At 47.5% G+C, this 72,089-nt stretch overlaps 1 protein-coding gene and 4 non-coding genes across 5 annotated transcripts; 1 reads left to right on the plus strand and 4 right to left on the minus strand.

The window, feature by feature from the left end:
* The first annotated feature begins 10,682 nt into the window (after positions 1-10,682).
* LOC142802984 (excitatory amino acid transporter 1-like) lies at positions 10,683-30,951 on the plus strand. The gene is made up of 6 exons (XM_075888076.1): positions 10,683-10,865; positions 15,241-15,509; positions 18,350-18,896; positions 21,023-21,223; positions 27,658-27,859; positions 30,851-30,951. Exons 1-6 carry the CDS (start codon positions 10,683-10,685, stop codon positions 30,949-30,951), a joined length of 1,503 nt encoding a protein of 500 aa, XP_075744191.1.
* A 4,027-nt stretch (positions 30,952-34,978) lies between these two features.
* TRNAT-CGU (transfer RNA threonine (anticodon CGU)) lies at positions 34,979-35,051 on the minus strand. The gene has a single exon. It is a non-coding gene; the product is annotated as a tRNA-Thr (tRNA).
* Positions 35,052-35,433: 382 nt separating this feature from the next.
* TRNAT-CGU (transfer RNA threonine (anticodon CGU)) lies at positions 35,434-35,506 on the minus strand. Its single transcript has one exon. It is a non-coding gene; the product is annotated as a tRNA-Thr (tRNA).
* A 382-nt stretch (positions 35,507-35,888) lies between these two features.
* On the minus strand, positions 35,889-35,961 carry TRNAT-CGU (transfer RNA threonine (anticodon CGU)). The gene has a single exon. It is a non-coding gene; the product is annotated as a tRNA-Thr (tRNA).
* A 382-nt stretch (positions 35,962-36,343) lies between these two features.
* Positions 36,344-36,416, minus strand: TRNAT-CGU (transfer RNA threonine (anticodon CGU)). The gene has a single exon. It is a non-coding gene; the product is annotated as a tRNA-Thr (tRNA).
* Between the last annotated feature and the right edge of the window lie 35,673 nt (positions 36,417-72,089).

Consider the following 72,089-nt stretch of genomic DNA (forward strand, 5'->3'; position numbering starts at 1 on the left):
CTCATAATCATATGGTGGTTTTGGGACGTTAAACCCCGCCAAATCAATCAATCCACCTGGACTTTTTATTATCCCACAACTTACGCAGCTGTGCCACCATAACGTGACGAATTTTCGGTTGGCTGTTGTACCCTATCATCAGCTTTTCCCAGGCACTGTCCTTAGCGCGCTTGGCGAGCGCGTCATTTTTCTTGTTCTCGATGATTGCCTTGTGCCGCGACACCAGATTGACAAGCAGTTCACGCTCCTCACGCGTGAACACGAACCGCGTTGCGATGGTCTTCCTGCCGTCACGTGCGACGGAACGGTCGTCGTTGAAAGACATTGCACCGTTCGTCACTACGACACCACGACACGAGGTGCAACAAAACTTTGTTCACGCGTGCAAACGAGTCTTCGCAAAACCGGCATCCAATCCTTGCGGCTTCGGCTCTGGCGTGGCTTGGCTAATATGGCGTCTGCCTGATATCGAAACTAGCAGATAACATTTGAAATCTCGCTTATTACTTCCACCGTATACACATTAAATGATAGCCGACAATTTTTTAACCTATCCAAAGTGTTTCGTCCTAAATTTGTGTTATTTATTAAGGTATTTCATCACATACCCTCACTACCAGATGCATCTTGCGTAAGTCAAGTGAAGGAGCGTTTCTCGAGTCGGCCCTTGGCGAAGGAGCCCTCGAGTAGCGTTCATGAAACGCATCGGCTCCTTGAGGGGAGGAGCACACTCCGCCTTGGCTTCGTCAAGTCGAGGGGAGCCCTTGAGTGAAGGAGCGTTCGTGAATACGGGCCTATATCTATGTCACTATCTATCTATGTAGCCGCTTACCCGTGGGTGCTCGCGTGATCGTCCCAATAACTTGAGGTAGACCGAAATAAAATGGGGGGTAAGATGGCTTGACGAATATAACTCCTGGGTCATGACATGAACAACATCGCAATCCCGTCGCATACGTTGTCAGAGCCTTTCTTCCAGAATCGCGTGGCACTGTCACAGGCCATGGTATGTGGGTATGCGCCATGGGTGCATGCCGGCTTACGTCTACGCAAGAACGGCAGCAAGGGCATTGGTAATTTTAATGCGTGAGCGTTAAGAAAATCGGCAGCGTTGACGCGACCAAAGCAAAAATTAGATATCAGGGTCCCAGCAGGACTCAAGCATACGCATTTCGCGTGGCAGTCAAGTATTCCAGCAAAAGTCACGCCAGTTCTCAGTTTGTCACGCAGCATGACCGCTATCATTATCACACTGCATGACCACTAATAACTCATACGTTTGTCACAATGCATGACCATTGTCCTTATATATCACACTGGATGACCACTAGCAACTATCATTATCACATTGCATGACCACTAATAACTCATATGTTTATCACAATGCGTGACCATTGTCCTTATATATCACACTGGATGACCACTAGTAACTGTTTAATAGGTCACAAAAAACTCTTCGCTTTGAGAACAAAGGTGTATACACAGATGAGCATTCTCACTAACCTGAAACAGCTTCTGTGTACATTTCCTAGCGGATTTTGGGAGCCTGCAATGTGTGACAGGCTTCGTCACATAATCAAAAGAAAAGGCATACACTTGCTCGGGGCTTGTCTCACCCTTGGCGCAAATAACCATTGGGCTTTTATGTAGCTCCCATTACACGGGCAAACTGCAGTGCCATCTATCCTTTTGTGCCTAAGGTACTTCTCCAGTCAATGGCTGCAACATCTTAAAACATTCTTTTCAATTGAGCTGCCCCTTTACCACTCTGCGATTCGGCATATATCTAAGGAAAGGTGCGCTAAAGTTCACATATTCAAAGAAATACAGCGCCCACACAAGTTTAGGGATATTTTTTTACCAATACTTCAAAGCCTTCGCGATGACCGCTGCTTTCAAAGTTGACGAACTTATTTGAGGAAGAAGGTGTGTGGAAAATTGCAAGGCCACACCATTTGAGGAAGTCACTGGTATCAATTATCTATCTAAATTCGTTCCAAAATTAAAGCAAGAATGAGTCCAGCAAGGAACAGAGAACATCACTGACTTTAGTACGTAAAGTAGCTGATGACCATTGTACGCCATGTTACTTGACCCAATAATAAACTGAACAAGAACTACGAACTCCTTCAATAGCTTCGCGCTTTTATCTGTCTCACGTTGTGAGACAGAGTCCTTCAGCAGAAGGAATACACCAGCTACGAGTAGTGCCCAAAGGTCCAGGTAGGCTGAGCCGAGACCTCCTGTTAGGCATGGCACGCTGTAGTATAGTAGCCGGTACTGCCACTTGGATGCCTTCCAATATTTTTCAAGCTTCGATGATCCTGCCCGATGACTGATTTAGCCTAGCACCTTCACAGAGCCCAGACTGTCATTCAAGACTGCCACAGACGAAGCCCTGCCGCAGTGGAAATCTGCTGCCACTTCAGAGTACCAAAGCTCTGATTCGCTGAGTGACTCTTAAATATATGCAGTGCATATAACCAGGACACCATGCCCAAACAGGGCTGAAATTAGGCGAATATATTTAAAGACATTTGGGCCCTTAATCAATCTGAGCTCTTTCAAACATTCTTCTGCGCAGTCGCCGCCTGCCTATTGCTACGCTTGTGGATCAGTTCACCACTTGCGAATTTCGCTCGGTGTTCGGTTCCGAACCAAACTTATCTCGCGTGCGGCAAACGTGAACATTATCAAGCGGTATGCAATTCAGCCTCAAGTCAAAATATAGCCGCTTCGCCCATTTTGTGTGACGGCAAGCAAATATAGTCACCATATTAAATGTGGCTGGTCGCTGCACAACGTCTGAGCCTACCGTTGTCGCAACAGTGACCGATGTTCCCCTCCCTTTTCTCGTGGACACTGGTGCATCGGTCTCGTTAATTGATGCCGCTGACATTTATAGACATTTTCCAGGCGTTAGGCTTTCTGCTTTGCGCATTGTTCTCCAGACGTATTGAAAAGAAAGAATTGAAAATTTGGGACCTTTCACAACGCAAGTCATGTATTGCACTTGTTTTGCTTTTGTCACTTTTCCTTATCCCCGCAAACGGCAGCTCCCTTCTAGGTCGTAATGCTATCAGTGCATTATCTATAGACATTCTCGGTGCTTCCATGACTTGTGCCCACGTCGTCGTGCAACCTAACCTTCTGGTCAATGCGCCCAGCGAATTCCATCAACTGTTCACCAGTGAAGTGGGTTGTGTGCACGGCTTTGGGCATACAGTGGTGTGTCAACCTGATGTGTATCTGGTCCGTTCCAAGCTTCAACGCCTTAATCTTCTCCTCGGTGAGCAAGTTTCTGCAGAACTGTGCCATCTTCAAGCCAGTGGAATCATCGAGCCTGTCTCTGCTTTCAACTGGGTGTCTCTACTTATCATTGTAAATAAAACGTATTGCGATGATGGTTAATGGAACAGAGGAGCGGCAACGAGGTCGCGACGGAAAATGGGCGAACAGCAAGTCTGGCAAAGGCGGCACAGGTTCTCGCGCAATCAGAGCACGGGCTTTTCGTTGTCTTCCGAAGGCGCATACGCGTTGGTGCGTATGCTCCACTACAATACCCCCGGGGTGAAGGGTAGCCATCCTGGCGACTCAGGGAGTAGGCACAATGACGTGGTCGTAGTAGGGCTTGAGACGGTCGACGTGTACGGTCTCGCGTCCTCGACAGCGCAAATCTGGTGATTGTGTTAATGGCTCGATGATGTAATTCACCGGGGAGGTCGCGTCAATGACACGGTAGGGACCATGGTACCGGGCCAGAAGTTTAGAAGACAGGCCAGGAACGTGCGGGGGCACCCAAAGCCACACAAGGGAGCCAGCACGAAATGTAGGAGCTATGCGGTGAGCGTCGTCGTGTCGAGTCTTTTGTAGACCTTGAGCCTCACTTGTCAGAGACCGAGCCAACTGACGGCAGTCTTCAGCGTATCTGGCGACTTCCGAAAGCGGGGAGCACTCAGATGCATCAGGGCGGTACGGTAGTATAGTGTCGAGTGGGTGGGAAGGTTCGCGGCCGTACAATAGAAAGAACGGGGAAAAACCGGTAGTCGCTTGCGTCGCGGTGTTATAAGCGAAGGTAACAAAGGGCAATACAGCGTCCCAGTTAGTGTGGTCGGAGGAGGTGTACATCCTCAGCATGTCGCCAAGTGTGCGGTTGAACCGCTCAGTAAGACCATTTGTCTGTGAATGGTATGCGGTGGATTTCCGGTGGATAATGTTGCATTCAGCGAGGATAGCTTGGATGACCTCCGACAGGAACACTCGACCCCTATCACTGAGTAATTCCCGCGGAGCACCATGACGTAGAGTGAAGCTGCGGAGAATGAAGAGTGCAACTTCGTGGGCGGTGGCTGCCGGTAGAGCTGCAGTCTCAGCGTAGCGTGTCATATGATCGACTCCGACAATAATCCACCAGTTTCCAGAGCTACTATATGGGAGGGGGCCATATAGGTCTATACCCATGCGGTCGAATGGGCGAGCCGGGCACGGCAGCGGCTGTAACGTGCCAGTAAGGTGCCGCGAAGGTGTCTTGTTCTGTTGGCAAGTGGTGCAAGACTGAACGTATTTCTGCACAAAGCGATACATTCCTCGCCAGTAATAGCGTTGGCGCAGCCTTTCGTGGGTTTTCAGGACACCTGCGTGAGCACTTTGGGGATCTGCATGGAAATTCATGCAGATGTCAGAGCGCATATGAGTTGGGACAGCAAGGAGCCACTTCCGACCACCAGGCATGTAGTTGCGGCGGTACAGAATGTTGTCTCGTAAGGAAAAGTGGGCTGCTTGCTGGCGTAGCGCTCTCGTGGAAGGGGCAGCAGACAAATCGGTAAGGTAGTCGACTAACAAGGCAAGGTATGGGTCTTTACGCTGCTCCAAAAGCATGTCAGTCGTGTCGAGTGGTGACAAGGTGGTAAAAGCGGGAGACAAAGAAGCCACATCTGGTGTTAATGGCGATCGCGAAAGTGCATCGGCATCCGTATGTTTGCGACCGTAACGATATACGACACGGATATCGTATTCTTGCAATCGAAGTGCCCAACGCCCCAGGCGTCCGGATGGGTCTTTCAAGGTGGACAGCCAACATAGAGCGTGGTGGTCTGTGACCACGTCGAAAGGATGGCCGTAAAGGTACGGGCGAAACTTCGTCAACGCCCAGATTATGGCCAAACACTCCTTCTCTGTCACGGAGTAATTCAATTCAGCCTTCTTGAGAGCGCGACTTGCATAGGCGACTACGTATTCAGCTTGGGTGCCTTTCCGTTGTGCCAAAACTGCACCGAGACCGATGCCACTTGCATCGGTGTGAATTTCTGTGGCCGCAGCAAGGTCGAAGTGACGAAGAATAGGTGGTGAGGTCAGCAGGCGGCGCAGCTGGCGAAATGCATCGTCACATGCAGGTGACCATGCAGATATGCCTTTGCTGTTGAAAAGCAGACTCGTGAGAGGTGCGATGATGGACGTGAAGTTGCGCACGAAGCGACGAAAGTAGGAGCAGACACCGATGAAACTGCTTAGGGCTTTCAGTGATGTGGGCAACGGAAAGTCAGCAACAGCTCGAAGCTTATCGGGATCCGGAAGAACACCGTCTCTTGTGATGACATGTCCCAAGATGGTTAGTTTTCGTGCTGCGAAGTGGCACTTCTTGGAGTTGAGTTGTAGGCCTGCAGAAGTTAGACACGTCAGAATCTCGTGGAGGCGAGCAAGATGTGTCGGGAAATCAGATGAAAAGACTACGATGTCGTCCAGGTAACATAAGCAGGTTTTCCACTTGTGGGCACGCAAGATGGTGTCGATCATGCGCTCAAATGTGGCAGGCGCGTTGCAGAGCCCAAATGGCATGACTTTGAACTCATATAGGCCATCCGGCGTTACAAAGGCTGTTTTAGGGCGATCACATTCAGCCATTGGCACCTGCCAATACCCACAACGCAGATCCAAAGATGTAAAGTACTCGGCGCCTTGTAAACAGTCAAGAGCATCGTCTATTCGTGGTAGCGGGTAGACATCTTTTTTCGTAATATTGTTTAAGCGGTGATAGTCCACGCAAAATCGTACGGTGCCATCTTTTTTCTTGACCAGAACCACAGGTGATGACCAAGCGCTTTGAGAAGGCTGTATCACTCCACGTTTAAGCATGTCATCTATTTGCTCTGTAATGACGCGGCGCTCTTCGGCGGAAACGCGGTAAAAACGCTGTCGCAGAGGCGAATGTGAGCCGGTGTCAATAGTATGAGTGATAGTCGTGGTGCGGCCCAAAGCAGGTTCTTGAAAGTCGAAAGAAGAACGAAACTTGTTAAGGAGAGCAACAAGTTGGCGGCGATGCGAGAGGGGAAGGTCTGCGTCAATAGCATTGTCGAAGGCTGACGAACTTGATGGCTCAGACGCATGAGTGATTGCAGCAATGTGACATGGCGTTGCGTCGGGAAGAATAATATCATCGATATGGTCGACAGGTTGCACATATTTTAACGTTTCACCACGAAGTAAGCCAATGGGGTAGTTGCAGTGGTTGGTGACCAGCATTACGGTTAAACCAGACGCAATTGTAAGAACAGCAAATGGGAGAACGATGCCCTTGCGTTCAGTAAAAACCGGAGATGGCGTAAACACCACCGTGCCGTCAGGTTGCGCCACACATGAAAGGCTAATAGGGACCAAAGCTTCAGGAGGCAAGGTGATGTCGTCAACAGCGGTGAGTTTGCAGAGCAGAGGAGAGCGGTCGGGTGGTGTAAATTCACATGTTGGCACAAGGGACACTTCGGCACGGGAACAATCGATGATAGCTTCATGACGTGATAAGAAATCCCAACCCAGGATAAGGTCATGAGAGCAAGATGGTAGAACAAAAAACTGTACGACGTACAAAACGTCTCGGATGACGACGCGCGCCGTACACACAGCCGAGGGATGAATGCGTTGCGCGCTAGCCGTGGACAGCACCAAGCCACTGAGAGATGTGGTCACTTTCTTCAGTTTCCTACAAAGTTTTGCGTTCATCACAGAAACGGCGGCCCGGTATCAATTAACGCTAATGTGGCGACTCCCTCAACATCGACATCAACAACATTTTGCGGTGAAAATGGAGGCCTTGGGAATTGCACACAAGGTGCAGTTCTTGCCTCCGGAACTGCACTGATTAGTTTCCCTCCTCAGGAGGTGGTCGACGATGCATAGGCGATGGCGACCGGTGACGAGGTGATGAGAAACGAGCAGTCGATGGGTAGTGATCCGAGTCGGAGTGCCTCTGTTCATATCCAGACGTGGTAGTCTGCTGAGGTGCGCAGGTAGGAGCTCCGAAGTATGCGTGCGCAGGTGTGGGATGGCGGTGGCAGAAGCGTACAATGTGGCCAGCGATGCCACACGCGAAGCAGATGGGACGATTGTCTCGGGTGCGCCACTCATTAGATGGACGGAAAAAGCGAGGTGGGGGCCTGTAAACTGGAGGCGAGGCTGGAGGAGGTGGAGCCGATAAGGAGACTGGATGCGGTGGGGGCCGCGCGACCACAGCTGCGTAGCTGAGAGGTGAAGGCGGCGCAGTTGGTGCGTAGCCAGCAGTTGAGAGATCAGATGGCACCGAAGTGCATGGGTAAGAGGCCGGAACTGTACGGAGGGCATTGCAAATTTCAGTGCGTATGGCCTGCTGCATATTCGAAGGGAGGCTTGTCGTGGGCGCGTCGCTATGCGGCAGCAGGGAGAGCTGTCGGGCGACTTCCTCCCTGATGAAGTCTTTAATCTGGTTCGACAGAGTTCCTTGGTGAACGTTGCCATTTGCGAGTGTGACGGCCGAGATTGAATCTGGTGATGGGACACTCTGTCGGGCGATGGAACGCTGACGACGCAATTCATCGAAGCTCTGGCACAGGCTTACGAGGACTGCTATTGTGGTCGGGCTTTTCGCCAGCAACATCTGGAATGCGCCATCCTCGATGCCTTTAAGAATATGTCGAATTTTTTCTTCTTCAGGCATGGATGAGTTAACACGCCTGCAGAGGTCGAGCACATCCTCAATATAGCTAGTAAAGGTCTCGCCAGGCTGCTGGGCTCGGTGGCGCAGACGCTGGTCAGCGCGGAGCTTGCGGACCTCTGGTCGGCCGAACGCTTCGGTCACGAGGGCCTTAAAGGTGGACCAGCTGGCGATGGCGGTTTTGCGGTTGGTGAACTATAGCTTGGCGACGTCAGCCAAGTAAAAGATAACGTAGGCAAGCTTAGAGTCATTGTCCCATTTGTTGCTGGCACTCACGCGTTCGTACAAGGAGAGCCAGTCTTTGACGTCTTGCTCACCACTGCCGCTGAAGATTGGTGGGTCCCGCTGACGGGTAGCACCGGGGCAGGTCGACGGGGCAGCCGATGGTGCTGGCTGTGCTGGGATGGGCTGGTTGGCGACTGCGTCAGTCATGTTGTACGGTGGTCTTTCGGCCAACTTGCGAGAGCGGAGCTCCAGTTCTGCCTTGGTATCTCAGCAGCCTCCACCAAATGCGATGATGTTTAATGGAACAGAGGAGCGGCAACGAGGTCGCGACGGAAAATGGGCGAACAGCAAGTCTGGCAAAGGCGGCACAGGTTCTCGCGCAATCAGAGCACGGGCTTTTCGTTGTCTTCCGAAGGCGCATACGCGTTGGTGCGTATGCTCCACTACAGTATGGGTCCCTGCGTCTGTGCGTGGACTTACGTGAACCAAACAAGGCCATTGTCATCGACGGGTTCCCACTTCCACACATCAAAGAGCTCCTTCAACAGCTGTCCGGGGCAGTATGCTTCTTTAGAAGGACCTTGCGTCTGTCTATCATCAAGTGGAAGTTTCTGTGTGCAGTAGAGGCTTAACCACATTTGTTTTGCACGATGGGCTGTTTTGCTTTTGCCGCATTTGCTTTGGGCTCGCGTCTGCCCCTGCTGTGTTTGAAAAAATGATGGTACTGATGGTAGACGAAGTACTGCAGCGTCCGCGTGCTGCAGTACTTCGTCTTTCTTTGTCGGCATCGCTGCCATTCACGAACTGGGAGCGGAGCCCGAGAGAAAGAACTTCCGCCCAGAACCAGGTCTCGTCACCAACTCCTTTATTTACACATATATACATATGGTACATAACACTGCTGCACGAGGCGCCACATAACAATCAAAACAAACTGAAATTGAAAACGAAATAAACAGAACCGCACAACACAACTCAAAGCCCTACTCAACACAGCTTGCGCGCACGGGCCTCACTTAAGGCCACTGTAAGAGCTCGATTGATATGTCGGGTTTAACGTCCCAAAACCGCTATGTGATTACGAGAGACGCTGTAGTGGAGCACTTCGGAAACTTCGACCGCCTGGGGTTCTTTAACGTGCATCCAAATCTGAGTACACGGGCCTACAACATTTCCGCCTCCATCGGAATCACAGCCGCCACAGCCGGGATTCAATCCCGCGACCTACTGTAAGAGCTCATACTTACAGTATCTAACATTATTAATCATTGGTTCCTGACTGCCTCTCCCATGTCTTCACAAGAAATAGTGTACAATGCACGTAGCTGCTCTAAATGGTCGCATAAGTTTCCAATTCATGCCGACTTGCTTCCACAGCACTCACCATCGCCCCTTTAGTCTTATAAAGGCATACGCCACAACACTGGGGCTGCTGATGTCACGTGCATCAAATGCATCTTTTTCTCTTTGATAGTGCTCATTGGGAAAATGTCCAGCCACTCAGTGTAAAAGGCAAACCAAGAAGAGCCGGATCAGCCAATAACATGACCAGAATTATACAGCTATTAAAAATGACAGCATATAAACGAGGTGAATGATGTAGAGTGGGCGAAGCTGGGTCCGCACGCCCCTGCCGCGCCTTTTCGCCCTCCCGATATCAACCTCGCGGCGCGCTTCTGCCTCATGCATTCACACGTTGGGGTACTTTCTTCGAGCACGAGACACCACCGCACTGCGCGCACGCCACAGGGCGGCACGGTCTCAGTAAGCAGTCTCATTGATTGATGTAACGTTGCACAGCAGAATCGCGCCAGGCCTCAAAAAGTGCAAATTGTGAAACAAGTGAGTGGTAGTAAGATGCCCGGTTTACAAAGTGTGCAGCTGTGAAGATGGGTGCAGTACCTTAGGAATACGCAGTGAGTATTCCGCGAATGTGCCACGCCAGCTATTATGACGTGCAGAGCAATCGGCAATTATGCACTGAGTAGACATTCCAGGACAGTTTTAAACAGCCAATGCTAGGCGCACAAATGTCCATTTGCTTGCGTTATAGTTAACGGCGATGCGCACGAGGCTTGATTGCGCTATCGTATTGGATTGCACCCGATAGCACTCTTGGCGGCGAAGCTCGAGCGTACCCCAATTCATTCAGGAATGCTATGCGATAGGGTTTCGGGTGTCGTGCGCATCTGATCTCCTAGCCATTTACAAACAGAGAATATATCGTCCTCAGCTCATGAAGGAACAGAAACGAATGGTAGCCTAAGACGTTTTGTTCAAGTCTCTCTTCATTTTTTTCATTCTATGCAAAATATAACCGTGTATTGATATGAGCTCGTTTAGTTATGCTATAAAACAACGATATATCGTATGCTCTCGCTTTAATGAGTCCTTTTTCATTTATTTATCAACCCGGCCATCAACTACGCTATTCTCGGCTCATCCGTGGTTGTTGTGGGTACGTGCACTGTTTTAGAGGCATATCATCATCAACGGTATGGAGTACACCGAGGTGACCGAGCGTCGCAAATGTTGCGCCTGGGCGACACGACACTGGGAGCCGGGTGTCATAGCGTCATCGATCGTAGTAGGCGCGATTCTGGGCCTGTCCCTACACCGCCAGCCACTCACGGAGCGGCAGTTCATCTACATCAGCTTTCCAGGAGAGGTTTATTCCAGGGTACGATTTTGTGCCTTCGGGACCAAAGCCCCCATCCCACTGAGCGTGAAACGAGCACTGCCATCACGTAGGCAATCCGCAGCATTCAGTATTATTTTTTTAGACAGCAAGCATTTCAATGGAGCGCTATTCTAGATATGTGATTTACCTCGATACGAAAGGAATAAAATTAAAGCTGGTCAGAACAAAACAGACCGAAAGGTACATTGTCACACGCATTTCAAAGTTGGAATACAAACTTACAGCAGACTTTCAACAAAGCGCAGAATAGTTGCAATCTAGCGGCACTAAAGGCCTAACCGCATGCACGCGATTCCCTAGCGACAGTGACAAGCACTTGCCCTGTCGCTTCGTCTCGTCGCGACGGCTGCAACCGCATGTCGGTGACAAAGTGTCATTGTTGTTTGAATGAAAACCATCGCGTGCATACCAACAAATTGCCAATAGCAGTTTAGAAGTTGGTCGACGACAATATGCCTAATTTATTACTGTTTTGTGCGGCATAACCAAACCGCAAACGCATTTCACGACCTTCTTTTTAGAGGCGAAGTTCTTTATGGTGTGGGTTAATCAAGCGTCCGTCGTAGTAGCCACCCCTGCTTTTCGCAATAAAAAGCAGAGCGGTGGGCACATAGAAGACGTTTGCGTATGGCTTCCTTGGCTCACGTCTCGTCGGTATTACCCACGTGCCGTCTGCATTCTTGAACGCGATTGGACGCATGGATGCATGCACGGACGGATGGACGGACGCACGTACGGACGGACAGATGGGTGGACAGACATCCATCCATCCGTCCGTGTGTCTATCCATGCGCGCGGTCGTGCATCAGCCCTTACGTGCGTCCGTCTGTCCGTGCGTGCAACAGTCCTTCCGCACGTCCGTCCGTCTGTGCGTTTGCCCGCCCGCCTGTCCGCTTCGCACCACTCATCATCATTCACCTCGTGTATATGCTGTAATTTTTTTTCGCAATCAGTGGTTTAACCACGACAGGCTGCTCAGAAGCGTACGCTACGATGGTTGTGTGAACGACATCGTAAGATCACGGTGTAAGGTGTTTGCAGGTCATCGCCACGTTAAACATTCGGTCGTGTGCAGCCGCGATAGCGCGCTATTACAGCGGCAAATACTAAAGCGGAAAGCCCGCCAGGCAAGAAGAAGAAGAATAACTTTATATATGAAGTCCAGCGAAGTTGATTTGGGGCGGGCCTAGGCGTCGGCCACGAGCCCTTGGGCTCGGGCGGCTTCCTCGGCTCGCTGGACGGCCCACAGTTGTTGTTCGAATGAGGAGCTGAGCAGAGCCCCCTCCCAGCGTGTCCTGCGGTCCGAAACTGCCTCTTCGTGGTTTTCATCGTTGCTTTCATCTAAACTCGAGCATTCCCATAGTATATGTGAAAGTGTTGCCCTTTCATCGCAAACCTTGCATTTTTCTGTTAAATACAGATCAGGGTAACAGAGACTAAAGAGAACTGGATTCGGATAAGTATATGTTTGCAGTTGTCGCCACGCAACTGCCTGTTTTTTATTTAACCTGTTGTGTGGCGGAGGGTACTTTCGCCTTTCTAGCTTATAGTGCTGCGTTATTTCGTGGTAACTAGTCATGCGGTCCCCCCACTCCCACTCCCCCCCGTGTGGAACTTCGCCCGAGGTGGCGTCGGCGTTCGCAACGGCTCGGTTCGTGAGTGCTCGAGCCGCCGCGTGCCCCGCCAGGCAAGCTCGGGAAAATTACGTCGGAGTGCCGTTCAGTTCATACGCCAATAGATGACCGGTAACGTGGGCAACCACAGGGAACTGTGGGATACGACGGCTTCTGGTTTGACGCACCATGCGGGTTTGCAGCGGCACGCGTGCATTTTCGTACCGCTCCGTTGAAAAAAAAGCATCTTTCTGTGCAATGCCAATGCTTTAGAAGTTGGTTTTTGTTTCTGCTAATCGTGTCTGCGACGATGACAAGCTACGAAGGCTTTGAATGGCAAAAAACCTGTTTTACCGCATTAAAGTGATCTGCAATGCTCCTATGTAGCTCGGGGTATGCTGTCAGTTTCGCTAGCAGATCACTCGATACAGAAGACAGTTTTCATTGTATGATACGTTACTGCGGATAAAAATCACCATTTTAAAGATACCAGGGAATGGGGATGACTGTAGCAGTGTGCCAAGAGTTCATTTAGGGATCGCTGCTTCGGCCGACATCGTCGGTCTATCGGCATGAAGCGCAGCACTTATTAAGCACGTTGAGATATCCTTTTTTCTAGCCTTCAGTGGGCAATAAGATGCATTTCTTAGCCAATTGATTGAATAATTAATACGTGAGATTTAACGTACCAAAACCCCCACATGATTATGAGAGATGCTATATTGAAGGGCTCCGGAAATTTCGACCACCTATTTCTTGGTCGAACCAGATGCTTAATGGAACGCTATATAATCTTGATCAAACTGCGAGACATGGCGGCACATAAACAATACAGTCAGACATAGATGGCACCGAATAATCGAAACCCTGCGCTTGTTTAACGCAGTTCTTATTTTGTGTGCCGTCCTGGCGCACATGTATGTTAACCAAGATAAACGCAAAAGAACTCGTGCAGCGCTTCGTGTAAACTTGCTCTCCAGCGAATCTTTGCCGTTTTTTGTCATATATTATACGGGTGCGATTGCTGGCGCTCATCTCGCATGACAGGTAGACTTCGCCCGTGCGTTTCCATAATATCTTTGCTAGGTACGTCTGCGCGATAGTTTATTTCTCCATATTATATCGCAGCAAATCATGCTTAAGCTTTTTTTAGTGCGTAATATACACGTACCTGCGATAAAATGGTCTTCGCACACACTGGCTTCAACGTTCGGTACCCAAAGTGTACTTGTCGCTGTGGCTCTCTTCACAGCCGCTGCCCACCTCATTTTCTTTCTTCAATTCATGGGAATGAATACATGCATTTGCCTTTCACGCTCGAGTTGGAGCAGCCAAATGCTAAACAACAGACCATGGTTTATCAGGACGAAAATAAGCGGGCGACCACGCGCGTAATTCCTGAATATTCTGAGGCTGGAGGCGAAGCGGTTCGCCGTCGTCTGCTCTTCTCGAACCGGAAGGCGGCAGCAGACGACGTATCCCACAATCCCTCGCTCTTTTATTGGTCACCTATTCTATATCGCACAGTTTTCAGGCGCGAAGCTTTTTAAGGCGTGGGCTGAGCGTCCCATCGGAATCGTATGTAGCCACCTCTCATTAGTTCTTGAACCGGCCGTTGAGGGCGGTACTTGTATATATAACGAAATGCAAATATGCTGAAAAATGTAAATGGCACGATACTAGAGGACGTTACTTGTAGTATGATAAATAATAAAAATCTCAGCACATCCATAAAGTAAATGATGATGAGTGGGGTGAAGTATTCATCAGTCCGTCTGAGCTTCCGTCCGTTCGTTCGTTCTTGCTTCGGTCCATCCGTGCGTCCGTCCATTCGTTTAACCGTCCGTCCTGTCGTGCGTACTTCTCTGCTTTCATCCATTCGTCCGTCCGTTCATCCGTGCATCCCTCCCTGCGTCCGTCCTTCCCTGCGTTCGTCCATGCGTCCGTCTGTGCATCTACACGTGCTTCCGTCCGTCCACGCGTCGAACCGTGCTTCCATCCGCCCATCCGTCCACTTCGCCCCACTCCTCATCATTCACCTGGTGGATATGCTGTAACTTTTTTCTGTAGCATGCACACAATCACGCAAGGCATCGTTGATGCACGATGGCTCAGTTGACAACACCACCCTTAGCATTGCTGTAAGAAATGAGGTAGCGAACACTTATTGTTTGAGAAAGTGCTTCGGGCCGATATATATCATCTGACGATCAAGAGTTCATCCGATGAAAGTGACACGGGGCGCACGTCTATGCGTCCCGTCTCTTCCTATGTGAGTTCTCGGGTTGAACCTCCTCCCGCAGCCATTTTCGATCGCATGGTGCGCCACCTAGAGCTCGTGAGAATTTCGAATATTGGCAAGCTTGTAAGGACAGAATTTGACATGGTTTCATAAGCAGCACCTTACAACGCTTCTGAAACCTGGCAATTGTCGTGGGTGCAGGCACGCTTTCACCGAGTGATTTCAGTGCTCGTTTTTATCGGCGGCAAGCTACGCACTGTATGACGTCACTGTAGTGCGAGCTTTCCTTTTTTTTGGTAAGCATAACAACTTCTTGAGCGAGGTTTCACTTAGACGTTCTCGGTGAACTTTTGCACAGAGGCTCCTAGCTCTGTAGTGGCACCAGCTAGGCTTACTTGGTATAAAGTTTGAGAGCAGCTGCCATCGAAATTGCCCATCATTCACCATAACTATTTTGCATGAGACTGCATCAAAATATTTAGCTGTTATCGCACTGCAGATGTTGGCCATGTTGTTTCTACCGCTGAAGATTTCTTGCATTGTGGGCTCGATTGGAAGTACCTCGTACCGCACGGGTGGAAAGATGCTACGATGTGCGCTCGCCTACTGGTCGCTGAGCGCCGCCAGCGCTGCCGCCATCGCCTTCGGCAGTGTACTACTCTTGCGCAGTGTTCGTGACGAGGTCGCTTCTTCACTACAGCTCAGCGCTTCGGTGGCGATCAACGTGACCGCTATTGAGACTACGGATCTCGCCATGGAAATGATCAGGTATGCATCTTCCGGATGCTGCAAGCGTAGATTTTTTTATGTAATTCAACCCTTGCAAGAACATTCCGTTGTATGATATTTTTGGCGGCACAGGCGCGCAAGCTAAACCTACGCCACGAGTGATAAATGCATTGCTCATAAGGCACAGTTTCACTCCTAAGGCAAATAACTGGCAAGAATAGCAATACAGCTGACAGCCATAATAAAATATTTGTAATATCTTTCGGACCCTTCAGCATACAGTCGTGACGAGTATGGTGCCTGTGAAGGCAGGCAAGCAGAAACACATCTCTCTGATGTCCGCAAACTTTCACATTCACAGCCCTGGCATGATGCACATGGTAAACACAAGTGATAAAATGCAGCGAGTCGTTTCTCGATGCGTCGAAATAACGGCAGCCGGAAGCGTGCAACACAAGGTAAACGTAGATTCGGGGGTAACTGCGCAAGCAGTTGCAATGACGGAAACAGTCGTCTCGGCTAGCCTAATTTTAAGTCAGCCGCGAGTTAAAAGTGAAGTACTTTTAGCTACCGTTGCCGACGACATTCAAATGACCTTGAGCCCAATACTAGCGCCTCTATCTTGCCACTTCGAATCTGAACACTGGGAAGAAGGCGTCCCGGTAGTCGTGTGTGAAATTTCGAAGCCCTATAGATGGCATGCATTGACGTCAACGAAAGCGTGATAATAGAACACCAGCCATGTGGGGACGCAACATTTCGGATGTCATGTTATTTTTATCAGAGCATGGCATGCAGATACGCACAAATTTGTTCTTGCTGCATGGTTTTCGCATAGATGCAACTTGTTCGTCATAAAGGCCGCCATCGTGGAGTCCCAGTTGCTTTCAAAAGCGGCATTCACAATGTCCTGTGCCCTCCATCTATACATTCGGGAATCTCGTCAAAAGTTCAAAACAGCGTGACCACTGGCAGAGACCCTTTATACGGCATCATTACTTAGGCTAGTTAGTGCCCAAACAACCTTTAAAGAAATGCTGCGTTTGAGTTCGTGTTTTTCACACTATCAGTCAATCTGTAAGGTCCCGTACTTTCTCCTTTTTACTTGCAATCTTAAATAGTAAAGTTCTGAAAACGCGTAATACCTACGTTCCAGAGGCATTTACTGCACCTTACACCCTTCATTTCCCAGCTTGTCGCATGGATATCGAGTTATCTGTGCTCGATTAAGGTAGCATGGTAGGCTTGCTGGTGAATGAGATTAAAATACGAGATAAGACAAACGGGTGACACACACACACACACACACACACACACACACACACACACACACACACAGCACTTTATATCTTTATATAACTTAGCTCATACGTATACAAGGTTAGCAGTGCAAATGTCCTACATGTGGTGCGAACAGGACAGATGCTTCTAAGAAAGAATAACAAAACACACATTTTTTCACGTTAGTGAGAAACTTTATTTCCTGATCTCACAATGAGGTCCGTTATCGAATAACGTGTGCGCTACCAAATTAGACGATGAATTGAGATTCCGTTAGGAAAATAGCATGACGCTTCAATATGCATGTTGTGTTTCCGGCACCCAAAGAAGTGGCCTCACAGATAACTCACACAAAACGGAGGCTGACTGTTTAAATTTATGCTCCTGAACCGCTACATTGGAAGCATATCAACAGTGCCAAAATAAGAATGCGCTTGTGGGTCGCAATCCCTGTACATCGCTTGAAACTGGCTTGGCAATGCGATAAATGGGGTTTTTCGATCGAATTATAGGAGCCGCACTGACGTGACCCGCTATAAAGCGCTTACGAAATACACATGCGCAAAAAAGGCCACTGACAACGAATTCTATCACGCCAACGTGAAATGGTACGCAAGTTTGAGATGCTGCGATCATTTAGTAATAAAGCTCAATCGTTAATAGACCATGTCGTTACTGTTATTCACGAATGAACCCTAGAGCAGATAGAACACATTCAAAGCTTGTGCTGTGTTTCTATCTTCCCTCTCTGCTCACTATCCTTCATCTCCCCCATCCCTCTCCTATGTGCAGGGTAGCAAACCGGCTGCCTATAGCCTCTCTGCCGTTCTTTTCCCCCTATTTTCCTTCCTTGCTTCCTTCAAAGCTTGTATTGTTGTTGTCATTCGGTAAGCTAGCTGACGTGTATACACTTCTGGAAATAGTTTTGTTTAAAGCTTGCCAGTTACAGTCGCTAAAGACATCACAATAGGCGGAACGAACGCGCGATAAGCAGTGCCAGGTGTAGTTACTGTTGAATTTAACTGATGACAACCCTTTTAGCTAAACTAATTTAGATATCACAGCATTAAAGTATGCAGCATGAACCTTGCACACATAATGATATAGATAATAGTTAGTGATAGCCTAGCCTACATGAGAATCGTCGGTGTGATGACTGTTCTCATTGCAGTATAGAGGAACAGATAAGCAAACATGTTCTTTGGGAGCAGCGGCAAATGGCAAACTGATGATCCCTGAAACATGGTGAAGAAGAAATCCTGTCATTCTTCGAAAAAAATGCAAAGTTATATTAAATTATACAGAAGGAATGCAAGTTCTCGAAGACACATCAATCCTGAAAAAAAGAACTCGTAGATCTTTTTTATGGCCGCAGCATTCACGTGGCACTTTTCACATATAAACTATCGTAACTAGCGATGCGGTAGCACCATCATGAAAGCTTTGCTTATATTTATAACGAAGGCGTTAGTCCAGAAAAGCCCATTCCTACGAGACGGCAGTAAATGGCAAAAAAAATCACTTCTGAGCACACAATCTGTGCGAACTTTGGCTCCGTATTATCCGCACTAACATGTGTGATACTATCGTTACTTCAGCATGGTCATTTACAACTTGACAATTGCAACGTCCAGAGGCCTGTTCCCGCCGAATATCGTGGACGTATCCATGAATATTTGGCCCTCGGACGATATGCCGCGTGGCAGCGAAGTCTGGACCCACGACTTACACGATCGGTGCTCCAATGGGCGCTACGAAGAAGGCACGGCCGATTCTGTGAGCCCCTTACGTCGAGTGAGTGGTCTCGGTCTCTTGTCATTTGCCGTGGCCCTGGGTTTCGTGCTGGCGCACAACGCGGACGACCGCAATGTGCTGCTCAACTTCTTCATCCACCTGAGCAACGTCCTTGCTGCCATGGGTCGCCTGCTCTCGTGGTTCCTGCCCCTGGGTCTCGTGTCCCTCACTGCCAGTGCCATCATACTGGCCGCCTCGAGCCTTCGCACGGAGCAGGGCGTGTCGCTCCTGCTCACGTACTCGCTGAACGTCGTGGTGGCTGTGCTGGTGCACACTTTCGTCGTGCTGCCACTCGTACAGTGGGTCATGGTTCTGCGTTGGAACCGCGGCATGATAGGATTCCTCGGCCAGGTAGGAGGCGTGCCATCGCGGGCACCACAGACACAGGCGTGCGCAGGTTTTCGCTTTGAAGATGAGGGAGCGGGGGGGAAGGGCAATATCTGACTCAGTGTAGCTCAGCTTTCGCCCCGGTGATCTTGTCCAAAGAGCAACAGGCTTCACAATAGGCCAAAAAGAAAAGAAAATGATGATGTAATTCCCACAATTAGCTGCATTTGACTGATGGCTTCCCTGAAGTAAAATTTGTAACTAAACGTTTCCTGGTCGCAACGTCGCGTGTCTTTGACCGTCACAGCTGTGTGAAATCTTGCCGGTTGTAACTGAGTAAATGTATGAGGTAGTTTGCTCCGCCTCCCTCGATCACCTAGCAAGCCAAGAAGGGGAGAGGGCATCCGCCAATCAATCCGGTCTCCGCTTCACTCCTTCGACCTGCCTAATGAGATGTATAAGGCAAATTCTTTGCCAACAGCTAGTACACGTTCGCGAACAAAGATTGTTTCCTTTATTTACAAAGGGGCTGCGTTGAGGGAAGGCAGTTTTAGTACCGTGTGTTACATACTGGCTCATACGCCATGTTTATTCCGTTCTGCACTTCTTCCTTCTCGACCTCTACTAACCATCACTTGATACGTCACACACGCATATATATATATATATATATATATATAATTACACGAGCATGTAGTGGGTGTGTCGCTGTTGCGTGGCTAGTGTCGTCATTACTTGTGCGTGTCGAAGGTTTTTTGTCTGCGGAAAGACGACGAGACAAACTCGCGCTGCTCGATCGAAGCTGTTCCGCTATTTTCTACACTGTTACTTGCACTGATTTTACTACCGTGACAACCTGGTGGACGTGCTGGGTATTCATGACTGAAATTTGTTAGTAGAATTTTCGCAGGCTCTTGTGTCAGTTCTATAAGACCACGGGCGACGCATACTTGACGAGACAAGAGCACGGATACATTGCCTTCTACAACTCGGAAAGCCGTTCGGCTGATGTCACTCACATTCAGCACGTTACCATAACATTGGAACGGGGCGGTACTGTCACTGAATCATCGGATACACGCAACGCCATCATATGTGATTCACAATCCTGACAATGTTCGTTACGTGAAAACGGCACCAGCAATTATCCGAGATTTATAATAACCCCACATTCTCGAAGGAAGTCTAATCCCAAAATGACCTGCCTGGAACATTTCCGCAGTACGACGAAAGTCCCAATGAAGGTCGAAACGCCAATACGTACTCGGGCAGTGCACCTCCCAACCAGCGTCACTAGATGACTACCCGCGGTACGGAGCTGTCGACCGTCCCATGGCGTCACCACTTTTCGGAGAGCAGCCTTGAAGTCACCACTCGTAACGAAGCAATCAGCGCCAGTATCCACGAGTGCGGTGGCCGAGTGATTGTCGACGGTTATAGAAATATCAGGCGAAATCGCTGCGTCGCATTCAGAAAATTTCGTGACATAGATATCGGCGTCGTCAACGTGTCGTGGCAGAGGATGTTTGTCAGTTCGGTCAAGAGCGGCCCCGCCCCCAGAGGCAGCTGGCCTCAGTTTGCCTGGCGTGGGCCAAGATTTGGGGATGTGTTCCGTACACCAGAGAACGTGGCGTAACGACTAGGCGAGCCGAGGCACCGAGGAGAAGGTGAGCGTGGCCGGTGGCTTTGTGCAGTAGGAAATGGCTGCTGCGCTGCTAGGTATTGCTGAATCTTGTGAAGGCGCTCCCCTTTGCTGGGTGGACGCGCGTTAGGGTTGCTTATTTTTTCATTATTCTTCAATGTACTGCTGCTCTGCACTCAAGCGTGCTTCATTTTCGCACTGACTTTCTCTCATAGTTCATCGGCGTTCATGCGAAAATGTTTCGACACTCGTGGTAAAAAATGCGTCGCTCCCCCTTCTCGTACACTAACGTCCGCCTGCGGCTCAAAGGTACTTAGCGAAGTATAGCAATATTCTGCAAGTGCGCATGACGAATAAGCATGCCCTTTTCATAAAGTTAAACATGGCACTGAAAAGACGACGGCAGGACAGCGATAGCAAAAACACACCATGTCCCGTCCTCGTCCCACGCTTAACCTTATAAACAGGTTAAACCAACAAGGCCAAGTTCGTGCGGTTTCCTTCGCAGACATACGTGCCACTGGTGGTGAGTGCCAGCACGCGATCGATGGCCGCCAGCCTGAGCCTGGGCGTGTCCGTGCTCGAGATGAAAAGCGGCTTCGACGCCCGAGTGGTGCGCACCGTGCTACCAATGGGCATCGTCTTGGGCCGCTCGGGCAGCGTGGCTCAGCTGTGTGTCTCCCTCCTCTTCCTCACGCACATGTACAGGGTAGGTGGCCGGGACAGAAGCTAGTAACACTGTGGGCCCAACGCAAGGACAGCACGATAAACTGGTGTTATCTCACGAGAACTGTATGTCGCGGTTGTTCAGCACTATTTGCAACCAGTGTGGCTCGATAAGGGAACTCGTGCCCCATAGATTTACGCTGATCCCCATAGTGTAGGGGATCAGCGTGAAAGACAAGGGCACACTAAAGCACACGAACAACCACACTTGTGGTTGTCTGAGGGCCTCATTCTGTCCTTGTCTTTCGCACTGCTGCCCTTATTCAATGTGTTCAACAATCTACCCGACAAGATCTCACTTCAGGTTTTCATGCGTGTAAGTCAATGCGTCCTACGTGGAGAGGCACGAGCACACACGGTAGCTATGCGTTTGAAATGAATAGAACTTACCGGTCCAAAATGAAGCGCTTTTTCATACCTAATATTGCCAATAGAACACTTTACGATAGCTGGTGACCATGTGCGAGTGATCACGCATGCTCCCCCTTAGACGTTTATGGAGTGAAGTTTATCTGTGTGAAAACTACACCCGTTCATAAAAAACAACATGAGAGTACATAACCAAACATCCTTACAGATTAGGAATGTTAAAAAAATCAACGTCATCAAAACTACCACAAAGCACACACACAGCTTTACTCATGTCTAGTTTCTATTTCCAAAAATCAACGCGTTTAAGAAAGCACATTCTACGAGAGACGAGCTGGCAAGCATATATCGCAAACGCATTTCCCCAACATGTTTTTTTTCGTTTTTCAGTAGTTATGTACTGGTTGCCGGACATTTCAGTGACACGTTCATCCCTTGTACGGAAGCAGTTATACCTTGTACCCTGATGCGTTTTTGATAAATGAAACCACCACGTGAAAATGAAATAAAGACTGCTAAACGAGACAGCTAGAGTTAAAGACGAAATTGTAGGACAGAGAGATAGGAAAAGGCGACAGCCGATTTCCACTGGGTGGGTCAGCCCAGGGGAGCCGTCTGCGTGAAGCCGGGGCCAAAGAAGTGTGTTGCTTTTGCCAGGGGGCCTCAAAGGTCCAACCAACCAGCGTCGGCTCAGCCCCCAGGATCCCATTTTCCCCGGACACGGCTCAGCCACACATGGCTAGGCGTGGGAGAGGTCAAAACCCCCCGTTAGCTCGGGTTTGTAGTGTCGCTACACACAAGACATTAAAGCTTGCGAATATGAGAATTCACGCAGAGAGGGTGATGAGACTACTCCACAGTAAGTACTGCATACTGGAATACACCCTTCCTTGGGGATGCTTCCATCAGAGAATTGCCCCACTGTGCACGAGAAGATAATATTTGTTTGCGCGGCACTGTGTAATTAGAGTATCTCCACTGTTCTATTTGGCTGGCTCCAGAGATAGAGGAAGAACATGAATAAGGCTTTAAAGAGAAACATTGCGATATACAGTTCATGTAAGGAAAAATGACTGCTTTTATAAATGAACATGTTGAACTTTTCCGCGTTCTTTAAACATTGCGATATACAGTTCATGTAAGGAAAAATGACTGCTTTTATAAATGAACATGTTGAACTTTTCCGCGTTCTTTAAGCTCAGAGCAGAAATAATATTCTTGATGTGTTTTGTTCGGTTTAACACATTAAAAGTGGAGCCTTACATGCCTGCAGGTAACACTCTCATACATTACCATTTAACCCCGTTTAGGCCCTTGGCACAGTCAGTACAGCTGTCTTGTGAGTCATAAGATTCGTCGGTAATTTCTAGCTAATTTTGACTCCTCTATATAGTTCAGCAATGAAAAATTTCAGGAAAAAGAACCAACTTGCAATATTATTTACATGCTGAATCATATTTGCGCTAAGCGTGCGTTTTGGTAAACTCTCATGGCAATAAAACTCTTCAAGGTCCAGACAAAGTCACAGTACTTTACTCCGAAAACAGTTGATGCTTGATAATTGTAAGAATGGTTCTTTATGGTCTTAACAGCCCCGTGCAAATTGAATATGCAGGACTTCGTTTGTGTGGCAAGTACCCGTGCAACTCTTTTTCTGGCGTTATATGAACATTTTACTTCCAAAACTCCTTCTTTGCAATGGCTTAAATTGAGATTTCGATCAGGAGTTGCAGGCTGAAATGGCAACTATATAGAAATTTCAGTCCGCAATATCTGCAAACAAAAACCACATGCCTACTCTGTGACATAACCTGCAGTAACACGTCGACAGCTGCGAGCGCGAATTCAGAGAGCTGCCTCTCAAGTTGCTATTTACACCCGTCAACGAGGTCTGGAAATTTCCTCTGAGAATTGTGCACTTGTGGCATTTATGCGCAAACCAATGCAGAACTACAGCGTTCTGATAAACAGCGAAAGGATACGTCACATCCGATAATACGAGTTCCTAGGTGTTATAACTGACTGAGACCTCTCATGGAGCCCACATGTATCATACGTGAAAAGGCGATTGACAGGCATCTGTCATTTGTTCAAGTTCTTCGCTGGAAATGACTTGGCAATGTCCACAACTGCTATGTTGCGACTATACAAGATTCTTTTTCTTGAATTCCTTCGGTACAGCCTACCTGCGTTAACCAAGGCAAGTAAAACAAGCATACAAATGCTTCAAAGTGTCCAGGCTCAAGCACTCCGGATTTGTTTAGGCTTGCCCCAAAGTGCATCAGCAGCGGCAGCTATCGCCATCTCAAGGGACCACCTCATCAAGGCCCACATTAATGTTGAAGTGCTGAGGACATATACGACACCTTGCTCGAACTCCTCGACTCACCTAGTCTCTCTACCAGTGGACCGACCACGCACATCTTACTGCAAAACAGTGACCGCACATGGTGAGTCGATCCCAACTTCGTTCTCCCCTGCCGCTAGACCTGTGACTCTGCCATGGTGCCTCGCTTAACCAATGATTAATATTAACATACCTGGCGTCCATAAAAAGGCCAATTTGTCGTCACCGGCTCTTAAACAGCTCACACTACTTCTCTTGTATGAGAAATACCAAGACTTCACACATATATACACTGACGAATCGGTTCAGCCGGACAGCTCTACAGGAGCAGTAGTGATACCAAGGTTGGCCACGACAATCAAATTCAAGACAACTCACCAACAACATCAACTGAAGCAGAATTGGCAGCACTTCGTGCCGCGTTGCAATTTGTCGTTGATCATCCTACACGCAAGTGGACTATTTTCTGCGACTCGAAGGCGGCACTGCAGTCTCTACTATCAGCCTTACGCCGTAGACCACACGAGCAGCTGGTACTAGAGATAGCAGAGGTTATACACCACCTGACTGAGAAAGGGCACCAAATTTTATTTCAGTGGTTACCCAGTCACTGCGTAATCATCGGCAATGAATGGGCCGATCAAGCTGCCCGCTCAGCCCACACAGAAGATTATAAACTACGACCACCACTTTTTAGGACAGATGCTGCAAGAAAGCTCCGCAGGCTTGCTCGCCAGCAAACCACATCACAATGAAATCATCCACATTTAAAGCATGCCCGACTGTACTCGCTTGACCCTACGCTAGGTCTTCAAGGCCGTCAAGGCTTTGCCGAGCAGACCAGACCATGTTATGTAGGCTGTGGTTGGGCATTGCGTTTATCAACGCCTACGCTTTCCGTATTGGTATGGCCGACAACGCAGCCTGTGGCCACTATGGCAAAGAAGAAACGATCCAACATATTCTTTGTGACTGCCTGTAGTATAGCAAACAATGCCTATGCCTTCGCAAAGAACTCAGCAAATTAGGTAATCAACCTCTGTCGGAGCAAGGAATTCTACAATATCGACAAGATGCAGCTCAGAGAAGAAGGCCCTGAAAGCACTACTACACTTTTTGCGATCGACCGGCCTTACTGAACGGTTGTAGCTAGGACGCCCTTCCTGTGTGTGTTTTCGTTTTCGCATGAGTGCGCGTGCGTTTTTTTTATCCACCCCCTCTTCCTTGCCCTTGTTTCTCCGCCCACAGCGCTGGGTAGAAAACCAGATGCCAATATCTGGTTAACCTCCCGGCCTTTCCTTTCTCTCTCTTGTCACAGGTAGGCATGTGGTTTTTGTTTGCAGATATTGCGGCATTTCCTCTGGCCTTTCCTTCGAGTTCTTTCTCCAAAGCATTCTGTGATAACCAAAACTGCGTGATTTCAGGACTAGATTTTTTTTCTAGGAAATGACATTGCAGTATCAGTGAATGATGTTTGGCGTACTACCTTTGCAATAGCTGCAGTAACTTGGCCTGCTGCGATTGCAAAACAATTTGGGCTATTTGTCTGCTCCCTAGTGCTTTCCTAGACTCGCTCCGCAAGCTGCAATATAAATTATTACAGCGTACATGCACACACTCGGTTTGTTTCCTTCTGTTGTTCTTAAATCAAGCATGCAATACTGGACATACAATACCGCAGGTCGCGGGATAAAAATCCCCGCTGCAGCGGCTGCATTTCCGATGGAGGCGGAAATGTTGTAGGCCCGTGTGCTCAGATTTTGGTGCACGTTAAAGAACCCCAGGTGGTCAAAATTTCCGGAGCCCTCCACTACGGCGTCTCTCATAATCATATGGTGGTTTTGGGACGTTAAACCCCACAAATCAATCAATCAATGGACATACAGTACAACAATGTGTATGACATCTGAACATTGCTTTTGTGAAGTCACCAATGGCGTAAATCATGGGGGATCAGGCTGGGGGGAAATGCACGTTGCAAGTGACCCCCTTCAAATTTATCTTTCAATCATCTTATATCTGAAACGTTTGAGAGTTAAGTATAGCGCACATTCAACATTTTGATTGATTGATATGTGGGATTTAGCGTCCCAAAACCACGTTCAACATTTTCAATGTCTGTTTTTTGTTTTTGATTTTTTTGGGGCGTGTACCGATGTTTAGCACTCCTCAGCTCTATGCCGTGCTAATTCAGTTGTAATAAAATTCAATTGTAAGTTAGCACTTGTCTACATGCGCCTTACCTTCGTGCGTGTGTCAGAGTGCACTGTGCGCCATAAGGAATCTGTCAGCTCACACGCGTGCGCAGTTAGCCGCATGCTGAGCCTTCGATAATGGAAGCAGTCTTTTGTTCAGCGTTACACTCTTGAAAAAAAGTTAGTAATCAGTTAGTAAACGCATGTGTTTACTAGCTCCCGGAGCATTTTACTACCTTCGCGGCGTACTTTTACTAGCTACCGGCTAGTATACAGCTAGTATTTTAGCCATTACTAACTAGGTAACCTTTCTTAGTGTTTTTAACTAAGCAACTACTGAGTCACCTACTTTGCCAGATCAGTCATAGATGCCGCAGTACATTTTGCCGTAATAGTGACATCGTAGGCAAAATTCAGGCAAGCTCTAATTTTATTGACTATCTTAGAATAGAAGTTTCTTGCTACGTGATGACATACACATAAGTAAATAGAACGGGACGTGATGATGCGTAGAAAACATCAATTATCCTACATATTCTGTTACTGCTAACCAGTACGTGGTGTGCGGTCCCAAAGCCGGGGTATATAATGTCTTCAAACTGCTTCCGGAGAAGAATTCTCCAAGTCTTGAAGATTTACTTGTGCAAGCATTTGCATGCGTGTTCTCGTGATACGTTCATGTGAGTTTTCATACTCATATGAGCATATAATCATGTGAGTATAAGAATAACATGCTCGAATGGACTCACACAAGCATTTCATATGCTCATATGACTCCATATAAGCATATAAGATTCACATAGGATCATACATATGTTAATCTAATTTGATCATATAATCATGTCGTCAATTCTCTAAAAGTATGTTGTTGTACTGCACACTTACCCTTTTATAGTTACATGGCGTAATTAAGAGCCATTATCAATTTACGAGGGCCATGTCAGTTCATTTTTTGTCCTAAGCTTTTGCAATAAAATCCAAATAACATGGCCACGCACATGAGCTTTTAACAAAATATGCATAAACCTCTATTTGCGGGGGTTACTGATAATTTAGTAATGAACTAATCACTTGAGTCAGCACTATTCACTTACTAACTAGGTAGTAATTTTAACTACCCAACGACGTAGTGCTTTTACCCAACCTGTTAGCATTTGGGCTAGTTTTGGTTACGAGCCCAACGAGGTAGTGCTTTCACTAGGGTTACTTTTACTAGCTGCATTTATTAGCTGGTTAGGGTATTCTGTGACAAGTAAAGGGCCACTATTTAATTAGTGAATATATAAACCTTTTTTTCTAAGAGTGTAGGTAATAGAAGCAAGTCTTCTGAAGAAGTGGTGTTTCGAAGCTTTGCTAGCACCACCATCTAGGCGAATTGCGGCGGGGGATATACTTCTGTGTATTGGGAAAGCAGCGATTGCGTTTGGCCCCAGACTTACTCTGTTGATCAATTAAAAAAAACAGAGCTTCTGACTATGACCCTGCGACTTCTACAACCATTCGCAGGTAGACCTAAAGAACTGGGAGCTGGTAGCAGCCACTGCAAACGCCATCGTGGCGAGCCTGTCAGACGACGGAGCTTCGCCTGAAATTGTCAGCCTCTTACTGGGAATCAAGGGATTCCACAGGGAACCACTTGTATTGGCTGCCCAGCCATTTGTGTACGTTTACATCCTTTTTACTTCTTCCTTTCTGGCCCAATGCGGTGGTATGAGCCGATTTGAGAAGTGCACAAAGTTTGACGTATGCTCTGTTTATTTTACCGAGAGCAAAATGAGGTTACGTTTATTGACGTAAAAGTGACGGACATGATTATTATAGTTATTGTAAAATTAGTACATCAGCAAGGTCATATCGTAGCTGAAGCCCTGCACGTAGTCAACTCATCGAGCTGGTACAGACGTCTAAACTGTACTGATTTACAAATTAAAGCATTCACGTAAATGGCTGTTGCAATATGGCCGATAGCTTAGGAGAACTAATTGGTTCCTTGGATAAAGCAGGTGTTTCATCCTTCCGCAAACATCATTCCGCGTACCGAAACGAAGTTCATAGACAATGCAACCATGCGCGTGATTTTTAAATGTAAACAAAGTAGACGGATTAGGAACGAACGAAATGACCCTCGTGTTTCAGCGCACAACCCATGCCGTGTACCTGGGCTTGTGTCATCATACAGGTTACACCAGCTAATTCTCATCAGAGTTTAAATATACGCCACCACACTTTCTGGCGATGCATGTTGCTGACCATTGAATTGAGTAAGTCTCAATTCTGTAGTAGGTGACTTGGTAGGTTAACCTTGCAGGGTTAACCCTGAAGCGCTCTATTCTGTGAGGTACAGTGCCGACTAAACAACTGCGCAGTCGGAGGGCCTCACTGTTTACACTTCGACGTCAGTTGTACGTAATGAAAAAATACGCATTGAGATCAGTTAATTGATTTCACATCAATGCCCCGCGTCAGGCCAATCGTTCAAGCCTGTGTTCACACTTTTACTGGGTAATTGGCAGCGACCTTCTCACGTCACCTGATAAGGATCATTGTCGGCGGCTATTCACTACTAAGAACTCATTATCGCAGAAAGATATCCCTAATTCTTTAGGTGTCTCTCGAACTGCTGGAGTAGCGGACTGGAACTTTGGCTGCTAGACTCGCAGATTTGTATGCAACTGCCAGAGCGTGACGAAGCTCTGCCAGTTACTATGGCAACGACCCAGTAGGGGCCTCTCGGTGAAAAAAGTCTCATCGCCGACTTTAACAGCTTCGTAGTTCAAAGGCTCGTTCATGAGACAGTGCACGGGGAAGAGCGCAAACAACAGCAATGATAATGATTTTTTTCTACACATATTGTTTTGTTTTCGTGACTATTCAGTTGAATATGTATGTACAGTGTAGAGAGGAAGAAGAATATGTGCCGCAGTGGGTCACGCCTTTAGCAGGAGGAGCCAAGCGCGAGCGCTTGCCCGATTGCTGTGATTCCTGAGTCCATTGCTGCCGCCTGCTTTCCGCGTCAATAGACCTACCGTTCAAGTGCTACTTGTGCCAATAAACCCCGTTCCAACAGTATGTTTTGTAATATAATACGTATGGCCTGTGTGCCGAACTGTCCTAAGAGCAGAAAGCTCTGTCAGGCCACATGGCCTTTAGCTTCTGCTTCCTTTATGTAGTGAACAGAAAAAAAGTCAATTCAAGAATAATCATGAATTCTGCGTAACAAAACCACTGTATGCTTATGAGACATGCTTTAGTGGTGCGTTGCGGAAATTTCGTTCATCTGCTATTTTTTAGCGTGCACCAACATTCACCTTTCAGAGCATAGAACGTGTTATTAGAAGGTCGTAGGTTCGATTCCTGCTCACGACAAGTCATTTTTTCACCCACTTTTCTTTCTTCCTATTTATAATATATCGGTTTTAATAACTTCCCCTATGCATTCCTTGGCAGCATTGTCTGTTCGAATATATATATATATATATATATATATATATATATATATATATATATATATATATATATATATATATATATATATATATATATATATATATATATATGAGACATGGCAGCGACAACAATGCCTATGGCAAAAACCCACCAATAAGCTGCATATAATAATTGCTATCACAGTATATATATATTGCCACTTGGCCGCTAGGTACGGTGAGCGTAAGCTATGGCTGCCCGCGAGAATCGAAGACGATGTTCTGGGGCAGCGCGCGCTGTGGTTAGTTGTTGATAGTTGAAGCAGCCATCTGGCCAGTTTTCGGTGCGTCCCCCAGCGGCTCAGTTCTTCCGAGTTAAAGACTTTTTGTAGCACGCGCGACAACTGGTGGAGGTGCTGGGTAACCACCAGCCGATGTTGCAAACACCTCCAGATAGCCCTGTACCTGCAGTGTCAACACCTGTTCACCGCTCACGCCGAAGACTCCGAGGACTACCTCCTGAGCGTGGACCTCTTCCCGATGACGTCTGTCACACCCCCGAACGCCAGGGAAGGCGCTGCAGCCTCCAACGCACTGGAAAGCATTGCAGCCACGCCTCATGCATTGAGGAAGCTGATGGTGTTCCTCGGTTCCGTCTTGGAGGATGTCGAAGACTGGCTGGCTCAGTTCGAACGGGTCTCCGATTACTATGGTTGGACCAACGTCGACAAGATAAAGAACGTGTATTTCAGTTTGGAGGACGGCGCTCGTACTTGGTACGAAAACCATGAGCCTTTTTCCTTGTGGAGCGTCTTTCGTCGACACTTGCTGGCAAGTTCGGCCAATCCCGATCACCGTGAACGAGCCGAGCGAGCGATTCAGTCGCGCCTCCAAATGCTGAATGAAAGTGTCATGACGTACGTCGAGGACATGATGACCCTCTTTCGTCGAGCCGACCCCGACATTGCGGCAGAAAAGAAGGTCCGTCATTTAATGCGAGGAGTGAAAGAGCACCTTTTCGCTGGCCTTGTTCGCTGTCCCCCAAAGACCGTGGCGGAATTTTTGACCGAAACCACAACCATGGAACAAATTTTGCAGCAGCGCTCTATCGTGTATGACCGGCAAGTGAGTGTCGCTTCGTCAGTAGGTCAGACCAGAGGTGCAGGAAGCAGCGTCAACATCGAGTCTCTCTGCAACCTCATTTGATCTGTGATGCGCGACAAACTACTAAAGATTCAGTGCCAGTCTCAACCTACTGCACGTTCTATTTGCAGCCTCATCAGAAACGAAGTACGACCGGCTCTCCAAGTGCAACCTTCCAGTTGTGTCCCGCCTGTCGCGACGGAACCACATCCTGCATCATACGCAGCAGTAGTCCAACGATATATTCCTGCTTCCCCGCGCCTCGTTAATCATATGCCTCAGGATGCACTTCCTTCGCCGTAGCCAATTCAGCACTCCGAAAACCGAGAGTCGCTTTCCAGACATTCTGAGGTATGGCGCACACCGGAGACGACTACTCTGTTATCACTGCGGTGAAGCTGGACATGTGTACCTGGAATGTCCCTATCGTCGCCTCGGACTACAGGGTTTTGGCGTCGACTCGCCATGGCTGAGATTTAGCGAAAGACCAAAAGCTATTGAAGATTACTTTTCACAACAATACCACTTCGGCGGCAGTCGCGGTGCCCATCCCCAAGGCGATCTTCTCTAAATTTTCGGAGTTTCTCAACGGCGGCACCAGCGCGCTCGCCAAGCCCTAGGCGAGAAAAATAACGATAGCGACCTTCGGGAGCGAGGCTGCTCACACTCAACGCAAGCAGGGCCTCCCACCGACGCAAGCACGAACCCGGAGCGAATCTCTGACGACAGCGACGAAAGCAAGAAGCAGATTTTCTTTGGATATACATGTGGTAGTCGACGGTCACCACGACGTTAGTGCACTATTGGACACAGGTGCGGACTATTCGATCATGAGCGGAAAACTAGCAGCGCGCATGAAGTTTTTACGCCTTGGTGCGAAGCACAAGTTCATACTGCCGGCGGCACGTAGTCACCACAATCGGCATGTGCACTATCAGAGTGAGCATTCGGGGACGAACGTTTCTCGCCAGTTGCAACGTACTTCGTGACTAGTCCCGAGACCTAATTCTGGGAGTCGACTTTTTGCGGAAGCACGGCGCTATTATCGATCTTCGAAAGCTTACCGTGACGTTTTCGACAGCTGGATTCTCCGACAAATTTGATGACATCCGTGACAGCACGTTTCGCGTTTCTGCCAACAGCGCCACGTTGCCTCCGTGTTCAAGCGCCCTAGTTTATGCGGTGTCCGGCAAGTTACGGGATGGTGAGGTTGTCGCCGAAGGCAACTTGACGATTTTGTTCGCGCTAGGTGTCTGCGCTGCACGCAGCCTCGTCATGCTTTATGACGGACACTATGCCTTACTTGTGACTAATTTCAGTAACGAGTACCGGCACCTGTTTCGTGACACCGCCATCGCTTTCGCCTACGCTATCGCAGACGCTTCTGAATGCTTCGCATCTACATCAGCCGTCGACGGGCTTTGACCGACACCAAGCGATGTGACTTCACTACTTGCAAAAAAAGATGTCAACTCGACCCTCTCGGAACAATAATAGACTGAGCTACGTGAACTGCTATATCAATTTAAAGAGTGCTTCGTGTTCACCTCGAAGGTTCGTCAGACACCGACCACCAAACACCGAATAATGACATATATCGACGCCTCGCCCATAAAACGACACCCTTACCACGTTTCGGCAAAGGAACGTGCGCGATAACTGCTCAAGTCGAAGATATGTTGAAAGACGACGTTATCCAACTTTCGAAGAGTGCCTGGTGATCTCCGGTCGTGCTGGTGAAGAAAATAAAATGGCAGTATATCCACGGAGTGAATGATGGAGAGTGGGGCGATGCATCCGTCCATCCATGCGTCCGTCTGTGTGACCGTCCGTGCGTGCGTCTGTTCGTGCGTCCACACGCCCATCTGTGTGTTCGTCCCTGCATTTGTCCATGCATCCGCCCCTGCGTCCGTTCATGCGTCCACCCGTCGGTGCAGCCCTCCGTGAGTCCGTCCATGCATCTGTCTGTGTGTCCGTTCGTCCATCTATTCAACACTTCAAGTACCACAATCTCGCATCTTTTCATCATATATTCCGCATATGCACCCCCATCCAGCAGACATTCCAAGGACTAAACGAGATGTTGCACAGGCACATTTTCTTACGGCTCGCGCTTCGTGTCTACTTCCCACCTTTAACCACCTCGAGTTCATGGTATATACTAGTTCACTGTATTCTTGGCACTGCGGCCCAACGCTCGCTAAACCTTTCTACAACCAAGGAGGTTATGCCCTGCGAGTATAACATAGCAACCCTTTCTTGTCAGATAGTGTTCAATGTACATGCCAATGGCTGCTAAGGGGGAATGAGAGACAGGAGAATTCGGCTTTTAGTTAACGCGCACGCTGCGAATTTCTTGTTGTTCAACAACGCACAGAAGAAATATCTCACCGGCACCACCTTGGATGTCAAAATGTAAGACTGGTTACACACTACGACTACTATTACGACTACGAGGGACGAACGAATGTCGCTATAAGGAGCTTCGCCCCTAAAAGACAGATCGCTGCGCTTCTGCGCGGACTACAGAAAACTTAACAGCGTGACTAAAAAAGACGTCTATCCGCTTCCCCGCATCGACGGCTCCCTCGACAGGCTGCGGCGGGCCAAGTATTTTTCATTGATAGACTTGAAAAGTGGCTACTGGCGGATCGAAGTTGACGAACGAGGTTGTGAAAAAACCGTCTTCGTTACACCGGATAGCCTATATGAATTCAAAATGCTTCCCTTCAGCCTCTGTTCTGCGCCTGCGACATTCCAGAGAATGAAGGACACTGTTTTTACCGGTCTAAAGTGGCACACGTGCCTAATTTATTTGGATGATGTCATGTTTTCTGCGACCTTTGAGGAGCACCTGAAGCGTCTGCAGAATGTGCTGGAAGCGCTCCGCTCTGCTAACCTGACAATGAAGCCAGAAAATTGCCACTTCGATTACAAGGAACTTAAGTTTCTCGGCCATGGTGTCAGTGCGGATGGTATTCGACATGCCCTGACAAAAGTACCGCCACGGTCTCGTTCCTGTTTCACGTGATAATAAGGCAGTACGTCGCTTTCTAGGGCTCTGCGCGTACTATCACCGCTTTCTAGCCATTTTTCTAGGATTGCTGAACCACTCACTCGACTCATTCGTGAAGATGTTCCATTCGTCTGGGAGGAAGAACAGGACGCAGCTTTCTCTGATCTACGGGAGCGTTCGCAGACACCACCAGTCCTCGCTCACTTTGACCAAGACGCTGATACTGAAATTCTTACTCACGCCAGCAACGTGGGTGTTGGTGCTGTCCTCGTCCAACAACAAGATTGCACAGGGCGAGTGATAGCGTACGCTAGCCGCACTCTTTCCTACGCCGAGGTCAAGTATACTCGATAGATATGTGGGGTTTAACGTCGCAAAACCACCATTAGATTATGAGAGACGCCGTAGTGGAGGGCTCCGGAAATTTCGACCACCTGGGGTTTTTTAACGTGCCCCCAATTCTGAGCACACGGGCCTGCAACATTTCTGCCTCTATCAGAAATGCAGCCGCCGCAGCCGGGATTTGATCCCGCGACCTGCGGGTCAGCAGCCGAGTACCTTAGCCACTAGACCACCGCGACGGGGCAAGAGGTCAACTACACGTCAGAGAAAGAGTGCCTCGCTGTTTTATGGGCCACGATGAAATTTAGGCCTTACCTTTACGGACGCCACTTCAAGGTAGTGACCGACCATCATTCGTTGTGCTGGTTAGCCAACCTACGGGACCCGTGTGGGCGACTGGCACAATAGAGCTTTCGTCCGCATGAATATGATTTCATGATCGCTTACAAATCGGGTTGCAAGCACGAAGGTGCTCATTCATTGTCCCGTGAACCTGTTGGAATTTGTGGCCAAGGCACCGATGGTGACGGTTGTTTCCTAGGGGCCCTTACTACAACGAATCTGATTGCACGAAGGCGCGCGGACGACGAAATTCGCCCAGTTATTGAAAGCCATCTGGCCAGGTTTCGGTGGGTCTCCCGCCTGCTCAGTTTTTCCGATTTGAAGACCTTTTGTAGCACGTGACAATATATATATATATATATATATATATATATATATATATATATATATATATATATATATAAGGGAAAGAAGTGTATACCTAAGGGCTCGTTTTTCCGTATTTTAACACAATATTAATGAGATATAACAGACAGTAATGCCAAGGAGTGTACAAGGGAAGTTATTAAAACCAATGGAATGTAAATAAGAAGAAAGAAAAGTGGATGAAAAAATTACCAACTGTGAGCAGGAATCGAACCTACGACCTTCGAATTACGCGTTCGATGCTCTAACCACTGAGCTATCACAGCGGCCCTCCCTTCATCCACTTTTTTGGGTTTATCTGTGAATTTAGAAGTAGGAGTGACAGTCAGCGCCATCTATAAGCCAAACAACGAGTGTGAAAACACTCTTATGCGCATGTTTGGCGCCACGTAGCACGTGAACTTATTATGAGCGGGCAGCTGATTAATTGTCCCTCTTATACAACCTAAACACACCAAGTCTGCCAGTACGAGACCCTCGTTCAATGAAATAAGGGAAAGAAGTGTATACCTAAGGGCTCGTTTTTCCGTGTTTTAACACAATATTAATGAGATATAACAGACAGTAATGCCAAGGAGTGTACAAGGGAAGTTATTAAAACCAATGGAATGTAAATAAGAAGAAAGAAAAGTGGATGAAAAAATTACCAACTGTGAGCAGGAATCGAACCTACGACCTTCGAATTACGCGTTCGATGCTCTAACCACTGAGCTATCACAGCGGCCCTCCCTCCATCCACTTTTTTGGGTTTATCTGTGAATTTAGAAGTAGGAGTGACAGTCAGCGCCATCTATAAGCCAAACAACGAGTGTGAAAACACTCTTATGCGCATGTTTGGCGCCACGTAGCACGTGAACTTATTATGAGCGGGCAGCTGATTAATTGTCCCTCTTATACAACCTAAACACACCAAGTCTGCCAGTACGAGACCCTCGTTCAATGAAATAAGGGAAAGAAGTGTATACCTAAGGGCTCGTTTTTCCGTGTTTTAACACATTATTAATGAGATATAACAGACAGTAATGCCAAGGAGTGTACAAGGGAAGTTATTAAAACCAATGGAATGTAAATAAGAAGAAAGAAAAGTGGATGAAAAAATTACCAACTGTGAGCAGGAATCGAACCTACGACCTTCGAATTACGCGTTCGATGCTCTAACCACTGAGCTATCACAGCGGCCCTCCCTCCATCCACTTTTTTGGGTTTATCTGTGAATTTAGAAGTAGGAGTGACAGTCAGCGCCATCTATAAGCCAAACAACAAGTGTGAAAACACTCTTATGCGCATGTTTGGCGCCACGTAGCACGTGAACTTATTATGAGCGGGCAGCTGATTAATTGTCCCTCTTATACAACCTAAACACACCAAGTCTGCCAGTACGAGACCCTCGTTCAATGAAATAAGGGAAAGAAGTGTATACCTAAGGGCTCGTTTTTCCGTGTTTTAACACAATATTAATGAGATATAACAGACGGTAATGCCAAGGAGTGTACAAGGGAAGTTATTAAAACCAATGGAATGTAAATAAGAAGAAAGAAAAGTGGATGAAAAAATTACCAACTGTGAGCAGGAATCGAACCTACGACCTTCGAATTACGCGTTCGATGCTCTAACCACTGAGCTATCACAGCGGCCCTCCCTCCATCCACTTTTTTGGGTTTATCTGTGAATTTAGAAGTAGGAGTGACAGTCAGCGCCATCTATAAGCCAAACAACGAGTGTGAAAACACTCTTATGCGCATGTTTGGCGCCACGTAGCACGTGAACTTATTATGAGCGGGCAGCTGATTAATTGTCCCTCTTATACAACCTAAACACACCAAGTCTGCCAGTACGAGACCCTCGTTCAATGAAATAAGGGAAAGAAGTGTATACCTAAGGGCTCGTTTTTCCGTGTTTTAACACAATATTAATGAGATATAACAGACAGTAATGCCAAGGAGTGTACAAGGGAAGTTATTAAAACCAATGGAATGTAAATAAGAAGAAAGAAAAGTGGATGAAAAAATTACCAACTGTGAGCAGGAATCGAACCTACGACCTTCGAATAGATATATATACATTGCAACGAGCAAGGTTGCGTAAAAACACAGCTTATTATTCGAGAAACGTTAGCCGCAACAAGCTGGTACAGGCAGGAACCCGGCAAGCACGAGCCACACACGGACGTCAACGTCTTCTTTTACGCTGGCACAGAGCTGGCGCCACTATGCTTCGGTACAATTACTCTCCGCGCAGAAAGGAGCCAACCTGGCGACCTAGGGAAAGGACACGACAAGGGGGTCATAGCACGGTTTGAGGCGTGATACGTGTACTGTTTCACGCCCACGGCAGCGTTGGTCCGAAGGTGAATCAATGGGCTCAACTTCATAGTTGACAGATGTTTGCCGCACCACACGGTAGGGGCCATGGTATTTCGACGAAAGCTTCGGGGAAAGACCTGGAGGGGTAGACGGGACCCAGAGCCAAACCAGCATTCCTGGGTTATAGTGTACAGTAGACGCAGAGGAATCGTGGTCAGTTTTTTGGCGCCATTGGTCTTATGCGGTAAATGAGCGAGCGAGTTGACGACACTCTTCGGCATAAGCAGCTGCTTCGGAAACAGGCGTCGCTTCGGAAACATCAGGCCTGTAAGGGAGAATGGTATCCATGGAGCATGATGGCTCACGTTCGTAAAGGAGGAAGAAAGGAGAAAAGCCAGTGGTTGTTTGTGGCGCAGAGTTGTACGCGTACGTGACAAAAGGGAGCACTTGGTCCCAATTAGTGTGGTCGTCAGAGGCGTACATGGCAAGCATGTCTCCAAGTGTACGGTTAAAGCGTTCCGTCATGCCATTGATTTGAGGATAATATGCCGAGGATTTCCGATGGACAGTGCGACATGCCTTGGGCAGCTCGTCGACGGCATTCGAGAGAAACACGCGTCCACGGTCCTTCAGTGATTCACGAGGTGCACCGTGTCGCAAAATAAGATGGTGAAGAAGAAAGGACGTAACGTCTTTCGCAGTGGTAGCAGGCAGCGCCGATGTTTCAGCGTAGCTTGTCAAATGATCCACGGCGACGATAATCCACCGGTTGCCTCGAAGAGAGTTGGGTAGAGGACCATAAATATCAATTCAGACGCGGTCGAATGGTCTCGCTGGGCAGGTTAAGGGTTGCAAAGGGCCAGCAGTGCTGTGAGAAGGCGTCGTGCGTCGTTGACACATGGTGCATGACCTAACGTACTGGCGAACGTGCCGATACATGCCGCGCCAGTAGTATCTTAGACGAGGCGAAAGTAAGTCTTAAATACTCCAGCGTGGCCACACGGGGGGTCATCGTGAAAGGCAGCGCAGATGTCCGAACGCAAAGGACGAGGAATGACAAGGAGCCACCTACGGCCGTCCGTCACGTAATTGCGGCGATACAACAAGCCTTCACGGACAGCAAAGTGTCTTGCTTGACGAGAGAGGGAGCGCGAAGTCGTTTCTGACGAACTGTGAGAGAGGATGTCGAGCAAAGAAGTGATTCAAGGATCCTTGCGCTGTTCAGATGGCATGTCAGTGATGCTCAACGATGACGAATCGCAAATGGCAGTTGATAAGCAGGAAAGGTCAGGAGGCAGTAGAGAACGGGATAGTGCATCGGCGTCTGAATGCCTCCGTCCTGAGCGATAAACAACACGGGTATTGTATTCCTGAAGGCGTAAAGCCCAACGAGTGAGGCGGCCAGTAGGATCTTTCATGGACGCTGACCAGCATAAGGCATGGTGATCTGCGACAACATCAAACTGGCGTCCGTAAAGGTAGGTGCGAAATTTTCCTATAGCCCAAATGATAGCCAAGCACTCCTTTTCCGTGACGGAATAGTTGGACTCTGCCTTCGTTAGTGTACGGCTGGCATAGGCGACAACGTACTCGTCGCAGCCGTCCTTGCGTTGAGCGAGGATGGCACCGAGGCCGACACCACTTGCATCCGTGCGAATTTCAGTGGGTACATTGGGATCGAAGTAACGGAGTACTGGCGAAGACGTGAGTAGCTGGCGTAGCGCCGTGAATGCCTCATCGCAGTGGGAATTCCAGCCAGAGAGGTCCGCGCTACGGGAGAGAAGCTGAGTCAGAGGGGCAATTATAGAGGCAAAATTGCGAATGAAACGCGGAAAATAGGAACACAAGCCTACGAAACTACGAAGCTCGTTTAGGGTAGAAGGATTGGGGTACTCGGCAACGGCATGCAGTTTGGCAGGGTCTGGCAATATTCCTTCTTTTGAAACGACGTGGCCGAGAATTGTGAGTTTGCGGGCGCCAAAACGACATTTCTTAAAGTTTAGTTGCAACCCGGCTGCCGTAAGGCACCGGAGAACTTGTTCCAGACGGGAAAGACGAGTTTCGAAATTCGCCGAGAATACAACTATGTCGTCTAAATAGCAAAGGCAGATGTGCCATTTAAGTCCCCTGAGAACACTGTCCATCATTTTTTCAAAAGTCGCAGGCGCATTGCAAAGACCGAAGGGCATTACATTAAATTCATATAGGCCGTCAGGGGTCACAAACGCCGTTTTTGGACGGTCTGGTTCAGCCATTGGCACTTGCCAATATCCAAAGCGCAGATCCAGTGAAGAGAAAAACTCCGCACCTTGAAGGCAATCCAAGGCGTCATCAATGCGTGGCAGGGGATAAACATCCTTGCGTGTGATGTTGTTTAGTCGACGATAATCTACGCAAAACTTGATGGAGCCATCCTTTTTTCGCACGAGGAACACTGGCGAAGCCCAAGGACTGTGTGAGTGCTAAATAACACCACGTTGCAGCATCTCGTCGACGTGTTGAGTGATGACGTCACGCTCAACCTGCGAGACGCGGTAGGGGCGCTGACGAAGTGGACTATGATGACCGGTGTCGATATGGTAAGCGACAACTGACGTGCGTCCCAAGGAAGGTTGTCCGTGGGCGAAGGAGGCGCGGAAACGGTCAAGTAGTTGAATGAGCTGATTGCGCTGGTCTCGCGTAAGGCCGGTGTCTACGCTGCGCAACAGAACGTTTTCGTTAGGTAGTGAGGACGCGGTGGCAGCTAGGACAGCATCCACGGACATCGGCGTCGTATCAGAACGGGCATCGAAAGGAAAGATGTCATCATAGGTGTCAAGACTCCCAATGCATTCGCCATGCAATAAGGTAGTGGGACAAGGGAACGCATTGCACACGTACACGGCACTGGAGCCATCGGCTAGTGTTATGACGGCAAACGCGACGACAAGGTTCCGGCGATGAGCGCATTCTTGTGACAACATAAATAGGGCAGTTGAATCGGAAACGGAGTTGCACAAAAGAGATACCGCGGTGACCGAAAAAGCAGAAATGACGACGTCAGCGGCGACGATCACCTTTTTAGGTGAGCGTGGGAGATCTATGAATGTCGTGCTGAATGGAAACAAAACGAGTTGAGCACGAGCGCAGTCAACAACCGCATGATTAGCGGAAAGTTCCATCCCAGGATGATTTCATGAGACGCATGCGGAAGGACGACAAGTTCAACGATGTAAACCACTCCTTGAATCACAACACGAGCAGTGCATGTGGCAGAAGGTTGGACGCGTTACGAACTCGCTGTGTGTAAAGAAATTTCAACCAGTGGAGTCGTCACTTTGTTCAGTTTGCGGCATGACACTTCACTGATTATACAAATAGCGGCGCCTGTGTCGACAAGAGCAGTTGTGGCGAAACCGTCCACAAACATGGCAATCTCGTTAGGGGGCGAAAGATGAGGCCTTGGAAATTTCGTCAGTGGCGCAGCTCTTGCCTCAGGAACTGCGACTGTTAGTTTTCATACTGGGCGTGGTCAACACCACCTAGATTTTTTAAGGCCCCTCCACGAATTCTCCTTTGACGCGTGACGTCACCACACTACGACGGCGGGAGCAACCGGTGCGGTAGCGCCATCTGACGGCAGCGGCTGCCGTTCGTGCTCGAGCGGCAGCCAGCCGCCGTTCATGCTGATTACTGTGAGCCATGGTTTCGTAGACAAAATGAAAAATACTTAATTTAACTCTTTTAGAAAATAAAAAAAATATAAAAAAAGTGAGAAGTATTTTGTTTTATTTTTTTTAAACTGTGTATTTTTAAAAGTTAAATTGAGTAGTTTTTTTTGTAATCTTTCGAAAGAAGCATTTCAGAAAGGGCATCACTATTGCTGTAAACATCACCATCGTCGTGTTTTTCTTTTCATTTGAGTGCTTTGTTTGCACCGTGGCACGTGCGTTTCATATGCATTACGTGCTGTTTCTGCGTTCTTTCCTTGCCATTTGCTGAAGCTTTGTTGACGGCCATGATTACTTGAAGGGAACTACTGGACAACGTCCGAGAAAGTGGTGTGTGCCTGTGTGACAGTTACTGAGTGATTTGTGAAAATGCCTGGGCACTGTTGTGTTCCCGGCTGCCGCGGGAATTACGACGGAGAAAAGACTGTGCGAGTCTTCCCTTTCCCAGCTGATGCCGACAGAAGGAGGAGGTGGTTGAAAGCCATTCCGCGTGCCGACTTTGAACCCGGAAAGCGCTCAGTGGTAAGTCTAAAACGCGTGATATTTATTGCGCGACGTTTTTGTGGTGACGTATTGAACTATGCTAGTTTTAAGTTATGAATTTGCTGTTTCGCTCATGAAATTAACTGTCTTAATAACGCTAACATTATTTGGGTTTGGTTTTACAGGTCTGCGAGCGGCACTTTAGAGAGTCAGACATTCTGACTTCCTCTAAGTATGTGGACTCAAAAACCGGCAAAGTCGTCGAGGCAAAACTGAAGATCGCTCGACTCAGCTCCGACGCCGTTCCCAGTGTATTCCCGAACTGTCCAGCGTACCTTTCCGCGCCCGCCGCTACGTCGCGAGAGGCGCCCGCTGAGAAAAGGATGCGCCTTGAAGCAGCCTCTTTACGAGAAGCCATCGCCAATTCACTTGAGACACATGAGGAGGAGGAAACAAAGCACAAGTTTGACACCTTCCAGGCTCTACTGGAATGCCTTCCTCAAATGAAGCTTTCGAACTTTTGGAGTGTTATTTCTAGACCTGCGTGCATTCATTTTCTGAATCTTGCTCTTGAAGACGCCCCTCGTGTTTTGCTGTCAATAACGGTCTTAGAGGATCTCACGGTGAAAGTTCATTGCCAAGATGTGCAGCTTACTACGATTGATGGCATTGGTGCCATCCCTTACAAAGTGAACGACATTCGTTGTTTGACACGCCTGCTAGATTCTGTAGAGTCCTTACATGGAGAACTTTCCTGTAAGCATGAAGACAAAATTGAGGGTTTGCTCAAGTTGGCATTTTCTCTGCTTGAAGATGCCTCAAACTGTGAACTGGCAGATGTTGAACGACTCAATGCCATCCGTTTTTTGAAAGAGCAAGTTTCTCTTCTTCTCGTCAGGCATAGCAAGCAATCTCGGTATTCTCCAGAGTTCCTGGTACTTTCGAGCATTTTATTTACAATTTCTCCGCATGCCTATAGATTCTTGCGCAGTACCGGTAATGTTAGGCTGCCCCATCCATCCACTATACGTCGTGTGTGTAATTCATACAATGTAAGCCCAGAAGCTGAGCAGCAAGGCGCTTCTTTTCTTTCGTATGCAAAGAAGCTGGTCACTACTATGAAAGAGCACGAAAAAATTGTTGTTCTCATGATGGATGAAATTCACCTGCAGCCTTATTTTGACTATAAGGGAGGAACGATTGTTGGTGCGGCTAGCAATAGCCCTAATGCAGCAAAAACAGCGCATGTTTTTATGATGCAAAGCCTACTTTCAAGTCAGAAGAATGTTGTGCACATACTGCCAGTAGAGCGCATCAATGCGGAGGAGCTGCACACTCTTCTGCATAGTATCATTACTCAGTTGGAAAATGTTGGGTTGCGTATCATTGCTGTAATAACTGACAATAACTCAATCAACCGCAAAACAATGTCACTTTTTGGGGCACCGTGCAAACTTCAGAGTGTGTATCCACACCCTGCTGACCCTGACCGTCCTCTTTTTTTCCTGATTGATCCTGTGCACTTAATGAAGTGTGTGAGGAACAACTGGCTCAATCAGCGAAACTCTGGAACATGCATGTTCTTTCCTAGCGCCACAGAATCTAGCGTACAGCCACCCATACTTACAGCGTCATTTCGTACACTTCGAGAACTACACTTGAAAGAACAGGGTCAGCTCATCAAATCTGCACCGGCGCTTACGACAAAATCTCTCAATCCTTCGAATATGGAACGACAAAATGTTAAGCTCGCGCTAAAGATTTTCAACCCGTCTACAGCAGCAGCTCTTCGAGCGTGTGGGCCTAAACTTCAGCTCGAGCATGTGGCCGGCACAGCAGAGTTTTTAGAACTCATAACTAAGTGGTGGAGCATTGTTAATGTAAAAACATGCAACAAGGGCATTCGACTTCGGGATGAGCTGCAGTCACCGATTGCATCAGTGACAAGTCCACAGGTTCACTTTCTGCTGAATATAGTGGAGTGGCTAGATCTGTGGCAGTCCCTAAGATTTGACGCAGGTGTGCTCACAAGAGAGACTCACAGTGCCCTCCGTCTCACGACAGAAACCTTAGTAAAGGTTGCTGAGTATTGCCTGAATGAGCTGAACTTTGATTATGTGCTTTTAGGGAAGTTTCAGACGGACTCTTTGGAAGAGAGGTTCGGCAAATACCGCCAACTTTCCGGTGCTCAGTACCACATTTCCATCAGACAAGTGTATGAGTCTGAGCGAAAGCTTCGTCTGCAGAACGTTCTGGAGCTCCCAGAAATGGAGGCTGCAGCAGACTCGGTGGCAGTGAATAATGCTGTACTTGATGATTTTGAGATTGAAATAACGGATGAGGACTATGACGTGAAGGTGCCAAATCTCCCAGCAATCACATACGTTGCTGGCTACTGCGCCCATGCTGCATTCAAGAAGCTTTTGTGCATGGCTTGCAAAGAAAGTTTAATGCTGGATGACGACATTGAAGTTGAAGGCGGAGAGTTGATCAAGTCCATGACACGTGGTGGTCTCAAGTTTCCGCAGCCTGCCATAATAAATGCCGTTGTTACTGCGGAAATAGTTCTTGACAAACTGAGGAGCGAACAGCATGCACAGCAATTTCATGCGTTACCGAATCAAAAGGAGGCTCTCTTGGCACTCACTCATGATGCGATAAACAACAATGTTGACTTTGATGTGTGTGAAAATGGGCACAGTCCCCAGTTGGTAATGCATTATGTCCTAAGTGCAGCAGCAAAAACGCTTTTGAATAACCTGTGCAAACGAAAAAATGATCAGTTGGTTGTTGAAAAGGCCGCAAGAGATAAAGAGCGAAAATTGAAGACATTGAAGAAGTGACTACTCTGCTTGTGGGTGTTGGCTTGTGACTGTTGTTCTTTTTTTATGCGAGAGTTTAGAAACTGATTTTTCATTGTATTTTCATATTCTGCATCTTTTCTTGTGTGTACTGAGAAATTTGTGGCAGCCTTCACGTATTGTATTTTCATATTCTGCATCTTTTCTTGTGTGTACTGAGAAATTTGTGGCAGCCTTCACGTATTTCATATGAGTTATTGTTGTAGCAGTTTGATAACCTTTTGCTGGCTGTTTCTTTTTCCTAAAATAAAACATGACTTGTCAAAATCGCGTGCGTGGTCCTTAAAAATTATTACGAACGTGTTTTCGTACACCTGCGCATCGATACAAAATCAGTAATTATATGCCTGAATGTTACTCGTTATACGATCAAGGAAACCAGAAGAAACATTCATTTAAACTCTGTGCAATTAAACCACGATTCTGCGACCGAGTAAAACGTTTATTGGAGCCGACTGAAAAAAAAAAAACGTCACTGGCCCTTCCTCAGCTTCGAAAGCCTTCAGGCGCACGCGGAACTGCGTCGGAAAGCTGTGCGCACGCGCAAGCCGAACCTCCAGAGCCGTCGTAGTGCGGTGACGTCATGGAGCCGTGGAGGGGCCTTAAAAAATCTAGGTGGTGTTGGCGTGGTTGGAACGGCGAAGCATGGGGAAAGGAGACCGAAGACGGGGTGAAGGAGATCGACGTCGGCTGAAGTCCAGTCGACGTGAGCGGGGGTCATGTGAATCAGGTGTCACATGCGATTCTGATTGCCGAGGTATGTTGCCGGAATGCTGAACATCATTAAAATAGAATCCACGGTGACGACAGTAGCGCGCGACATGTCCTAGAATACCACAGTTGTAGCAGACGGGCCGGTTATCCGGAGTACGCCAAGAGTTTACAGGTGCTAGAGGTGGTGGAAAGGGCCGATTTACCGGATAAACCGAAACTGGTGACCTGTAGTAGTTGGTGGCTGGACTGTATGAAGGGAGCGGCGGTTGGGCAGGAGGTCGGCGGACGGCTTCTGCATAAGTCAGTGGTGCAGCCACTGATATTGGGGATGCGGGCGAAGGGAGAGCCTCGGCAAGTTGCGTCTGAATAGCACGGCGAAGTGAGTGGTCCAGTGTTGCGAGGGTCTCGTTGATGGTGGCGACAAGAGAGAGCTGTCGAGCAACTTCCTCCTGGATGTACTGTTGAATTTGAGGCATTAACACGCTGTAGTCGGGGCCACTGCTTTTGCACTCCAAGGCCGAAATATCAGCTGTTTGCGTATTAGCGCGACGTGTAGAAATTCGTTGCTTGCGCAGCTCATCGAAACTTTGACATAGCTGAATCACGGCCGTGATGGTCTGTGGGTCTTTGTCCACAAGTATATGAAAAGCGTCGTCGTCAATGCCTTTCATTACATTCTTTCTTCTGTCAGCCTCCGTCATCCTGGCATCAACTCGCCTACAGAGGCTGATCACATCCTCAATGTAGCTCGTGAAGCTCTCACCATTTCGCTGAAATAGTCCCCGCAGTCCCAGTTCAGCACGAAGCTTATGCATCGCTGGACGACCGAAAAACGATGTGACGGCCTCTTTGAAAACCGACCAGGTGGGGATGTCGGCTTAGTGGTTGGTGAACCATAGGTTGGCCAAATCCGTCAAGTAGAAGATGACGTGAGTCAGCTTCGCAGGGTCATCCCACTTGTTAATCGCGCTGGCATGCTCGTACTCTGCCAGCCAGCCCGTGACATCTTGATCTTCAGTGCCGTTGTATACTGGTGGGTCACGCAGACGAAGTACACCAGAACACATGACATGTGGCAGCGTGGAAGAGGCTTTTGGGGGATCGACGCGCTCGGTCATCGCGGACTGAGATGGTAGCTTATGGCTGCAAAGCTCCAGGACGTTACCCAGCACGTTTTCACCAAATGCAACGAGCAAGGTTGCGTAAAAACACAGGTTATTATTCGAGAAACGTTAGCCACAACAAGCTGGTACAGGCAGGAACCCGGCAAGCACAAGCCACACACGGGCGTCAACGTCTGCTTTTACGCTGGCACAGAGCTGGCGCCACTATGCTTCGGTACAATATATATATATATATATATATATATATATATATATATGGGATATGGCACTACGGCAGCGTTGTCAACAAGGATAAATATATCCTCCCTTCCTCACGGGATGAGTTATATATATATAAATAAAAAAATAAATAAATATATATATATATATATATATATATATTTGACACAATATTAATGAGATCTAACAGACAGTAATGCCAAGGAATGTACAGGAAAAGTTATTAGAACCAATAGAATGTATATAAGAAGAAAGAAAAGTGGGTGAAAAAATAACCAGCCCTGAGCAGGAATCGAACCTACGACCTTCGAAAAACGCGTTCGAGCATCGAACGCGTTATTGGTAATGAGGCGGTAACGGTATATATATATATATATATATATATATATATATATATATATATATATATATTGCTCTAGGATACATCTGCCCACACGCGATACTAAACGGGTGAAATCTCGCTTCGATGCTCGTGGTATTAAGCAGATATATAGCCCGCAAAAACGCGCGTCCTTCAGGGTACTATTGGCGAGCTATTTAGGTCCACTTTTTACCACTAGATATTAGTGGTGTGTCAGCGTGTTCTCTGCATTACGAGCGAGATGGCGCGAATGGCGCTCGGCACCCAGCTCGTTACGTTGACTGCGCTCGTCTATCACGCGTACTGTTTCCTACGGGGCGTAATCACCCATACCCGTGCGCACTTCTCGTGATGATGGCGGTTTTTGTGGTGTGTTTTCATCGAAAAATTGCGACGAAGTTACTCGGCGCACGAAGGTCACTTTGTTTGCTGCCGAGGCCCCCTTTGCGAAAGGGGCGTGCTGTCCAAACACAGTAAACTGTGACACATTTTAGCTTGCGCTGGTCTTGTCTATGCCTGTGTGGACGTTTTGGACGCCCTTTGTACAGCAGCGCGTCAAGTATGGATGATGATAGTGATGACGATCATATTGCCCCGTTCCAGTTCTCAAGTTTTCTTATCGTCCCAAAACACTACACAATTCTCAGCGCAAACCGCGCCTGCAGTTTTCGAGAAGCTTCCGGACTGTAGTAGATAATTTCGATAAGATCAAGCCCACTCTGCCAACTGTACAGATTATTCTGGAACCTACGCCACCACCAGCGATAACGCTAGAACATTCAATGGCAAGAGTATAAATGCCGACGCGCTTCGTCGCTTGCAGTAGTTGATCGACGGCCGATGCTCCGTTCACTGCTATCTGTGCAAGACTGCTACTGTAATCGGACTTTCCGTTTGCCGGGCACAGGTTCGCCCAAATAAACTGTTAAAACCCAACACAAGGTATCCTGTCTTCGGCCGCGTCACGACCCCATGACAATATGTGAAGTTTAACGCCCCAATACCATCATATTGTCACGAGGTTGTGATGTGGACAAATGATCAGACTGTGATTACGAGATGAAACTGTTCATTCAGCCAACGCCTCCTCCAATTGATCAATGCCACCAGATGTGCCCGATCCAGCCGTTCACCACCTTTTCCTCTAGCCCTTTCAGCTTTCGCTCATCGCCAAGCCTTCGCGTGTGCTTTCTTGTCATCGGGGAGGGAGCCTTCTTATGCAGTGCCTCACGACCACGACGAAAATCATACGAAATAACTTTACGTTTAGTTGAGTACAAATTCATGGGGCGGCGTCTTGCATTCCTGGCGTTCACTTTATTGGCGGTCACCCTGGCTCCGTAAAAGATACGCTGTTTTGAAATAGCGCGCCCCCGTTCGTGGCGCTATGCAGGCAACCAATGGGGGTCAGTCACCAGGTATTTACTAGTTTCTGCATGTATGGGTGTTTGTTTCTTTGTGTTTTTTTTCTCTTGCCACCCCATGGGGGAGGTGCACGTACAATGAACACGCAAATTTTTGTAGTAGAGCTTAGACTTTCTTTTTTTTGTAGGGCAGGGATCGTGTTTTGTATTTATCGAGTGAGACAATTCATAAGAACAATTAGTGTCAAAAAGACATGGTTAACAAGGCTGTAAAGTGTTCCGGATGCGAAGTGGGTTTGAAAATGGACCCAAGTACAAACGCGAATGAAGAGAAGGCTGACGCTAAGTGTAGGCAATGTGAGGTCGAGGAAAAATTGGGGAAAATTATGGTTGCCCAGAGTGAAGTGCTGATGAGAATCACCGAGCTCGAGACTTCGTTGGCGACAGAGCAAGAAAAAACGAGGGCTACGGGAGAAAGGCTGAAGTCCGCCGAGGAAGCACTAGTGAAGGTGAACAATGGAGCGGCCGACAGAGAGCACAGTAGAGCACGAGCAACCAGAACTGCGGAGAAGAAAAAGCGAGCAGGTTTGGAAAAAAACAGGCTCAGCTGGTTCAGTGGTCGCAAGACCCAGCATCAGCGAAGTAGTGGTTGGGCTGGCAGGAAACAAAGCAGCCGGTGTCACAGGTGCAAGTAATCTCCAGGTGCAGGACGCTCCAGCTGAAAGTCACAGCATGTGATAATCGCCGGGGACTCGAATTTAAATCGATGCGCACAAGCAACGAAAGAGAGGATAAAAGGTGACAAGAGGGTTGCAGTAGGGACGTTCTCAGGACGCAAGCTGGAAGCAGTCATGAGGCAAGCGAGCGCAAATCTCAGAACTACAGCTGATAGACAAAACTTCCTGATAATTTCAGGCGGTGTAAACGATGTCTTAAATGAAGATACGGCAGGACCAGGACTAGCGACCACACTGGCGAAAGGGGTGAATGACATGCGCGCCACTTCTCTTCTGGTGCACCTAGTGATATGCACAATACCAGAGGTAACGGTGCGTCACGGCGACCTGCAAAGAGCGGTTGTCAATGCAAACCAAGAGATATGGCAGATGAGTCGAGAAAAAGGCTTTGAGATGGTGGAAATCAGCAGAGAGGTGCATAGGTGGAGTGGTTTTTAACGAGACAAAATTCACTTTGATTGGTGGCTAGGTGATGAGATAGATGGGTTGCCGACTTGCAGAACGCGCGGTAGCGTTTTTGGGGGGTATGCGGGTCCTTCGGGGTGCAGGATAGCTAGTGACGAGGAAAACAACCAGGTAGACTCTTTGACAGGTGCTATGGACAGATACGCCTCCAAAGTGGCACCAGTATCTAAGATAGGTAGCGTCCGGGGCTGAAATGCACATAGCCACGAGAGCCGAGCAAATGCAGACATAGGGTATATTAACATGCAGGATGGCAGGAACAGGCTGAAGTGGGATGAGATAGAAGAACAGCTAATGGAGGAGAGGCCGATGGTATACGGTTTTGTAGAACACATCTTAGAGACATGGAACAACCTAATAACAATCCGGACTACGCGTGGGAATATTGTAAAAGAACAGAAGGCAGCAGAAAGGAGGGCGGTATTGGGGCATTAATTCATATAAATACGGACTAGCAAAGGGTCAAGCAGGAGTGCAAGGAACATTTATGGCTAAAAGGGAAAGTGGCCGGGCAAATGACATTCCTTGGTTTGGTGTACTTGTGCACGGGAGCAAAGGCCAGAGAGGAAAACCAGGCATGGTAGAGTGTATATCAAAGGACATTGAAGAACTAAGAGGAGAGTGCGATATAATTATACTAGGAGATATGAATGCGCACATAGAAGATATAGATTGGTATACCGAGCCAACAGGCAAAATAATCATGGATATGTGTGAAAGGCATGATTTGATCATTTGCAGCAGTACTGAGAAGTGTGAAGGGCGAATAACATGGGAGGTCGGAAGGCTGCAGTCGGCGATAAACAACGCACTGATATCACATAGGACCTATGATATGCTCAGGGGAATGCACATATATGAATGTGGCTCCAGAAGTCTGGGTAGTGATCACAAACGTATCAAGCTAAGTTTTAGAAGAGCAGTGAAAGTGGGAAGTAGGCAAGATGAGCAACTATAGGGAAATCATTATTCAGAAAGGCAAATAGATATAGCTAATAAGCAAATTGAGAAAGTAATCACTGAGGATAATAAAACAGTGTGGACATACACGAATCTAATTAGACTGTTAGAGCTAGAGCATGCTAAGGCACGTGACAAGTCACCCCGGAAAAGAAGACACAAACCCAAGAGTTGGTGGGATGAGGAAGTTAAGATTGGCATAGCAAAACGCCAGGAAGCCTCCAGGAAACACAGACATGCTAAGCAGCGGGGTGAACCGACAGATGATGTTGAAAGAAATCGGGAAATCTTTCTAAGCTGTAGAAGGGAAGCATTCCTTGTGATCAATGAAAAGATTAGAAGAAAGGGAGCTCAGTGCCTGACAGAAGTAGATAAAAAGGATAAAAAGGCAGCTGCTAAACTTTGGAAACATCTAAACTCCCTAAGAAATGAGACAAGTCTATAGCAGAGGATTATAACTACAGCTCAAGGTGCTAAGTTAGAAGGGGACGAAGCTATTGAATATATAAGAACAAGGGTGAAAGAAAAGTTTCAACAGAGAGGTGCCTTTGCACCACAACAGACAAGGATGAATCAAGTTGCGCAATGGCTCAATTTTCACAACGAGAGTAGGAAAGGGCTTACAAGAGGGTTCCTAGTAGTACATCAACAGGTCCAGATGGCATTCCAATTATGCTGACAAAGACATTGGGTCCGAAGTTTAAGCAGACTTTGAGAGGCAGTGAGCAAAATAATCTCTCATAATCTCATAATCTCATAATCGTCTCTCATAATCATATAGTGGTTTTGGGACGTTAAACACCACATATCAATCAATAATCGATGGTGAATTCCCAGATGGATGGAAACCTAGCAGGCTGAGCATGATCTATAAAGGAAGGGGGGACAAAACTGACGTAAACAACTACCGTCCTCTAAAAGTGACATCAGTGGTCTAGAGGCTGGCGATGGAGGTTATAAATGAAAGACTGCAAGCATGGAAAGATGATGAGGGGGTGCTGAGGGAACTACATAATGGGTTTCGGAAACACAGGGGGTTGGAATACAATCTGCTCTCACTGACGCAGTGCGTCGAAATAGCAGGAAAAAAACACAGGTCCCTGTGGGTAGCAATTTCGGATATCAAAAGAGCGTACAACAGCGTGGTCCAAGAGGACTTGTGGGGAATACTGGACATACTAGGCGTGGAAGATGGAGTCACTAATCTTTTAAAGGATATCTATAAAGGTAACAAGGTAGTTATAAAGTGAGAAAAACTGGTATCCAAGCCCGCAGAGGTTGAAACGGATGCTTAGTCAGGGGTGTCCCCTGTCACCTTTGTTATTCATGATGTAGCTACAAGGATTAGAGGCCAAATTAGAGGAAAGTGGACTTGGCTTCAAGCCATTTTTCGTCAAACAAGCAAAACTCATTGAACAGGCACTACCAGCATTGATGTATGCAGATGATATAGTGCTAATGGCTGACAACAAGGAAGATTTGCAGAGATTCATGGACATCTGCGGTAATGAGGGAGATAAGTTAGATTTATTATTTAGTAAGGAAAATCTGCGGTCATGATTTTTAATAATAATGAAGGTAGTGAGCTTATAATACAGGAGGTCACGCTAGAGAAAACAGATAAATGCACATATCTGGGCGTATGGATAAGCAATGAGGCCGAGTACCTAAGAGAACACGAAATATACGTGACGACGAAAGGTAACAGGAATGCAGGGGTAATGAAAAACAGGGCGCTGTGGAATTACAATAGGTATGATGTTGTGAGAGGAATATTGAAAGGGGTCATTATTGCTGGTCTGACGTTCGGCAATGCGGTCTTGTGCATGAGATCAGAAGTTCAAGCAAGATTAGAGATTAAGCAATGTGGAATAGGTAGGCTTGCCTTAGGAGCTCACGGGAATACACCAAATCAGGGAGTGAAAGGTGATATGGGATGGACATCATTTGAGGGCAGGGAAGCTAGCAGCAAGATAAAATATGAGAAGCGATTGAGAGAAATGGGGGAGGAGCGTTGGGCTAGGAAGGTATTCAGCTACTTGTACATGAAGAATGTAGATACAAAATGGAGGAAGCGAACCAGAAAATTGACTGGTAAATACTTAGAAAACAGCAGGGGGCCAAACCAAGAAGAATTATCGGTTAAGAAGTAAGTGAAGGAAGCTGAGACCGATATGTGGAGAATTGGCATAATTTAGAAGTCCGCACTAGAGATCTATCGAACTTTTAGGCAGGAAATTGCCAAAGAAAGGATCTATGATAATATTCAGTGTAGTGCTTCACTGTTTGAGGCCAGGACGGGAGTATTGCGAACCAAGACATATCGGGCCAAATACGAAGGGGTATACACGATACGCAGTGGGGGTGAAGAGGAGGAGGAAACTGCCGAACACTTGATAATGTTCTGTAAAAGGCTTCACTTTATAGTTCAGGATGATGGCGCAGAGTTTTTCAAAGCACTGGGTTTAGGGACAGGGAGGGCAAAATAGGCTTTAAGTGGATAGAATTAACTAGAAGGAGGTTATCTGATTGGTTGCTAAAGTCAAGGCACGAGCGAAAATTAAACCGTTCACTGCAAAGTATGAGTCCTCAACGTCACTATTTAAAGGGAAAAAATCGAGCTTTTAGTTCACCAAGTATTACGGCTTGATGGTGTTAGCACCGCCCGATCTAAAGGTACAGTCATATTGTAACGAATGTAGCAGCCTCACAACAACGATGTTCTATTTAAACGGTTTATTAAGGGCGAACTTGCGCCGAAAGTCAACGACGCAGAGGAATCAAGAAGATTCAAGGGCGGTAGTCCTCGTGAGCCTCTGCCTCGAGCACCCTCGTTCTCTTCTTCTTCACCCCCGCAGGGGCGCCTGCGCAAGTAGGCGTTTGGTGTGTAGCGACACCACGGACCCGAGCTAACGGGGGAGTTTCGGCTCCCTCCCACGCCTAGCCGTGCGTGGCTTTGCCGTGTCCGGGGAAAAGGGGATCCTGGGGGTTGAGCCGACGCTGGGTGATTGGACCGTTAAGGCCCCCCGGCAGAGGCAACACACCCCTTTGGCCCCGGCTTCACGTAGACGGCACCCCTGGGCTGACCCACCCAGGGGAAATCGGCAGTCGCCTTTTCCTATCTGTCTCTCCCTACATCTTCGTCTTTTGTTCTCACTTTACATCTTTCCTGTCTTCTCCTGACTTCATTTTACTTCCAATTTTTCCTGGCGGCAAGGGTTAACCTGGTGTAAATATCCAAACTTGGATAGATATATTAGGTTATGGCAGTGGCGTACTACTGGCGTTGTGCAGACATGTTTACATGTTCTGCCACGTCCCCTTGTTGGGCTCCGTGGTGGGTGGTAGGCGCCACTACTGAAGGAACTGCACTTTTCTATGGGACCACGAAACCCCTTATCTATTGATCGCCCCTTCAAAAGGTGGCGCACCGAAGCAAATGTAATGTCAAATTCAGAAAAGCAAGACCATTTCCCTAAATACCACGTTATTCATTGCGAAAGCTCGGACAAAAAAGCTCGCAACATCTCCCCATTCCTCGTGTCCAGGTGCCTAACCGAGACTATCGGAACTGGCTATAAGGCTACAAAGATGGCAAGCGGAGACTTGCTAGTGGAAGTTAAAGACAAGACACAGTTTCAGAAACTAGAAAAATTAGTAGCATTTGGGGACAAGCCCGTAACCGTCTCTGCGCACCGAACGATGAACACTGTCAAAGGCGTTGTGTCAGACGATGACCTAAAAGACCTAACAAATGATGAGCTTCTGGCTGGCTGGAAGGACGAAAACGTCGTTCACGTACAGCGTATTGTAGTCAGAAGAGAAAACAAAGAAATTCCAACCAAGCACATAATTGTGACCTTCGGGTGCTCCACACTACCGCAAGAATTAGTTACCGGCTATCTAAAACTGTCTGTGAGACCCTACATTCCGAATCCGCGGCGCTGCTTCAAGTGCCAAAGATTCGGACATGCTTCTCAGAGTTGCCGTGGGCAGCTTACCTGTGCACGGTGCGGTATCACAGGCCACTCTGCAGATGATGACTGCAAGGCCGAACCCCACTGTGCGAACTGCGATGGAGAACACGCGGCGTATTCTAGATCCTGCACAGCATGGAAAAAAGAAAAAGAAATTATTACCATTAAAGTCACCCACAACATAAGTTTCCGCGAAGCAAGGCATCGGGTCTCCCCTTTCTATGCAGCAAAATCATTTGCTGAAGTGGTGCAACAGGGGGCAGCACCGCGACAGCATCAGGTGGCCGCCCAAGCTACGCACAGCGTGCTGGAGCGACCGCCGCTTGCCCCTACTGCGGGAGCAGCCAAGGCTGCTCCGGCCTTACCCAACAAGGCCCCACCACGGGTGTCGACATGCATTGGCACGAGCCAAGGCAACGGGCAGACTGCGGGAACCCCGTCGACGTCCGGTGCAGAGGGTGTGAAGGCTTCGTATCTTGAGCCGAAGCCCACAACACCCAAGGATTGCTCGGCAGAGCAACAGTCCAACGCTTCTCATGAAGCTATGGACACAACCGCCAGTCAAACGGCGCGTGCAGCGCCGAAGGAGCGGCGAGTTTCTCTCGACCGCTCCAAAAAAGACAAAAGACAAATTACAGGGCCTCCAAAAAGCCCTGTAAAATAAGTTTCGTTTTCCATAACCTGAAAGGTTATGGTACCATTCTGTTTTGACTTTAGTATCACACGCATGTCACCAAGTTTTTATTGCCAACAAATCAATTCTTACTCCATTTTTCTGCTCAAGTTCACTGCCCAAAATGGCTTTTCTCCTCCATTGGAATTGTAGAGGACTCATTCACAACATAGGTGACATAAAAGATTTGCTAAGTAGTCTCTCTCCAATGGCTATGTGCTTACAGGAGACCAATCTGGGAGAAAAACACACCAACTTCCTCAGAGATTTTACCGTAGTACGTCGCGATCGCGTCCACGCTAGCCGGTTGTCTGGGGGTGTGGCTATTGTCGTCAAAAGTGGAATTGCAGTGAGAGAGATCACCATCAACAGTCACATCGAGGCCGTAGCCGTCACCATTTTAGCTCACAAAACTATCACCATATGTTCCATTTATATCCCCCCACACACGCATTTTTCGATTAAAGATATAGAGCATATTTTGGACCAACTGCCTGAACCGTTTGTTATCGCAGGGGATTTTAACGCGCACGGTATGCATTGGGGAAGCAGTACAACTGACACCAGAGGACAAACCCTCGAAGATTTTATTCTGAACAATGACGTATGTCTTTTAAATACTGGTAGCGTCACCTACTGCTCCCCAAGCACAGGAGCCACTAGCTGCTTAGAACTAGCGCTGTGCTCACCTTCGCTCTTTTGCGAACTAAAGTGGAGCGTGATAGATAATGTCTATGGCAGTGACCATATGCCTGCTCTCATAAAATTAACACAAACCCTCCCCACCACTCAATCCCGACCACCGCGTTGGAAACTACATCTGGCAGACTGGCCACTGTTCACTGAAAAAGCTGCCCTAGAAAAAGAGATGCTTGATGGCCTAAGCATAGAGGAAATGAACGAGACAGTCACCGCCTGCATACTTGCGGCAGCCGAACAAACTATACCACAATCCTCCGGCATTATAAAGAAAAAACTTAAACCCTGGTGGACAAAAGAGTGCACACAAGCTAAAAAAATGCAAAACAAGGAGTGGGGCATTTTTCGTAAACATCCTACAGGAGAGAACCTCCTAGCATTTAAAAAGGCGAGAGCAAAGGCAAGATTTATTCGCAGGCAGGCTGAAAAACTCTCGTGGAAAAAGTACATTTCATCCATAAACAGCTCTATCACATCCAAAAGAATGTGGGATCAGGTGCACAAGGTTAACGGCAACTACAGTTCATACACCATCCCCATTCTCTCAACCCCTGGCATCCAGACAACTTTAGGCGAACAGGCATACCTACTAGCGCAGCACTTTTGCGCTATTTCGAGCTCGGCAAACTATTCGGCAGCTTTCCTAAAACATAAACAATCTACAGAAAAACAAAAGCTTCCTATTACAGGTTATCAAGACAGATCATACAACTCCCCCTTAACCCTGCAGGAAATAACAGAGTGCTTTCTCAAGGTAAAAAAACAGCACCTGGCCCAGACAGAATACATTATCAAATGCTCGCTCATTTGTCTCAGGAAGCGGTGAAGGCATTGCTGCACTTCTTTAACGCTATTTGGATCACTGGCAGAATGCCAACAGAGTGGAAAAAAGCCATTATAGTTCCATTTCTCAAAGCCGGAAAAAACCCTACATTACCAACAAGCTACAGGCCCATAGCACTTACAAGTTGTATGGCGAAATCCTACGAAAGCGTTATTAATAATAGGCTAACATACACCCTAGAAACCGATAACTTGATAGATGTTCACCAATGTGGTTACAAGAAAGGATGTTCCACCACCGATCACCTCGTTCGCCTTGAACATACAGTACGAGAAGCTTTCCTGTATAAGCAGCACTGCTTAGCAGTGTTTTTTGATCTTGAGAAGGCGTATGACACAACGTGGAAGTACGGTATTTTACGAGACCTGGCAGATCTTGGAATTCGCGGAAGGATGCTCAACTGCTTGTCCGACTTCCTATCGAACCGAACTTTTCAGGTTCGTTTGGGTACCACACTTTCAGAAACTTTTACTCAAGAGAACGGTGTGCCTCAGGGTTGTGTCTTAAGCACAACTCTCTTTGTCGTCAAAATGAACTCTGTGAACCAGGTCATACCATCTACTCTTATGCACTCACTATATGTGGATGATCTCCAAATAGCATGCCGGTCATCTAACATGGCGACGTGCGAGCGACAGATTCAAATAGCACTAAACAAGCTAACACAATGGGCTAACAAAAATGGCTTCCGGTTTTCTGAGGAAAAGACGGTTGCTGTAGCGTTCTCCCAGAAACGAGGGTTACAACCAGACCCCGTACTGAAAATAAACGAAACAGTATTGCCAATAAAACAAGAACAGAAGTTTCTGGGGGTCGTATTTGATTATTATTATTATTACGTTAAGTTTTATTGGCGCAAGGGCATCTAAGGCCAAAGAGCGCCAGTACAAGTGTTCTTTCAATTCGGTTATTAGTTTAAAAATTAAAACAAATGATTAAAACATGATTAAATATTAAAACAAATATCTACGAACCATTTAAAACGCAGTATATTTAAAAGAATGTCACTTTGTTTAAAAACGAATGTCACTTTGCTAAAACGTTCATTTTGTTGGTTGAAATCTGTGCTAATAAATTAGTCTGCAAGGCCCAAGACCCTCGCAGCTGAAGTCCTTGCCTGAGCAAGAACTGCGAAGGCTAAGACATACTTTTATGCACCAGGCAGTACCTCACATTGAGGCGCAGCTGGTGCCTAGGATGGAATGATATTATTGTTAAAAATTGCACTTTCGCAAGATAATGGAGAAGTCTCTTAAGGTCAACCACTGCATCAAGTGATAAAAACAACGCTGGATGAAGTGGGACATGATGTCGATAGAGCTCCCTGAAATGGGTCAGTCGTGCTTGGTGAAGAACAGGACATTGTATGAGAACATGCACAACAGTTAGACTCTCTCCACAGTGTATACATGTAGGTGGATCAGTGCCTGTCAAAAGGTGTTTATGTGTGGCATAAGTGTGGCCTATTCTGAGCCGTGTTAGAGTGACTTCAGCGAACCTGTTGAGTTTTTGGGGGATAACTTTTCTCAGCTGGGGTTTTACTAGGTGGAGTTTGTTGTCGACTTCTCTGTCCCATTCAGCTTGCCAGTGGTTGCGTAGACCTCTACGTACAACAGGTTTTAGATCTACACCCGGAACAGAGGTTATATCTATGGTTTGCCGACCAGCGGCTTCTCGTGCATTCTTGTCCACTATTTCATTGCCCGCAATTCCAGAATGACCTGGAACCCAGCAAATAACAATAGAAAGTTTTAGGTTGTAGGCTGCATAGATTTCGTTAAGGAGCTTATTAAAAGTAGGATTCTTGCTGTACTTGCCACAAGACAGGGCCCTGACAACACTTAATGAATCTGTGTACACTATAGACTTTTGTATCTTGTGTTGTTTAATATGTTGTATAATGAGCAGGATACCATAGGCTTCCGCTGTGAAAATGCTGGTATGTGTATGCATGGTTCTGGTGTCCGAGAGCTTTTGTCCATAGGCTGCACAAGATACAGATGTTTGAGATTTTGAGCCATCAGAGAAGAACGCGGTTGAACAATATTTGTGTTCAAGGGCTAAGAAATGTTGCTCAATGAGTGCACTTGGACAGTTTTCCTTCATGATGTCTTTGAAAGACCAGTCACAAGTGACTGGACTTTGCTGCCAGGGAGGGATGTGTTTGACAAGGTCACTTTCCTCCAAGTCATTGAAAAAAATTGCAAGTTGTTTTAATGCAGGTCGTATTGCCAATGGAAACGGTGGGGCGATAGAAGGACGGTTTAGGTATAACTGGGTAGTAGAAACATCGTTCATAAGTGGTTTACATGGGTGCTGCTTCAAAGACATGATCTTAACTGCATAGTTGACTCCTAGATACGTGCGCTGATAGTCTAGTGGCCACTGATCTGACTCTGCATAAAGGCTTTGAATAGGGCTGGTACGAAAGGCACCAAGTGCCAACCGGATACCTAGGTGGTATACAGGGTCCAACATTTTCAGTGCTGTTCTTGAAGCTGACTGATATACTATGCATCCATAGTCTATGCGTGACAGAACCAGGCTTCGAAAGAGAGATATGAGGCAGTGCCTGTCTGTCCCCCACGACTGATGCGATAAAATCTTTAAAAGGTTCATGGTCTTGAGACATTTTAACTTCAGCTGTTTTATGTGCTGGATGAAGGTGAGTTTGGAATCGAAAATTACACCGAGGAATTTTTGTTCTTTCGCGATGACTATGTTTTGTCCATTCATTAGTATGCAGGGGTCAGGATGCACACCTCGTCGTCTCGAGAACAGCACACTAGTTGTCTTGTCAGTGTTAAACTTAAAACCATTCTCGTCAGCCCATTTTGCAAGTCGGTTAACACCTAACTGTATCTGGCGTTCACATACAGTCAAGTTACACGATTTGAAACTGATTTGAATGTCGTCCACGTATAGAGAGTACGATATCGCAGGTGGAATAACAGAGCGAAGAGAGTTCATTTTGACTATAAGCAGTGTGCAGCTTAATACTCCTCCCTGCGGCACTCCATTTTCTTGAAGAAATGTGCGCGATAACACAGTACCTATTCTTACACGGAACTTCCTTTCAGACAGGTAATCTTTTAAGATGGTAAACAACCTGCCACATATTCCGAAAGACAGTAGATCTTTCAAGATTCCATATCGCCAGGCAGTATCATATGCCTTCTCAAGATCGAAAAAAAAACAGACAGACAGTATTGATTGTGTACAAACGCGTCACGTATATACGACTCGAGGAGGACAAGATTGTCGGTTGTGGATCTAGCTGTACGGAAACCAGACTGGCACGGGTCCAATATGCCATTGTACTCCAAGTAATAGACCAAGCGGCGGTTAATCATTTTTTCAAACACTTTGAGTAGGCAGCTTGTGAGGGCAATAGGCCTGTAACTATTTACCGAAGAGGGATCTTTGCCCTGTTTAAGGATTGGTAGTACTATTGCCTCTTTCCAAGCAGAGGGTATTTTGCCGGTACTGAAAATCTTGTTGTAAAGAGCTAAAAGGCAGTTTAGGGTTTCATCAGGGAGATTTCCGATCATTTCATAAGTAATTGCATCAGAACCAGGAGCAGAACTCCCACAGGAACCAAGGGCGAGCTTCAGTTCATATACTGTTAGTGGTTTATTGTATCCGTCTGATCGAGGCTTGTTCCGGCACAGAGGTACACTTTCAGTTATGCTTTTGTGGCGTAAGAACTTAGTGGTATAGTTTTCTGAGCTTGACATTTTCTCAAAGTGTACGCCAAGAGCGTTTGCCTGTTCTTCTATTGTATCACCGCAGTCATTCACCAAAGGGAAGGGATTTGGGCCTTGTCCTTTGAGTTTATGCACCCTATTATAAACCTTGCTGGCGTCTGTGTAGGAGTTTATTGAGGATATATAGCGTGTCCAGCTTTCCCGTTTGGCTATACGGCGAACACGCCTGCCATTCGCTTTGCAACGTTTAAAGGTTATCAAGTTTTCTGCTGTTGGGTAGCGAGAAAAAACCCTCCATGCTTTGTTTTGCCGTTTTTTAGCAATTTCACACTCCCGATTCCACCATGGCTTTGCGTTAACCTTATCATTCCTGGACTGCGGTATGCACTTTTTTGCACAAGTAAGAACATATTCCGAAATATAGTTGGCCATCTCTTCTACTTCCAAATGGTCTACCTCTTCGAGGCGTAGTGTACATAGCTCTCTGAATTTGACCCAGTTTGCAACATGAAAGTTCCACTTTTTGGGATAAGACGGCCGGTCATCCCATTGTTTTGTTGCTAAAAGAGTTGGAAAATGGTCACTTCCATATGGATTATTAATAACTTTCCAATCTAAGTAAGGTAGGAGTGACGGTGATCCAATGGCTAAATCTATGGGGTCGTATTTGATAAAAAGCTCAATTTTCTTACACACATTAGTAATCTCAAGGTGAAATCCAACAACGCCCTCAATGTCCTCAAAGCCTTGTCCCGAAAGCACTGGGGTTCCGACCGTAAGTGCCTCCTGCTTATCTACCGCTCTTTAGTACGCAGCAAATTAGACTACGGTAGTATAATCTACGGTTCAGCAAGAGACTCGTACCTTAAGCGCCTAGACCCTGTGCATAACAAAGGGTTACGCCTCGCAACAGGTGCCTATCGAACCTCACCTATTTCGAGCCTATACGCCGAAAGTAACGAACCATCCTTGGAATATAGGAGAACGAAACTAATGCTCACGTATGTCCTTAGAGTTCGTTCTTCACCAGATCATATATGCCACAGTATTGTCACACGCTGTGACCTACGACAACACTACGCCAACAAACCAAACGTAATTAAGCCACTAATACTAAGATTTGAAGAAAAATTTCATGCCCTGAATATTCCTAATGAAGCACTCTCCATTGCCAGAAGGCCACCCAGTTTGGCCCCATGGAGTGATTTCTCCAAATTCTTGGATTTTTCACTCACACATATAAAAAAACAAAACACCCCACGTGAACATATACTACAAGAATTCCTTGCATTACAACAAACGTACAACACTTACGAAGAATTTTATACTGATGGTTCGAAGACATCTGCTTATGTCGGAAGCAGTGTGGTAGGAGCAACACACGAGCAAATAACTAGACTACCGCAGTTCGTATCCATCTACACCGCTGAGTGCTATGCGTTATGGATGGCACTACGATACATTATAAGCTCAAAACATAAAAAAGCCGTAATATATACAGACTCGTTAAGCGCGCTGAAAAGTCTCAATTATAAATCTCAGTATGAGCCATTCATAGGCGATATTTTAAACATGCTGTCCCACACACCTGATGACCACACCATACGCCTCTGTTGGGTCCCGAGTCATGTCGGGATCCCAGGAAACGAAAGGGCAGACCAACTAGCTGCAACAGCAAAAAAGATGCGCGAGTCAAAAACCAACATACCTGCCAGAGATGGGATTCAGGCTGTTCGCCGGGCCACCATCTTTCACTGGCAGCAGGAATGGAAATTACAACAAAACAACAAACTTCACCTAATTAAACCTGTTCTTGGTGAATGGAAGACCTGTCTTCATCAAGCGCGTTTTATCGAAGTAGTTATATGTCGACTACGAATAGGTCACACGCACATCACACATAATTACCTATTGGCAGGCGAAGAAGCCCCAACATGCGATAAGTGTCAGGAGCAACTAACTGTAATGCACATTTTAATAGCTTGCCCACATATGGAAACATTAAGAGAAAAACATTTCCGTATGTTTTACAAGGTAAATATTCCCTTTCATCCAATGCTACTCTTGGGCGAGGACGCCCTAATACCTACAGCTGATGTGATCAGCTTTTTAAATGAAGCACAGCTTCTGAACAAAGTCTAACTAAACTAAACTATGCTACCGCTAGACATGGCAAAACTTGACTGATGTGACTCGTAGCACAGCCTCTTCGGAGAGGCATCTGCTGCAGCTGGAATTTACAACGAGGCACTTGCCTCCCTGCCCTTAGGTATAAGGACACGGGTATGGTATTAGTGCTAGGTAAAAGCCGTTACAGTTTAACATAACCTCATGCACCAACCATACACATGACCACCCCGAGCATCACACACATAATCTTAGAAGAGATATATACTTCACGCGTTTACGGAGCCAATCCTTTTAGGCCTTTATACAGCCACGCTTCACCGCTCATCATATTCATATATCATCGCCGTTAAGACATTTCAGAGTCATTGTCATAGCCCTGTTTGTTGTAAGTATTCTCACCTTGAGTCTGGCGCAGCATAGCCTTAGTTGCTCTTGCGCCACAAAACCCAACATAACTAACTAATCTTCTTCTTCACGCGCGTTGGCTGTTCGGCGGAGTACCGGGCGCATGCAGAGCCGCCTCGTGCATTGCGGCTGGCTTCGTCACTCGTAGTCGTGCCGTTAGCGTTTCTCTGGTTCCCAACGTCCGTGTGCGGAGCAATGGCAATTTCCTGTGGCATTATCCCCCTTTTGAAGAGGCACCGCCCCGATGCTTTCAATGATAATGTATGAAGCGTTTCCGTCTCGGAAGGTTTGTAAGAGGGAAATGGTTGTACAGCAAGCAAGTGGGGCGGCTAGTCTTCGTACCGGTCGTAGTACGGTTTCATGCGCACAATGTGTACACGCTCGGTGGGATTGCGTCGTTTAGAATGTCCTGTAGGCTTGACTTCATAAACGAGGTTAGTGAGTCGCTGTACTACCTCGTAAGGACCGAAATATTGACAAATGAGTTTTTCAGACAGACGTCGTCGTCGTACTGGGGTCCATATCCACCCTTTATCACCAACTTCATACCGTATTTCACGTCTTCCTCGGTTGTAGCGGTTGGCATCGCTTCGTTGTTGGTTACATATTCGGTACCTCGCTAATTGGCAGGCCTCCTCCGCTCTCTCTATATTGTCATCGAGATCATAAGGGTAGTCATCTTCATCATTAGGTAACATAGCGTCCAGTGTTGTGGTAACTACACGACCGTAAACTAGTTGAATCGGGGTAATCTTGGTAGTCTATTGTACGGCGGTGTTATAGGCGAAGGTTACGTGTGGTAAAATTTCGTCCCACTTTCTGTGTTTGAGGTCCACATACATAGATATCATGTCAGCTAGAGTTCTGTTAAGGCGTTCAGTCAGGCCGTTGTTTTGAGGGTGATATGCGGTAGTTTTCTTGTGAACAGTGTGGGTCATGTTCAGCAGGCATTCCATGAGTTCCGCCGTTAAAGCCGGTCCGCGATCGGTGATTACAACAGTTGGAGCGCCATGCCGTAGCACTATGCTCTGTACAAAAATTTTGGTGACATCAGGTGCCGTTCCTCGATGCAAGGAGTCTGTTTCCACGTATCTCGTAAATAATCGCTACAACGATCCACTTCTTGCCAAGTAAAAATGTCGGGAATGGTCCAAGGAGGTCTATTCAAACTTGTTGGAAGGGTGCTTTCGGTGGGTCTATCGGGTGCAGAAGGCCCGCTGACTTAGAAGGCCCGCTGACGAGGCGCTTTCCGTCTTTGGCACTCGCGGCATGTTCTGACATAGCGCTGTACTGAAGACAATAGTTCGGGCCAATAATAGTGCTGACTGATTCGTGCTAGAGTTCGATTGATTGATTGATTGATTGATTGATATGTGGGGTTTACCGTCCTAAAACCACTATATGATCATGAGAGACGCCGTAGTGGAGGGCTCCGGAAATTTAGACCACCTGGGGTTCTTTAACGTGCTCCCAAATCTGAGCACACGGGCCTAAAACATTTCCGCCTCCATCGGAAATGCAGCCGCCGCAGCCGGAATTCGAACCCGCGCCCTGAGGTTCAGCAGCCGAGTACCTTAGCCACTAGACCACCGCGGCGGGGCCGTGCAAGCGTTCGAGTGACCCCCAAATGTCCAGACGTAGGCTCATCGTGGCACGCTTGTAATATTTCTTGCTGCATAGCTGCGGGAACAAGTAGAAACTTTTCACGGTTGGCCTAAAGTTTCTCTTGTAGAGGACATTTCCTCGGAGGCAGAGCGATGCGAGGCTTCGAGAAAATATACAAGGTACTTGTACGTCAGCTCCTTTCATGTGTTTGATGAGCGGGAGCAATTCTTTGTCCGCATGTTGAATTTCAGCTATCTGAGAAGTCTCGACAACAGCCACGAATGGAAAGTCCTCTTCATCTGATAGTGCTGTGTCTACAGGTGCCCGTGACAAACAGTGGGCGTCGGTATGCTTTCTGCCAGATCGGTATACCACAGTTACGTCAAATTCTTGCAGTCTGAGGCTCCACCTTCCTAGTCGTCCGGACGGGTCGTTGAGGTTGCCGAGCCAGCAAACAGCATGGTGATCGCTGACTGCCTTGAATGGTCTAACATACAAGTAAGGCCGAAACTTACTGATGGCCCAGATGACGGCAAGGCATTCTTTCTCTGTGGCCGAATAATTGGTCTCCGCCTTTGTTAGAGTCCGGGTGGCGTATGCTATCATCTTTTCTTCGCCACTCTGCCACTGTATTAGGATGCATCCTAGGCCGATGTTGCTGGCGTCTGTGTGTATTTCCGTGTCAGCAGTTTCATCGAAATGAGAAAGGATTGGGGGTTCTCGCAACCGTTTTCTAAATTCGTTGAAGGCGCTTTGTTGATCTGTTTCCCACTGGAAAGGTACATCTTCTCTCGTAAGTTTCGTCAAGGGTTCTGCAATCTGCTAGAAATTTCTGACAAATCGTCGGTGGTAAGCACAGAGACCTAGGAATCTCCGTACTGACTTTTTGTCTAGTAAGCACAGAGACCTAGGAATCTCCGTACTGACTTTTTGTCTGCTGGCACCGGGAACCTTGCAACGGCGGCTGTCTTTTCGGGATCAGGGCGCACACCGTGGGCGCTGACCACGTGCCCAGGGAATCGAAGCTCTTCGAAACCGAATTGGCACTTCTCTGGCTTGATGGTTAAATCTGCCGAACGGATTGCTTCTAACACTGTTCGCAGGCGCTTGATATGCTCCTCGAATGTAGCGGCGAAAATGACCACGTCGACAAGGTACGCTAAGCAACACTGCCACTTCAATCCGGGAAGTACAGTGTCCATCATGCGTTGGAACGTTGCCGGCGCACAACAGAGACCAAAAGGGAGAGCCTTGAATTCATAGAGTCCGTCCGGAGCAACAAAAACAGTTTTTTCGCGATCACGTACGTTCATCACCTTCGATCTGCCAGTATTCACTTTTCAGATCTAGTGATGAAAAGAAGTTGGCACACCGAAGTCTGTCTAATATGTCGTTAATACGTGGGAGGGGATATACATCCCGTTTAGTCACAGCATTTAATTTCCGGTAGTCGACGCAAAACCGTAGCGTGTTATCCTTCTTCTTGACAAGTACTACAGGAAATGCCCACGGACTGCTAGAAGGTTGAATAATATCATCTTCAAGCATCTCCTGTACTTGATTCTTGATGACTTACCTTTCTTTTGGTGAAACGCCGTACGGTTGCTGGCGTACCAGCCTGGTTGTCTCGTCTGTTAGGATCCTGTGTTTTACAATGGTTGTGCGTCGTACCTTTCAACTATTGGAGAAACAGCTGCCAAATTCCCGTACAAGGTCGTATAGCTGCTGACGTTGGATCACTGAAAGATTGGGACTTACGGATATTACGTCGCAGACATCAGATGTTGTTTTTATATCCGTTGACGTTGTTTCAAGGCTGCATATTTCTGTGGCTTCACAAACAACATGAAGAAAGGCTATGGCTGTCCCCTTCGCGATGTGCTGGAATTCGTTCCCAAAATTTGTCAGGAGGACGTCTGCGTACCCATTTCGTAGCTGGATAATCCCTCGTGCCACACAAACACCTCTTTTCAGGAAAACATCCATGTTGCTGTCTGCCACACCTTCGTAGTCACCAAACGTATCATTTCTGACTAGAACCATTACACTGCTCTGCGGCGGTACAATCACATCTTCATCGACAATGCGCAGTGGAGTGGTGTACTGCTCGTCTGCTCGAGCTACCTTTATAGCTTGTTCTGTCGAAAATGATATGCTGGACGTCTTCAAATTAATAATGACATCATTTGCTTGCAGAAAATTTATTCCGAGTATAACTTCTCTCGAACATACCGGCAGGAGAACAAAGTCACCAACGTAGGTGAAACCTCGTATCTCAACTCTTGCGGCGCATCTGCCGAGAGGCGTAATAAGGTGACCGCCTGCTGTACGTACTTGAGGTCCACTCCATTCGGTCAGAACTTTCCTGAGGCACTTCGCTAAATTGTTGCTTATCACAGAGTAATCCGCACCGGTATCGATTAAAGCCATGAGCTCTAGCCCGTCAATTACCAACAGCAAGTCTAAAGTTATCTTCGCATTACTGCACTTCTTTACCTGGAGACAGTCGTCGTCGTCGTCGTCACGCTGGTGTCGCAGTGGAGGATCTTCGTATTTCGAATCACCAGGGGCTTCGCCTTCACAGGTCCCCCACTTCAGTTTCCCGGGTTTGGACTAGGCAAAGGATGCCTAGGTGCGTTTGGAAAGGAACGTGGGCTTGGCGAGCGCTGACGTAGAGGGGATGGTGACCGCGGTGGGTGACGACGATGCAGGTCGAAGCTCTGACGTGAGCACAGGTATTCCTCGATGTCGGACGGCCTTTCGCTGTTTCGCGGACACGGTGCGTTGACCGCGAATCCTCGAAGACCAGCTTGACAATATCGGCAAAACCGGTAAAGATGGCCAGCCTCTCTATAGTGGAAGCACAGGGGTCTACGTTCCGCATCTCGCCATACATCGCTTTTCCGAGGTCTTGTCTCTGTCGAAAGAGGTGCGCTGCGAGTTGCCTCTACGATATGGCGTGGGCTACGTGTTGTCGGTGCGTAAGTACCAGGTGTCTCGATAGGCACACAGTGGACAGCAGGCCGCCAGAGCACCTCAGAATAAGTTACCGCGCGTCGTGTTGGTGGTACATCCCTTTGCGGCTCCCGTATGGCCTGCCGAGTCTCTTCTCGGACAACATCCGCAATAGACAGTTCCGGTGAAGCGGGTGGCTGCAGCTTGCGTAGCTCCTCCCTGACAACTGACCGGACGAGCTCCCGCAGAGTGTCAAGATTATCGACAACGTTTGCCGAGAAGACCCCTGCTGATGTACAGGCTACGTGACGATTGTATTTCCGGGCTCTCTGCTGCAGCGTCGTTTCTATTGTTGTTGCTTCCGACCGAAACTCAGCAACACTTTCAATAAATGATTTTTACCTACTGCCATTGAAGATTGGAATAACCTGCCTGAATCCATAGGGCACGAACAAAACCCCTTAAAATATAAACAGCTAATCACAAATCACTTCATATGTAAGTTAATTTACAATTGTTGCCGTTTACTTCCATGTATACATATATTTATCCTTCTGTAGACATTGTTTTTTATCATGTAGTTCACTTTCGAATATGCTTTGTACCATTGACAATAATGCATCTGTTGAGTTGTGTTTTTGCCTCCCCCTTATGTATTACCCCGCAAGGGGCCTTTAAGGGTTCAATAAATGATGACGATGATGAAAAAGTGCGCGGCGAATTGCGAACGAGTCCCGCGAACAGCTCTTGTTTTACCCCATGCATGAGATGACGCACCTTCTTGTCTTCAGTCATGTTGGGATCAGCTCGCTTGAACAGGCGGGACATGTCTTCTATGTACATAGCGATAGTCTCATTTGCGCGTTGATTCCGTGCACAAAGAGCTGCTTCTGCCTTTTCCTGGCGATCATTGTTGCCAAACGTACACAGTAGCTGCCGCCGGAACTCTTCCCAGGACGTCAATGATGCGTCGTGGTTTTCGTACCACACTCGCGCTGCGTCTTCCAAAGAGACGTATACGTTGCGCCACTTGCCTGCTTCCTTTCATTGGTTTATGTTCGCCACCTTCTCGAAATGATCCAGCCAGTCTTCGGCGTCCTCCAACTGGTCACCATAGAACACCTTCGGTATGACGGGCTGGTTGACAATGAGCTGTGATGGTTATTATTATTACGTTAAGTTTTATTGGCGCAAGGGCATCTAAGGCCAAAGAGCGCCATTACAAGTGTTGTTTCATTTCGGTTATTAGTTTAAAAGTTAAAACAAATGATGTGTAGCAAATATCTATGAACCACTTAAAACACAGTGCATTTAAAAGAATGTCACTTTGATGAAAAAAAACTTCATTTCGTTGGCTGAAGTCTGTGATGATAAATTAGTCTGCAAGGCCCAGGACCCTCGCAGCAGAAGTCTTTGCCTGAGCAAGAACTGCGAAGACTCAGACATACTTTTTATGCACCAGGCGGTACCTCAAACTTAAAAATTTGACTTTCCTAAGATAATGAAGAAGTCTCTTAAGGTCAACCACTGCATCAAGTGATAAAAACAGCACTGGATGAAGTGGGATATGATATTGAAAGAGCTCCCTGAAATCGGTCAGTCGTGCTTGGTGAAGCACAGGACATTGCATGAGGACATGCACAACGGTTAGACTCTCTCCACAAAGCATACACGTAGGTGGATCAGTGCCTGTCAAAAGGTGTTTATGTGTGGCATAAGTGTGGCCTATTCTGAGCCGTATTAGAGTGACTTCGGCGAACCTGTTGAGCTTTTGTGATATAACTTTTCTCAGTTGGGGTTTTGCAAGGTGCAGTTTGTTGTCGACTTCTCTGTCCCATTCAGCTTGCCAGTGGTTGCGTAGACCTCTACGTACAACAGGTTTTAGATCTACACCCGCAACGGAGGTTATATTTATGGTTTGCCGACAAGCGCCTTCTCGTGCATTATTGTCCACTATTACATTTCCCGCAATTCCAGTATGATCTGGAACCCAGCAAATAACAATAGAAAATTTTAGGTTGTAGGCTGCATAGATTCTGTTAAGGAGCTTGTTGAAAGTAGGGTTTTTGCTGCACTTGCCACAAGACAGGGCCCTGACAACACTTAAAGAATCTGTGTACACTATAGACTTTTGTATCTTGCGTTGTTTATAGTGTTGTATAATAAGCAGGATACCATAGGCTTCCGCTGTGAAAATGCTGGTATGTGTATTGTGAGTGCGACAAGCGAATGACTCTTTATTTTCTTTGATATCATCATCACCTCTACATCTTCTTCATCTGAAAATATCGATATCATCACCAGCGTGATTTAGCTCGAGCCTGGCTGAATAGGATTTTAAAGGGCTTTTTTGTGTAAAGAGTGTACTTATAGATGTGTAATTATTTCTTATCTTTTCCACGCTCTACGTCTACACTTTGTATATTTCACTGTATTGAATCTATGTATTTATGCTCTAGACACACATGTTGAGTGTTGTGCATTATTGTGGTCTGGGCGGGGATCGGTGCATTGTCAGGCATTCAGTTGCCTTTTCACCACCCCTTTCCATTCAACCACTGGATAAGTGATGTATGTTTAAACTATGATGATGAATAAACCGGTTCCTCACAAGTAATGGAAGTACTTTTCGTTCCCTCAAGTCCTCTCGCCCGTTCTCGCTGGAGCTCCACTCGGGTCGTCGCATACAACCCCCTGCCATGGCAGCCCAAGAAAACCCTGGCCCATCCAACGTCGCCGTCCTACTGCAGCCACCGCCACCCGCTCCACTCAACAACATTCGCCTGCGTGATCTACCTGTGTTTTCCGGTCTCCGAGGCGATGATGTCGAAGACTGGATCAAAAACTACGACCTCGTCAGCGATTTGAACAGATGGGAAAATCCACAGAAGTTGCGCAGCGTCCCGTGTTACTTGTCTGATGTTGCGAAAACTTGGTTCTGGAACCATCACCCGGACATTCCCGAATGGGATACTTTCGAGCAGCAAATTCGTCAGGTATTTAGTGCCCCTGCAGTTCGCACTGAGGCAGCAAAGAAGAAACTCGCTGAACGGACGCTACTGCCGGGTGAATCTTACACCTCTTATATTGAGGATGTCCTTGCACTGTGCAAGCGCGTTAACACCGGCATGTCTCAGAAAGACCGAATACGCCATATTATTAAAGGCATTAACACCGTGGCCTTTAACGCCTTCGCCACGCAAAATCCTGCCACCACCCAGGACGTGATAACCATCTGTCAGCGACTTGACGAGCTTCAGTCTCTTCGCCTTTGCTACGATGTCACCGACTTTCGTTTGCCTGCACCCCTCGACTTGCGTTCGCTTATTCGCGACATCGTTCGTAAAGAGCTGCACGGGTGCTGCTCTTCCTCTGCTGCGGAAGTTACTTTTCCTTCTGAAAAAGATAGCTTGCGAGACCTGACTAAACAAGAGATCGCCTCCGCATCGCGTGCGACGTGTTACAACAGTCCCTGCGTGCGCCAGACGCGCACGTACGCCGAAGTTGCCGCGCTCTCTGCCGCACCCACCGTTTCTGTGCCTACAACAGCAGACCATACGCCTGTGGCTTCGTTATCACCGCCAGTGCATGCACCACCTTGCTACGCACCTCAGTGCCCACGTCGACCAATCTGTTACTACTGCGGTTATCGAGGACATATCGCTCGGTTTTGTCGAAGGCGCCAACAAGACGAGCAACGCGGCTACGCTCCCGAAGAACATCGAAGCTTCCGTCCGACCATAAGCTACCTACGACCACCATCCCGATCGTCCTATTACCGTTCACCGTCACCTACTTATCATACGGACATGCCTGGGAATTCCCGTACGTCTCGCAGCACGTCGCCTTCGCCAAGTCACCGTTCAGTGTCGCCTCTACGGCCCACCTCCCATTCCACGAACGCCCACGCGGAAAACTCCCCAATGCAATTTTAGGAGGGGAAACTCCATCCCTTGGACAGCTAACAATTCCTCTAGAGCAGCCATCGAATTTGATAGTAGTGTTTGTAGAAGGTGTACGTGTTCAGGCTCTTGTAGACACTGGCGCTGCCGTTTCGATTATTTGTGCTGATTTTCGTTCCCGCATTCGAAAAGTCACCACACCTTATGGCGGCCCACCTCTACGTGCGGCGACCAACGCGCTCATTCGTCCACTTGCACAGTGTACCGTTCGTGTCTGCATAGAAGGCATTCGTCATCACAATGTTTTCGCGATATTTCGTGAGTGCACCCACGCTCTCATTCTTGGGTGGGATTTTTTGTCTTCTGCGTCCGCTTTCATATGTCATCAGCGCCTCCTGCACCTAAATGCCAATGACTCTTCTCCGCTTGAACACAATGGACGCATCCGCCTTGTCACCAAGTCAGATTATGTACTTCGGCCATACATCGAAGAAATTATAAGTGTTAATTGCACCGACATTGTGGATGGCGACGTACTAATTCTCCCTTACTGTTATACCCTACGTAGGGGCATTGTGATCACACCAGGGCTTATTCGTTTCTTCGATGGGTCTACGTACTTAACCGCCATAAATCAAACGCCCGAGTGTGTACTGCTCTCCTGTGGCTCAAAAGTATCTTGCGCGGTCGACAGTGAGCCTGTTGCGATTGTTACTCTTCCGAACAACAACCACAACGATGTTCGGAAGTCACAATTACTGCCACTCAATGCCTCTGCCACACCTGTGTCCGCAACAATAAGCAATGACTTAACACCTGATCAAACTGAAGATTTGATCGCCCTGTTAAATAGACACCGTTCTCTATTTGACGTGAACTCGCCCGCCCTCAGCATGACTACCACCGCTACTCACAGCATCCAGACTGACGGCTCTCGTATTGTACATCGGCGTCCATATCGTGTGTCTCAGGCAGAACGCAAGATCATCGAGGAAAACGTCTCAGACATGCTACGACGCAACATCATGCGTCCTTCCTCGAGTCCCTGCTGATCCCGAATTGTTCTCGTTCAAAAGAAAGATGGGATAGTGCATTTCTGCGTCGAT

The sequence above is a fragment of the Rhipicephalus microplus genome, chromosome 3 (genome assembly GCF_043290135.1).
Source record: "Rhipicephalus microplus isolate Deutch F79 chromosome 3, USDA_Rmic, whole genome shotgun sequence".
NCBI classification, from domain to species: Eukaryota; Metazoa; Arthropoda; class Arachnida; order Ixodida; family Ixodidae; genus Rhipicephalus; species Rhipicephalus microplus.

Coding starts and splice junctions, on each gene's coding strand:
- LOC142802984 (XM_075888076.1), top strand. CDS start 10,683: ATGGAGTACACCGAGGTGACCGAGCGTCGCAAATGTTGCGCCTGGGCG. Junction 10,866..15,240: donor CAGGAGAGGTTTATTCCAGG/GTACGATTTTGT, acceptor ATCGCACTGCAG/ATGTTGGCCATGTTGTTTCT. Junction 18,897..21,022: donor TGATAGGATTCCTCGGCCAG/GTAGGAGGCGTG, acceptor TTTCCTTCGCAG/ACATACGTGCCACTGGTGGT.